General features: G+C 42.3%; 1 protein-coding gene across 5 annotated transcripts; it reads right to left on the bottom strand.

Annotated features, from left to right (window-relative positions):
• Window positions 1-13,761: 13,761 nt before the first annotated feature.
• On the bottom strand, window positions 13,762-53,435 carry CPSF6 (cleavage and polyadenylation specific factor 6). 5 transcript variants are annotated; one of them, XM_090042505.1, is made up of 11 exons: window positions 53,272-53,434; window positions 43,705-43,914; window positions 41,797-41,900; window positions 39,084-39,229; window positions 33,973-34,146; window positions 32,292-32,796; window positions 30,933-31,025; window positions 29,825-29,940; window positions 29,282-29,435; window positions 22,252-22,446; window positions 13,762-14,194 (listed from the first exon to the last, which is right to left on the bottom strand). In XM_090042505.1, the coding sequence occupies exons 1-10, from the start codon at window positions 53,329-53,331 to the stop codon at window positions 22,257-22,259; spliced, it is 1,752 nt and encodes a 583-aa protein (XP_089898631.1). In that variant the 5' UTR covers window positions 53,332-53,434; the 3' UTR covers window positions 13,762-14,194; window positions 22,252-22,256. The 5 variants fall into 5 exon arrangements, with proteins under 5 accessions (XP_089898631.1, XP_089898633.1, XP_089898634.1 ...); XM_090042507.1 differs by having other exon boundaries at window positions 22,252-22,443; window positions 53,272-53,432; XM_090042506.1 differs by lacking the exon at window positions 13,762-14,194 and adding an exon at window positions 14,201-22,110 and having other exon boundaries at window positions 53,272-53,435.
• Between the last annotated feature and the right edge of the window lie 18,654 nt (window positions 53,436-72,089).

The raw sequence follows: 72,089 nt of genomic DNA, 5'->3' as shown, positions 1-72,089 counted from the left end.
TGTTTGCTTTTGGTGTCCTTATCACATGGTGGGTCTGTGATGGGGGGATGTGGGGCTTGCAGGAAGGGGTGGGAAAGGGAGTTGGGATGTGGGTAGGTATGGAGGGATGAGAGTCAGTGTGTAGGTAAGTGTGAGGGGACTGTGGGTGTAGGGGCTGCTTAGGAGTGGTGGGTCCCCTGCATGAATGCCATGTGCATCCAGTGGCTGGGGGGCACGATGGTGCAGGGAGCAGCAGGAACCAACAGGGGGCAGGGGAGATGAATGGGGGATGGGGGGAGCCAACAGGGAGTTGGGGAAAGGAATGGGGGGTGGGGCCAGGCAGGGCCTCTGCCAAGGTTCCCTCCCCCCCTCCAGCCTCCCAACCCCTTACTTACGTGGCATGAAGCTGGTCCAGGTCCCTGCAGCTTGCACCACTGCCTGCCCCACATGGGCAGGCAGCGTGCTTCAGCACCAAGGAAAGGGCCAGCCACAGAGCAGCTCTGGCAGACTACCAGCATCTCTGTGGAGGACCAAGCCTCTGGTTTCCTCAGGGTAAGGTCTGGGACTGTGCCCTGACCTGTTTTTTTTCCTCCAGTGTATTTTTTTTTGTTTCCACCCATGCCTCTTGCAGCATCTCAAAAGGGGTTTGAGGCACATGCGTGCTTGTCTGGACATGCCCCATAGGATTTCTTTTGGCACAACCTCCAATTTATCTAAGTCACTCTGAATCCTAGCCCTACCCTCCAGCATACCTACTACACCACCTTGCTTGGTGGTATCTGCAAACTTGCTGAGGGTGCACTCTGTGCCATCTTCCAGGTTGATGATGAAGATATTGAACAAAACTGGCCCCAGAACCAACCCTCCACTTGATACTGGCTGCCAAATAGACATGGAGCTATTGATTACTACTCTTTGACCTTGAAGTTCCAGCCAGTTTTCTACCCACCTTACAGCCCATTTGTGCAACCATTACTTCCTTAGCTTGCCTGCAAAAATGTTGTGGGAGACCGTATCAAACCCTTGCTAAAAATCAAGGTATACAATATCTACTGGTTTTCCCACATCCACAAAGCCAGTCATCTCATCATAGAAGGCAATCAGGTTGGTCAGGCCTGACTTGCCCTTGGTGAATCTATGCCAACTGTTCCTTATAATCTTCTTCTCACCCAAGTGCTTATAAATGGATTCCTTGAGAACTTGCTCCATGATTTTTTCAGGGATTGAGGGGGGCTGACCAGCCTGTAATTCCTGGATCCTCCACCTTTCCATTCTTAAAAATGGGCACTGTTTGCCCTTTTTCAATCACCTGGGACCTCTCTCAATCACTATGAGTTTTCAAAGATGATGGCCAGTAGCTCTGCAATCACATCAGCCAACTTCCTCGGCACCCTCGGGTGCATCCCATCTGGCCACATGGACCTGTATATGTCCAGCTTTCTTAAACAGCCCCTAACCTGTTCTTTCACTACCACTGGCTTATCACCTCCTCCCTGCTGCTGCTGCCACCAGCTATGGGGGTGTGCAAAGGGAACAGCACACATGGTATGGGAGGGTGGCATGTGTGGCAGGAGGCCCACACCCACCCACAAACCCCACACACTCCCATACTCACACCTCCCCCACAAACCCCATACCTTCATAACCCCTCACACCTCCAAAGCCCCCATACCCCAAATCATATCCCCCCATACACAATATACAAGAGTAACTCTTTATTTTTAGCTATATTTGAGACTATTTTCACCTCTATATACACAACACAAGCATGTAAATTGGGATAAAAATGTTTGAAATAAAATTAAAATATGTATAGTAGATGTTGGATTTTAAATGCATGATTTGGTTGTTCCATAAATGCAGTAACAAAAACAGCTGATACGGAGTGCAGTAACTTCACTGTACAACCTTGTCCTCTCCAACTGCAGATGTTCCATCTTGGAAAACAAATGAAAGAACTGGTCTTCCTTTATTTCAACTTTGGAACTTAAAAAGACTTTAAGTTAACTAATACATTTTTGTTTTAATATAATTGATGCTTTATTTTATTATTACCTTTTTATTTATTTGACTTATTTTGTTGGTATTTTGACAAGTAGTGTACTATGCGAACCACCTGATATTACTGCTCAATAATTTTGTTACACTGCATACAAGGACTATTAGCACTCCTCTGTTTAATTGATTTTGCTTTGAACTTCGGACTTGGAAAAGAAGTGGGTGCCTAACTTACTGAAAAAGAAAACAAAAGTGATTTTGCTGAAAATTAGAAAATCTAATCTCAGTATAACAAGTCCTAACAGTATTACTCAGTTTTAAAAAAAATCACACTTGCTGGGTCACTTTTGTTTTTAGTTCATAGAATGGTAAAGCACTAAATATTCTGTGATAAAATGTGTTATATAGTTGTATAAAGTACCTGTATATATTTCTAAAGAAGGCTTAAAGAGTGTTAAAATAAAAGTAATTCATTTTGCATTATTTTTTAATTGTTCTGCACATAATTCCCTGGGATTTAATCCTAGCTTTCTAGAGTCCTGCTATGGCAAAAAGACTTAGATGCTAGGCATAAAAGCAAACATGAAGAGCTCTTTTACTGGCTAACTGACTTCTGTATGCTGTGACCCAGAGCAAGCCCAAAACAGGCAAGTCTTATCCTGAGCCAGGGACTACACTGGGGAAGCGGGCTATTCTGCAGTCTCAAATAGACTGTGAAGTAAAGAGAACTTTTTGCCAGAAATAAGCAAGAGGGGCTGATGATTCACTACAATGCACAATCTTGCAAGGATTATATTTCCTTTGTCTTGCAGACTGCACACAGGTAAAATGTTTGTGCCACAGCAGGACCTTTCAGAGCTGGGAAGAGTCTGTCCATCCTCCTTGTCTGGGGAGCTTCCTCTAGTGGGAAATTATAACCACAGTGGCAATAGCATCACTGACCTAGACTTGTGGGGTTGTGGTCACCCCATTGCTGCAGTGCTAACACTCAAATGCCTTGGAAGTTATGTGAGTTTGTTGCAGACACCTTTTGTTGTAGCTGATAAATCAAGGATCGGGGGCTTCCAAATTCTTTCTGCATTCAAGAACTTGATTACAGAGAGGTATTTGAAATTATTTTTGGAGGAATATTTTTAAAGGATGTGCCAGGTGCCTGTCTTGTATGTACCTTGAATTCTAATTTGGCAGACTCCTCCACAGCAGGATCAGTGCCTTAAAAAGAGGGAACAAACTGAACAGGGGCAGCAATCTCAGAAAAGTAGGCGGGCTTGGCTCCAAGAGTGAACTATAGGCTGCCTCCTTTCCCACTAGCCTGCAATGATTTTAGCAAACTATAAATGTCATTAAGTGGTATGTGGCTATTTGGTGTCCATCATTTGCCAATTTTCTTTATAAAATGGAGGTGATTTTATGCAAACCATGGCTTCTTCAATGATGCATCTGACACTCCTTCACATGAAGAATACTCCATCATTATAATAAAAAGATGCCACATTAAATGACACCCTGGAAGCAACTCAATTTTATTCATTTGGAATAAAAAAGATGGAGTTTTTCAAACAACAACTTCACTGAACGGGGAAGTTCACAGCTAATGGGCAGCTGCAAAAGTTAAATACTCACATAAAAGTGTTAACTTAAATGATTTTTGCTTTTTCCCCAACTACAGCATCCTTTTTGCCACTCTGAAAGAACAGCTTCCCACTCCAGCAGGAAGATGGCATTAGACTCTAAGATGAACATTAGCTAGCAGATAGTTTCACACTGCTCTGCATGGAGTATTTTTTTTGGGTGGAGAATACTGGATATTAAACACAAAGTTGAGTGGGGGGAAATGGAGTAGTTGAGAAGTCTGATTTATTTTTATATTTGGTAGTAAAACTGCAACCTTTTTCGTCATCCAAGGATTTCAAAGCATTTTTAAAAACATGAGCAAAGACATATTCAAGCATTTGATTCTACAACACTTGGTTGACTGTTTTGACTTGATGCCACTCTTCTTACCCCTATCGTATGTACTTTAAAGATGAATAGGTATCTATGGACCACTGTGGTGTAAAGATTCCACACAGTATGATTTAGGAATATGAGAATGTGGTTTGAATCGGGTATAGGCACCAACTAGCTTTCTAAGGCTGGAGTCAGAGCTGACCTGTAAATAAAGGTTTTGTTTGGAGTGAATAGTCCTTGTTGTAGTCCCCTTTCAACAGAAAGGAGACCTGTAACACATTCAGAGCACCACATGCAAGTGAGCACAATCTGCAGTTTGAATGTGCCTAATTCTGTCTGGTATCCAGTTTATAGCCATATTTGTCTAGAGGCAAAAGGAATCAGAACTCATGGCAGAAGTGATATCTTTTATTAGACCAATTAGACATGTGCCAAAAAAAATTATTTGCAAGCTTTCAGGCACAGACACCCTTCTTCAGGCATAGAAGAGTGCAACAATTGTAAGAAGAGTGCAACAATTGTAGAAGTTCTCTTAGGTAGAAATGAAAAGCTGAAGGCATGGTAAAAATTTGGAATATAATTCCACATCCTGCTTGCCACCAGACAACTTTGAGGTAAAAGCAAAATTTACCACCTGAAAGCTGACACCCTGCTCCTGTCTTTGTTTGACCCAATTTGCATTTTTACAGAAAAAAAGACTTCACCACAAAAGAAATTTCTGCCCAGAAAAGCATTCCATCTTCCCACTCTTCTGTGAAATATGAAACATCAGAACCAGAAGGAAATATCATTCTACATCCTGCTTGCCACCAGACAACTTTGAGGTAAAAAGACTGTTCCAACATTTCTCTGAGGCTAACCTGCACAAAATGAACTATTCCAACCAGGAGATTTTACCACACCTTCAGCTCTTCTGTGAAATATGGATTTTCATTTCTACCTGAAGAACTTTTACAATCTTTGCACTCTCCTATGCCTGAAGAAGGGTACCTGTGCCCGAAAGCTTGCAAATGAAGAATTCCCACCCCCCCAATATCTAGTTGTTCTAATAAAAGATATCACCTCTGCCACAAGTCGATTCCTCTTAATTGTGTCTGTTACCAGTTAACAAATAGTTAATTCAAGAAAGGAAACATATTAGCAACCTCAGTATCAGTTTTGAAATATACTGACTCCATGGAACCAAAAGTATGCATCCTTAAAGTGTCCATTAATCTCTTTCAAACAAAAGTACTGTCAGTCTTGCATGGATATTAAACCAAGCCTATCCATAAATATCAGCATTTGCCCCAACAGCCAGCAATAGACGCTCCCTATAGATATGCCACTCTCTACATAGGAAGTAAAAGTATTTCAATTGCAAAGTGATCCTTATATGTCTAACATATTTGTAAAGCAATCAGCTTTGCAGACTACTCTTATACATTCAAACATGTCAGTGAAAAAAAACCCCATGAGCTCTCAAAAGTTCATGTCTAGTCTTTAGAAACTAGGTTAAGAAATAAAGGAATTCTTATGATGTCTAAAGCCATGAAAAAAATTAAGTCTAATTCTTTTAAGGAACAGAATGACAAGGATGTGACAGTTTCCAGCTTTAAAGGCATCTATCACCTTAAGCGAGGAGGCAAGATGTTAAATATGGCATGTATCCAAAACACCGAGTAAAATAAGTGTTTCAAAAGTCCAATTAAAAATCCCTCTTGATTGCTCAACATTCAGTCTCTTCAAATACCACTTTCACTGGTTTTCCAGTGAATATAAATATTAAAATGCAGGTTAGAGAAGCCAGCCTCAGGACTGTTTCTATATAACCTCTCCAACTCTCATCCCAAAGAGAAGCACATTAAAGGAAAGGAGCAACAAGCTCACTTTTCTGAATCTGCAATTTGAAAGGGTCCCTCGGTGCGTGTGGCTTTTACTGTAACTATGTTTTTAGTCACCAGATGGCAGGAGACAAGAGTTTTTTTAAAATACTCTGAAAAAACAGGAGCCATTGCTTGCATTTCCCTTTACTCAGAAGAACATCAGCTTACTTCCTGTGACCAGATAACAGTGCTGACAGCCAAACCAACAATAGGACACAAGAAACTTTTGGAAAGCATGCTCCAGCTGTTTTCTTCTTTCCACCTGGAGCTAAAATGCCTCTTACCTCTAACATTAATGTGTTTTTTTGCAATGGGGTCACTCATGTAAGGTGTGTAAGCCCTACTTATGGTGACCTATTCTTTTGAAAAAGTTCTCCAAGCCATATTTGAATCTATTTGTGCAGATACAGAACAGAAACTCGAGGTATGTGCATTAACACAGACTGGAAGGAATAGTAGTAGTGCTATTTTTTTGTGGTTTTCTTCAGAATAATTCAGGCAAACCTCTATTTATAAGTGAAGGAAAGAACTAAGGTACAAAATCATTCACCTATATAATGCTCTTTTATTTTTCCCTCCAACATCTCTATAAATAGAAAATTTTCAGTTAATCTATTGTACCCTACCCTGATTTCAGACTGATGCACCTGACTGTCACCTATACTTATAAGTGACTTTTATACTGTCAGTCAAAAACATCCCCAAATAGTCAAGTGAATTCACCAAAGAAAACTTATTGTAAATGAGATGGCGGGATGGACAAAGGGGCTAATTTTCCTTCTATCAAACTATGCTTCATCAGTGGGCATACTGAGTCAAACTACAAAGAAATAGGCTTGTCCAAACTTTGAAAATACACTTTTTCCTCATGTGCAACATTACAGACCACAGGGAGGATTCCACTAGTTGCCAACATGAAGCAGATGTTACAGTCCAAAGTAAAATATTTAATTATGTAGCTTATTATGATTTGTATCACTTAAGAATTCATTGGGTGGAGAAGCACTATACACGTGCACTCCATCCAGTTAGCCTATAGTAGACTTATTAAGAAAGTCTTCTCCCAATTTCAGAAGGTGCTCTTGTGTTCCAGGTACTTGTTTTTAACCTGTCCCACCCTCTTCAGCTATCCTTTGGAGCATTTGCTCAGGTCATCTCCTCCCCCCCCAACCTCCCTCCCACCTGCAACCACCCTTTGGTATTTATAGGAATCAGCAAGTGCGAAGGGGTAGCTTCCCCAAAGCTGAAGTTTTTGGAACAGCAAAGTAACTGCTCTCAAGCCTGTTTCTCTGTGGTGAGAAAGAAGGACCAGGAACAGAGACTGGCAAAAAGCCTCCTATTTAAACCCAGGTTCTGGGACTCTGGTAGGTAACTCTAGTGGGTTTCATTAGTAAATTTCCAACTAGCCCTAGTTGCAAGTCTTAACATTTCTGTACACACACAGCTTAGGCGGGGGAAAAAAAAACAACTTCTTCCTTCAACTGCTTGCCTTCCAAGGGATTATCTTTCTTAGAGAGACAGGGAGGTACATGTCTAACACCACACAGACAGCCCAAGTGATTGGCATCCTGGTGACCTTGCCTAGGTTTGGCGATTTCAAAAGCCAAGCCACATTCACGTTGGTGTCCTCATTGTTTCTGCATCAAACACGTAGGTCTGAGGACATACCCCATGGTTCTTGTACTAAGACACTTGATTTAAAGAATTTTGTCAAGCGAGGAGCACTTTACATTTCAGAAGCCATCAGAGGAAGACTCTGGACAACTACCAGCATTTTAATGACTTTTCCCCACCCCTCCCTGCAAAGTAGGTCAGTTCCACCCTGAATTCAAGCACAAATTGGGGTTTTAAAGCACACTCCCACTGGAGTACACTACTCTAACACTACTTAACCTCTAAATGTACATCCTGGGTTTTTTATTTGTTTGCTTACTTGCTTTAATGTGGAAGGCTTGGGAATCAAGGATAAAATCTGGGCAAGACACTGGGCAAAACTGTGCAGTGCAGACACATCTAAAGCAACACAGGATTGCTTTGAATGTGTTACTTGTGGGTATAAGCCATTTCCTCTCATACACTTCAAAGGCAACAAGTATTATGTTTCCTGATTTCGGCATTGCATATGCAAATGATGTAAGCATAGCTAGGTTCAGTTAGTCGCATGATTCTGATGAAGTCTGTTTTCTGCATGTGGAGCTATCCTATTCAAAAACTGTGAATCAGAAGAAACTGGGATGTTACACTGCCACATGCATTGCACTTAAAAGTTAATCACCACAAGCAGCAGGCCCAAAATATCACTTAGGACAACTGTCTTAACAAGTGATAATGCTAAGCACAGTCATAAGTTCTTGGCCTTGCACATTTTGGTTTCCTGAGCTGTCAACCTGAACAGACTTAGTAATACAAAAAGCTTTTTTTGCCTAGTGTGCATCATAGCTGAGGTATTTTTGCTATGAAGTACAGTACTAGAGCATACACTGGTATTTTTGCTTTGAAAAAGGAGGAAATTAACAACTTTGAAAACACAGCACATTATGCAAATTCCCAAAGTTATAGTTTATTCATTATGTGCAGTTCACTGGAGTTCTAATAGTAAGAACATGAGTGTTTTCTATTATTGGAGATTACAAGTAACAAAACACAAAATAAAACAAAACACAAAATTGAGCAAAAAGTTTGCTATTTTAAAGATTAAATTAGAAGGACAATTGTCAACAAATGATCCTAAAACAGAATGTAGTAACAAAAGGTCCTAGTTGCCTGAACACCTGTTGTATAGTTTGGCACACTACATGCTGAATCCTATAAAAATGTGAGGAACTGAAAACAAAACACAGACAATATATTTACTTATAAAAATAACTTTATTTCTTCAATACAAGATAAATGGCTACTGCAGTTTAAGACCAACAAAAAGTTGGATAGCAAAATTCATAGTGTCACCTAAAGGCTAGAAGAAAGATAATTAGGAAAGAAAGTCAACAATAAATAAAAATCATTGCAAATTCCAAATATAACATCCATAAAATAGTAAAATAAATTTTAACTGAACTTAATTTAGAAGCTGAGGTGTCTCAATTGAATACACAAGTATTTGATGTGATACCATCTTACCTTGCTGAAAAAAAATCTAGGTCTTCAGACTCATCACCTTAAAAACTGTTCTGCTGGTATTAGAATGCTGCTGTTTATAAAAAATGTTTCAAGTCAGGCAATTAGATATCCATTTGTTTACAATGTGTTGTAATAATTCTATATTTCAATTTACATAAAAGTCATTTTCATACTTCAAAATCATCCTGGAAACAGTTTGATGACACCTTTGCATGGAACGGGAATTAGGAAACAGTACAAGATAATCATATGAACGCCAGTTACCCCTTTATAAAAATCTTAAATTTTGCCAGTAAGATATTTGTCCTTTTTTAACCTTTGTAAACCTGACGTTTACTTTAAAAAAAAAAAGAGAGAGATCTATAATTGCAAGCAAGCTGAATATTTAGAAAAGTATATCCCTGTCTCATCTTTAATAAATTACACAGAAATGTATATTTAAATCAGTAGTGTGGCAACAACATGTACAGTTGCTCAGTCTTTTGTTTTACACAATACATTACAACAAGGGTTATTAAATCAGTCTCAAATCTTGACAATGTATGTTACCATCAGATTGAAATTTGAATCAGAAAATTCCAATGAGATAGCATGTGAAAAACATTTACTACCTCCCAATTTAAAGCCCCAGACTGAAGCTTAGTTTTGATTCTGCTACTAACCACAGCCCAGAACTGATGCGTTTTTAGGCAAGGCTTTCAGACTATCTGTACATAAGAAAAAAAGAGAAAAAACGAAAACACTAGTTCCTAAGGTAATAGGTACTGCCAGCATTGTGTTTTTAATATGTGCCTTTGTATCATACGTTGTCCCAGTGGGGAGCTAATCTCCTTGGCAGGAATGCCACAAATTAGCCCACACCCTTCCTAAGTGCCACTCTGATTCCTTTCTTCAGTCCAATTGGCTGTTTTGCCTTCTACTCCTTGCTCTGTGCTCCCTGCCCCATCTGCTGTTGTGCTGCCTCCTCCCTGATCTGCTGTGCACCACACAGAGGCAGGCTGCCTATGCTGCATTTTGACCACCAATGTATTATCCCACTGTGGGGTGGGGAGGTAAATCTCATTTGTAGGAGGTTATCAGAAGTTCTGAATACAAACTGAGACTAATTTGTATGCTAAGACCATTTTTTCTAGACTAACAGTATCATATAACCAAATTCATGAATAATTTAGCTCTTCGTAAAAGAGGTCACATTACTTCTTCAAACAGTCAAAATACGTTTTGGAGGGAATTCTACCACATTATATATATAAATTTATATAGAACCTATTTCTAACCTCTTTATAAGGACCTAAATTATTCATAAATTTGGTTACATGGTATCACTGGTCTAGAAAAAATGATTTTAGCATACAAGTTAGTGTCAGTACGTATGCATTTTGACCAGTGCAAATTATGCATTTTGACCAGTACTTTTCTGAAGAGAACATGACGTTATTTCTGAATGTCAACCAAGAAGAATACAGGGTCTGAAGTCTTTCAAGTACAAAAGAAATCTTACTAATATATTTTCAAATTTGAATCAGCATAAAGAGCTACCTTCATAATCATATTCAGGAGGATTTTAAGGCTATATCCCAGTTATATCAAATGTTTTCAGGGTATTTTCTGTAAGTAGCTTGTCTTAGTATTGGTTAAATAAAATTAGTAAGAAAGTCAATATGCTTAAATTGTACATTGACAGAAGCACATCAGTAAGAAAAGGAAATCAGAAATTAGTACTTTGTAAAAAAGAATGCCATGTATTTTTACTAGAAACATAAACAACAGATATTTACAGCATTTAAATCTGCAGTATTCTACATACAACTAGGGAAAACATTTACAAGGATTTGGGTAGGCTACTAACCATAATCAGACTTTAGTTGTTTTTTTTTAATACAGCTTGAAACGCACACTGAAACCTCAGTACTCTGAGAGAGAAATTCAAATGTCCACTCAAAGCTAAACCCTAAATTTAATAAAAGGCATCTTTTGCCTTATACTTGCACAGAGTGCAACAACTACTCAAGTTTGAGTCAAAATTTAGGTTAAATCTTTTTTAAAAACCCTGACAAATGCTCATCTTGCAATATACAATCTGAAATCAAGTTACTGGCACATTTGAAAACAGAAAGGGAATGAAACCAAAAAAAGTTACATTTTCCAATACATTCCACTTATACTTTGAAGATTTTTTTTTTTTTTTTAACTTGTCAGAACAGCTTTTCCAAAAGGAGACCAATATTCTTGGCTAATCTTACTGTAAAACTACTTTATTTCTGCTGCTTCTATCATGCACTATATTAAGCCATACTTTAATTCCTTTATTAAAGTGAAGGACAAGAAAGAGCCTTACAATGCTACTTGTCTGTAACTTGTGAAAGCCCACATGCAGGACATCAAACACTTCTGAACAGACTATCTGTCCTTTCACCAACAGCAGATTAATTACAACTGAATACCAAAGAACACTTCAGCAGCAATTGAGGCATCATCAGAAATTAGTAAATTAACAAGATGATAGATCCTGAAAGGGCCCAGAAAATTGCCAGTAATATGAATAATCTGAAGCTAGGCAGGAATTTCACTTCAGATCCAGTTACAGCATGAAATGTATACTGGGGTATACTTCTTTTTGGTGCGAATACGGTCTTTGGAACATTTTCTGCCCTCCTCTCACCCCCCACCTGCATTTTTTTCTTCTTTAAACCAAAATAGATCTGACAGAAATAAACCCAAAATACTGAAGAATCATCTTAATTACAAGGTATTAAACCACTCCAATGAAGAGAGAAATCAGTTAGAAATTATTGCCTTCATACTGGGACCTCAAACTAATTATCTACGTAGACGTGCATCAGAAGTTTATATTTAACTCTTGTATTGAAAATTTTACTTCCATTGCCAGCAATGGAATCTCTATAAGAAAGAAGGAAGGGAAATGACACCCAACAGAAAGCAGTATCTCTTGAGAGAGTTTAGATTTCAAATGATGTAGACTAAAAAAATATCAGTTCCTGCATAAAATTACTTTAATTTTAGTTATGGAATTAAAAAGTTCTTGTTACAGGTTTAAAATTTCTATCCATGTAGACACATTACTTACCTGCTGCCCCTTCCGTATTAGCTACCTGCCATTTAATAGGCATACTGCGGTTATTTCTTCCCCTAAACTTATTACACACAGTAAGTAAACAAAGTTAAAAATTGCATCAGACCTAACATCTATTCACAAAAACAAGAAAACCAGTCATATGATGTCTGATACAACTTTCAGGATACAAAATTTTTGAAGGCAGTCATCACTTTTAAACAGGTTAAACATACATCTGAAATTTTTTTTCAGTAGCAAATAGTTTGACAAACACCAATGATCCCATGCACGAGAACCTGAGGTATACAATTTAAGAAATAAAAATGGACAAAAGCCTGTGGCTAAGTCCAATGGTATCAGCCTTTGTAGGAAAAATCTAGCTTTGTGGTAGGTAACAAAAACATTAAATTTGAATTCTTATTGTAATGCAAAGGTTTTACAATAGCACAGAATATAAACCCCAATTCAGTAAAAGGACACAGCCATGAGCTTATGCAAACAACACATAAGCACATATTTAAATTTCATGGAGTCAATTGGACTCGTTTGTGTGTTTTAAGTGCTTCTGTACAACAGACATGCTTTCCTAACAGTATCTGAGAACTTAACCTCCTAGGGGGATTTTACTCACTGAACTAAAATTCAGTAACAAGCAAAATCAGAATTGTTTGAAAGAGAACCTTTTAAAAGTCAATGAGGTCTTGAAACTTAACTTTAAACAATAAACCCCATTCTGCAAGCAAACTGTTCCAAGTGAAAGCTTCTGAGAATAATCTGTTAAAGCAACCCAGTTTTAGGAAAGTACATCTACCTGTACAAGCCAGCCAAAAGCAAATTGTAAATTTGCTAAGAATGATTATACCCATCGCCTATTATTGTCTATCATTTTCATACCTCACAACATTTAGAAATAAATTAGGTATTAGAAGTCTGCTTGTCTCCTTTGTTTTTTGTTCTAAATTTCAGAAAGTTTGAATTCTAACCTATAATGTTTTTAGGTAAGTTTGCAAAACCTCATGACTGATTTAATTAGCTTCATTTTGTTTGTTAAGATGGTTCAATATTGTCCATCAGTGAACAAGGGACACACATGTATACCTTCTCCTTTATACAGATGTGTGAGTTAACCTATGAAACCCCAGAGGGTCAAGAAAAATGTCACACCCATTGGAATAGATAGCTAGAAAAAATGGAAACAATTGGTTTCTTCAATCACATTTATCTAATATACACCTATGTACAGACCGTCTCTGGCCTTGGGGAAAAATGGACCACACAAAAGCCTATTAATATAAAACCATAAATAACTGCAGCTGTATTTTCAAAGGGACATTTTGCCAATATTAACAGTTTAAATAAAAATAATGTTAATATCAGTCAAACTATAAACTGTAGGTTTCAATTTAAGTAAAATCAACCTCGGTCCTCCTCCCAAAAAACGATGACAGACTGTGTGTAACAGAATGACAAACAAACTGCAGTTTTTACAGCTTTATATGCCTTTTAGCAAATTCACAAGCCATCTATGTAAAAATTGCTAGAAAAGCAAAATAGAATTAAAGACCGTCTCATCACCTGTTTTAATATCAAAAATCAAATGTGCGAGTGACATTAGTATGCTTAACTCACTGAATGCAAGATTAGGTTGATGCTTATGCAGAAGTTATTGCAATGCTTTTTGAAGACAGTATAAATGTTTTCATAGTAACATTATCTTTAAATATTGCTGAACACAAGACTTTCCCTGAGGTGTAAACATCAAATAACTTGAACAGCTTTACACATCAGCCCCATTAAACAGTTTATTACAACACTACATCTATTGTAATCAAAATGGTGCCGTGTACAGACATTATCATATGAACATTTTTAACAAGAACAAACTACTATAAAAACAAGCATTTACTTGACTTTTTTTCCAATTGCTTGCACATTATAATTGCCAAATGTATATAACCAGTAATAAAGTTGCAAAAGCTACAAGTTTTAAATCACACAGGTTTCCCTCAAATAAAACAATTAAGCAACATAAAAAAGTAAAAGAGCTACTGGTTACCATGTATGCAGATTTGCTTTATTCAGATCTATTCCTGTTCATTTTATCCATGAATCCTTACAGGCTCAGTTCAATCACAAGAAGCAAACTGCTGGACAAGCATCTTTCCTTGAAGAATGTTTCTTGTCTTGCAAGGTGTTCCTCTTCCTTCAGCTGTAATGTGTCAAAATTTGTGATGTAGATTTTGCTAGTCCCCATAATACACAGAAAAATGTTGGCTTAACTATACATATACAAGTCGTGCATCTACCATAATGTATATCTAACACAAAGAGAGGGTATGGAAGCAGTAGCTACTTGTTTGAAAAATTCTCAGAGAATAATACAGTATTTTTAATATGTTAAATGTACCAGAAAGTTGAAATATAATTTAACAGTTAAACACTGAACCATGAGAGAAAAAATAGCTACTGTTCCTGTGAGTGATGGAATCTATATAGAACATTTCCTAGAATATGCATACTGCAAGAATAAATGAAAATTGCTTAGATGGTATCACCAAACAGATTTGTTATTTACATTTTACCTACCTATTTACAGTAATTCTAAACTAATTAATTTAACAAATTAATAATGAATGTATAATGAAAAGGGCATTTCACAATTTAATTGCATTTAACAGTGCAGTGTCTTGTGCAACTGAGCCTGATGCTTGTATTACAAAATTTGCCAAGTGATAAACCAACACAGGGCTCGAATTAAGAAAGAAACCTCTTTCAAAATTTCAATATAAAAATCCACATTGTACCATTTAAACAACATAGAAGTCAAGTTTCTTCCATTAAAAGGAAAAAAAAAAAGAAACCTACTTTCTAATTTGCCTAATTCTTTAAATCAATTAATCTAATAGCTACTGTAGCAGCTCACATAGTACTTGGATGGTATAATTCCATACACAGAAGTTTTATTTGAATGCCATTACGAAACACAACTAGTTAGCTTCATGTCAGCAGTATGTCACAATTTCAACAATCAGCAACTTCATATGAATTTAAATGAAAGCACCATATTAAATTGGTCATTTCAAAACCAGACATTTAGAGAAGTAATTTCATGAACACATACCAGTACACAGCTGTCAAGAATTCTTTCACTACTAAGAAGCCTTGAGGCAATTAGGAACCAATGTAAATGTTTACCAAAATTATAATTAACAAGATCTCCTATCTTCCCAATCAATGACTAGCATTGACCTATTTTTAAATATATATATACATATATATATATATATACATATACATATACACACACACACACACAAATCAAAAAGTTTATGCTCTAAGAAAGAGTCTGTAACAGAGTTGTCCAAATTTGAACTAGTAACTGGAACTCTTCAAATTCCTGAACTGTGCTATCACGTGGTGAATATACTGACTGCCACCTATCTCTGGGGATCCTCTCCTCTAAAATGGACCAAATTCTCTACAGTTGCTTTTAAAGCTTAACGTGCAAAAACAAAGTGATCACAAAGCATTCCCTGCAGGCGAACACAGGAGTTGGTTTTTCAGAGGAGCATAAAAAAAAAATCATGGATTGTTAGCACATTTAATGTGACAATTAACAGATCCAAGACCACTATAAATCTGATTTACAGTATGAGCATCAAAACATGCAAGGTCTGTGGGATAATTTGTTAAGGTATCTGAGAAAATGCAGAGGTTTCTGTAGAACCTGTGGTACACTGGGTACAGGATCAACATTTTTAAATTTAGGGCACTACAATATATTAAGACAACCAATATCATACTGAATCTTTGATGGAAAAGCAAAACAAACAACTAACATACCCAAAAATTGACACAAATTTTGTTTAAAAAAATCTTAACATCACCCTCGCAGAGTTTATGGTTCCTAACAGAGAGGATAATTCGGTGCGAGGATATATATTAACATTTTCAGTATGGTTCCATCAAGCACAAAACGGTTCCATCAAGAGTAAACAAGAAGTTTGCATAGTAAAATATTCTCAGTCAATGATGTTTGGTAATACCATTTTTCTGCTGGTTTAAGAATCATCAACAGCTGTCGGTCCCCAGTATGCATTATAGCTATGTAAGCTTGTTACCATAAAGCAAACCATTTCTCAACATTCCCATTAATAAACCCCAAATTTTCAGATTTTAAAATGTCAGCTGAAGAATAGCCTGCTTATGGTTTAAACTTCTGATCTTGGTCTATGACCCCAACATTCTACAGAAGAATCTCAACACCGTATAAAGAAGGGAGGCTCATCTCTTTATTCTTCTGTAGCTTTGGATATTTTGTTTTTCAAACACACAAGATAACTACAAATTCTATCATTTGGATCAACAGGTCCTTTGGATATTTTTCAAAGTAGCCTGCAGAAGCAGCTTTGCTATTTTTTTAAATAGTCTATATATCTGTATCAGTATTTTAACAGCTAGGATACGAGAGTCTAACAACTCTAGAGCACCAGAAATGTTCCATAGGTATACACCTGTTAAATGATAACAGTACTCTAAACAAATTTAAGGTAATTTCACGGATCAGGTACAGACTCATAATATGCTCACATTTGAAAAAAAATGCAAAAAATACAATTTTTTTTGTATCAGATACTAATGGTTCCTTCACATGTACTTCAATAAAATTATGTTTTAAATCTTATTCTATATACAAAGAAAAAAATGTACAGACAAAGGTAAAAGTCTTACAAAAATTCAGTTTCAAGGCTGAAACTCATTCCTCAATTCAACCCAGGATTCAAAATGTAATAGCTGGGATTATAGTTTTTAACAAAACTGAGACAAAATAGGTTGAGAACAAAAGAGCTTCAATCTTGATTCTAAACTGCTTTGCTTTTCTGCACTTAAGTCAGAACACATACATGTAGTTGTTTAATATACATGTACACAATCTTTTTTTGCTTTTTTTAACATTTTGGCTGACTTCTAGTACTACTGTACTTACCTTACACCTTTGCTTAATTTTAGTCATATTTTGAAATCAAAACCACACCTAACCCACATAAAAAAAAATTAAGGGAAGAAAATAAAAGTATATTCCCAAATTCTAGATTCATTCATCAGAAAAATTTTGTATTAACCCAGCTTGTCTAATCACTGAAAATGTATGTCTGGTCATATAGCATGTTCAGTAGAGATTTGCATTTTCCAATGTGCCTAACAAATTAGACTTTTAACTCTTTAATATTTTATCCATAATCCAATAGATTTCTTTTACAGAGCATACAACATTTTTATAAAAATTCATTAAAAATCAAATATTCAATACCTCTGAAAAACTAATTTTAGTTTACAAATAATAAAGCTGGGAACCAAATATCTACCATATCAAGATAAAGAAAACACCAAAAGGCAGATCAAGATGCCATAGAGAATAAAAAAGATCTTTTTTCTGAAAAGACAGCTTAGTTTTCAAACCACAGTGAGCAAAAAGGGAGACTGTAGGCTCAATTCATTTCCTCTCTGAATACCATTTCCAACCAACCTTCTGACTGCAGTTTGCTGAGTTTCCAAATGTAAAGTAGCCTGAAAGACTGATTTCTTATGGAACTGCTCTACAACCTAAGCTTCAATCACAGCTGTTGTCTTAAGAATTGAAGGGAAAGTGTTCATGGTATGGAAAAATAATGAAATCTCAAGCCCATGAGCAAAGTTAAAGAAAGAGATACAATATACCTGTAGTATTAACAAATATTGTACAGTTATACAATTAAAGAGGAGTTAATAGGGCTAAATTTTAGTTTATTTTAGGAAAATAGCAAGATACCAATAGCACCAAGATACCAAATAGCACCAAGTCACTATATACTTTACAGCAGAAGCTATTCATTACCATAAAGCATTAAGGCAATAACACTTAATACACTTAGATAATTTTACACAGCAAAAAGTAAAGGCACAAAACAGTGGCACTTTTTTGGGGGGTTGTGGAGGGGTTTTTTTGTTTTGTTTTTTTACACTCTTCATTCAATCAATGCCCAAAAAGTATTGACATCCTTTTATGAGGAACATTAGGATCTACCCAAAAGGCCAAATTATTTAACAATAACAAACAATTTTCAGGAATACAAGGAAAGGAGGAACAAAGTAAGAGTGAACAGTCTATCACAATCACTGTCTTTTTCAGTACCCAGATTCTCATCACTTTTCCTCAAATACAGCATTTTTGCATAAGGGGCTAATATATGCTGCTAGGAAAAATGGTAGTACTATCCCAGCATTAACTAGCTCTGCAACAATGTCAAGAAGCTGAGTACAGTTAGGCACTGAATAATGCTACCATATAGGTCCACTCAAGGTAAATTGATAGCTACTGGCTTTAATAATAACATTTTAATTTATAAAATAGGCATTCTTCACTAACTGCAAGTTTAAAAAGTCTTAGTAAGCATTCAACACCCACCCTGTTGCCCAAAAAAAACAAGAACTGCCCTGGTAAAGCTATCTTTATTTTAAATAGACAAAAGCCTGCAATTGTGCTTTAACCACACTAATACTCAAAAATCTTTTATTAAACATGGTCATGAGTACACCTTTTGTGGAGAATATTTAAGAAAGTACAGCAGAAGGATTAAGGATTTTGCTTACAGTGGTTTGAGAACTTGAGAGCAGAGAGCTCAATTCTGAAAACCGAGCAAAAACTATATACATATTGAAAACTACAATATTAGTGCACTCTCCCTTTGTAATCCAGTCCAAACCCAGTTTAATTAGAAAATTATCAGCACCCCAATAACAAAAACAGAAAATAAAAAAACATAACAGTCAATAGTTATAAAAATTCAGACAATAGGATTAAGATTAAGACAGTTTAACAGTTGAAATACATCACTGAAGTACCAGGTAAACTAAAAAACTGTCTTTAAAAAAAAACAAACCCAAGGTGTGTGTGGTGGGGGGGGGAAATCAGGTTGATGAAGTTACTGTTCTGTTTGTACATGTTCATTTTTCTGCTACTCTTCCTCTAAGTAAGAGATTCTGATTGACAAAACAGACTTACTGTTTTCTTAAAGGTTACTTAAAAGGCCAGAAAGTTGTACTTTTCTCCCCTTCCCTTCCCTTGAAACTGATTCACCAGTTTTTTGGACTTTTACACTTGTAATTTTACTATTACTTTTAGGATACCAACAGACAGACGTCAAGAAAAACTCAGAATCTGTCCAAGTAAAAACACATACGAGTCTCATGACAACTCAGTTTTGGAACATTAAATGTACAAACAGAAGTGTAAAAATCTGAAATGGTACATCTGACTTTTTCCAGAAAACCTTACAGAACACTAAATTACTTAAATTTAATCCATCTACATATGAATGTAATTAGATACAAATGACAAATGATTAATCAAACAACTGATTAATGTTTCACTATATACAAAAATTTACAATGGACCTTTAAAACCATTCTAAAGTGAGTATGTAACATTTTCGTTATATATGCTCGTAGGGCATTCTGGCACTACTAAGCATACACAGAAAGAGAGAGGAAAACAGATGCCATTCATGCAGGCACACAGATAAGCCCTTTATCTGGTAAAAGACTGTAGGCAAAAGGGAGAAAAATTCCTCTTGGAATTTCTGTTATTTTTAGTAAGCAATTGGGAAACTTTAGATTTTTTTTTTTTTTTTTAAAGAAAGTCATGTAAAAAACCCCAAAACAAAAAAAAGTATGAAGACATACATCTTGGTGAAAATGCACACACACACAAGCCAAATTACTAAAGTACTTTACAGAAAACCATAAAAGTTAGGCCCTTTTTTCATAAGACAGTAACAAGACAATGTTTACAATATAGCTGTTAAATACAAACCTCTCATTTACATTCAGGCCACTATGAATTCCCTTTAAATCATATGTTTATTCGTCTCTTGTTGCAAAGGCACTTATCTATACAACTTCTCCAAATCCAAAAGAAAGTCTCAGGACACAAAACACTGACTTGAGGAAGTTGTATATGCAAATTCCACACATACTGAGAGTCGAGTAAACCATACACTTGAACACCAGATTTAAAATTCTGTTAAAAATTTTTTGGTACTCAAATGTAACGGCCGTCCCCCTCAGACACTTTGTTGGGGGGGTAACGGAGAGAGTGGGAGAAATTATCTATACTTAGCATAGAAGATCCAAAAGAGACACATGGTCTGAATACATGAAAAATTAAATTGGTTAATAAAGCACATAGAAGCACTTAGTCCAAATTATTAACAACTGCTGATGCAATTTACTTGTATACAACAGAGGTAATAAGAAATCTTGGAAATATAACTGTCATTCAGCCCAAACAGGTTACTTCTGACACAGTACTGGCTACATATAATACAAATATGTCTGAAAAACCTCTGATAGCTAGGGAGAATCCATTTTAAAAGAAAGAAACTACATTCAGTGTTGAAAGTTTGAAACTTCTGTTTTGACATTTTATACACAGAAACCAAAATGGCTTTTTCCTGCTTCCCTCCCCACCATTCCAAGAATATTTCTAAATATTTCTAAATGTTTGGTAAGCATCACAGGCATTTTAAAGGATATATTATGATCAACTGAATGTCAATCACATCATACCAATTTTCATTTAACCCACTGATTCTCCTTTGTTGGGGCCACCTTGGGTTAGCCACCAATTATGAACCAAGAACAGTTCATTTTAATACTAATTAATTAGTGTGGTCATTTTGCTCCTTTAGGGTTATGTTTTGCTTCTAGCAGATCTAGGAATTAATTATTTTTCTCTTTAACTCCACCCTTTTCAAAGGCCTTAGAAAGATAATAAATTGTATCACTACTTTTAACTTAAATGTATAATTTATAAGCCATGCTCTGCTTTTTCAACCTTCAAACATATTTATGTTTTGTATTACAACAATATGTATTCTAAGTGAGGCAAAGTTGTAAGATTAGGATTTGGGTTGCTCCTGAAGTGCTCAATGTTCAAGGCCAACCAGGAGAAGCTGACATTACACAATTCCTTTCACTTAAGGTATACTAAGTTTTATACGAATACTAACAGTTTTGTTCTGGTTTTATTAATTTCATTTGAATGAATATTTATGAATAAATGCCACATACAACTATAAAAGCAAAAATTTAAAGGCAAACAAATGAAGAAGTTTCAACAGACATGTTTTCACAGCTTGAGTTTTAATGTCGGTAATATGGAACTGCTCTAAATCAAGGTTAAAGATGAGGAAAAGACTGATTTCTCAATGACACCAAGAGAGACCAATTTCTGTTCTATATCACATAAGGAACAAACAACTTCAATTCAAAATCCTCAGAGTGGTGCACATATGTAAAACTGCTTACATATGGACTGAACATTAACATCCATTTTTCCAGTTAGCAATTGAGGGTTTAGGCAGCTACTCAAAGTACTACTACATAGCTGCTTTCATGTTTAACGTAGAAAGGGACCACAGATGTATACAGAAACACAATTTTCAGTGTATATAAAAACAGCAAAAAAGGAACCCCATTTATACATTAATTCATCAGTCTTTACACGATGACCTGAACCTCTACCAATTATGAAGGACACAAAAAGCCATTCAACTAGCATGGGACAGCATCTGGATTTAGTTCAAGGACCAGAGAATACAGGTTGAAATATTAAGAGGTAACATTTTACAAACCAGAACCAAATCTTGCTAGAGTCCTTACTCACGTAAAACTCCAATGAAACCAAGAGAAAACCAGATGTGCAAGAACCCTAACAGGGACCACAGATTTGGCAATAGGCTGGTCACAGTGAAGGGTGAAAGATAGGCTTTAAATGTATGCAAGTGCTCCCCTACATTGAAACAATCACAATTTACTGTTTAAATCTTGAAATATGTGATCAAGAGAAGTGGGTATCTAAACTTCAGCATTTCATTATACCAATAAAAGACTTTTTTCCATTAGGCTGATTTAAGGGCTTTTCAAGAATTTATTTAATCCCCATCCAAAAAGTTGCTAAGATCAATACCACACCACAGAAATTAAACATACATGCAATTAGAAGAAAACACACATACACATACATACACACACACCAAGACAAGATAGTTACCTCTCATTACTTACCGAAGTTTGCCTCAGATGCTACAAGAAGAAAGGATTCAGTACATACTGCTGGAGCATTTAAAATATAGACATTTACCATATAAATAATCCACTGACAAAACTTACTGCTATTAATTAAAGAAACCATTTACTTATAAAGCATGAAACTAATATGCCCACCTTCTTTAACGATGACGATACTCCCGTTCTCTGTCACGCTCTCTGTCGCGATCTCTGTCACGATCACGATGTCTCTCTCGCTCACGGCTTCTTTCCCGGTAATAGTCATCGTGACGATCTCTGCTACGGGACTTGTGACGTCTGCTTTTTTCTCTCGACCTACTGTGGTCCCTCTCCCTTGATCGTTCACGTCTTCTAAAAGAAATTACTTTATTAATTTTTACTCAAAGTACAGAGTCAACACCAATAAACCCAAAGAAAGAAGCATGAGTTTTGTCCATTTAATATAATGTAAGTGACCAAAAAAGAAGGTGTGGGGGAGAGAATATATACCTGTTCATTTTCAGATTTCTGTTCAACATCTTTATCAGCGACTTGGAGGCAGGCATGGAAAGCATGCTGTCCAAATTCACTGATGACACAGAGATGTGGGGAGAAGTGGGCACACTGAAGGGGAGGGACAGAATCCAACTAGATCTAGACAGGTTACAGAGGTGGGTGGATGAGAAAGAATGGAAGTCAATGCAGACAAGTGCAAGGTGCTGCATCTAGGGAGAAGGAACCTGCAACATACCTACAGGCTGGGGAAACACCCTTTTCAACAACACAGTGGCTGAAAGGGATCTTGGAGTCATTGTTGACCCCAAGATGGACATGAGCTGCCAATGCTAGGAAGTGGTCAGTAAGGCTAACCACACCTTGTCATGCATCTACAGATGCATCACAAGCAGGTCCAGGGAGGTGATCCTTCCCCTTTATGCAGCGCTGTTCAGGCTGCAGTTGGTGTACTGCATCCAGTTCTGGGCGCCGCACTTCAAGAGGGATGTGGCTAACCTTGATAGGGTCCAGAGGAGGGCCACTCGTATGGTCAGGGGCCAGCAGGCCAGGCCCTACCAAGAACTAAATGGCCTGAATCAACTAGCCTATACAACAGAACACTAAGGGGATCTGGTGGCCATCTATAAGCTCACCAGGGGGGACCAGCGGAAAATAAGTGAGGCTCTGTTCTCCCGGGCACCACCTGGGACAACAAGGAATAATGGCTACAAATTGATTGAGAGCAGGTTCAGGCTTGATATCAGGAGGCATTACTTTATGGTTAGTTGCTACCAGGCTCTGGAATGGGCTCCCAAGTGAGGTGGTGCTCTCCCCTACCTCGGGGGGTCTTCAAGAGGAGGTTGGATAGATATCTAGCTGGGGTATTATGATCCCAGCACTCATTCCTACCCAGGGCAGGGGGTCGGACTTGATGATCTGTTCAGGTCCCTTCTGACCCTAAAAACTATGAAACTATTTTGTAAGATATGCTGGTATACCAAGCTTAGAGAAGGTATTGGTTGCTTTCTATCTATTGTACACCACAAAAGCATTTCTCCGTCTTACCACAGGGGTGGCCAACCTGTGGCCACCCACGGCATGGGCAGCGTCTGTGTGGCCCACCGCAGGGAGCAGAAAGCAAAGGTAGGGGATCACTGGCACTTGGGGAGGGCACAGGCTTAATTTGTGGTACACCTGCCAAAAAGCTGCCCACACTGTCCTAACATTTGGGAAGAGTTGTTAGCAGTGCGGACTGAAAGGAAGAGAGAAAGAAAAAGACAGAGAGAATCAAATAGACAATAACAAGAAAGCTGCCAGTGAGAATAGAAGTGCTCCATAATCAAGAGCGGCTGCCGCAACAGTGTGATGGCCTTTTTAGGTATATTCTAGGTATCAAAAGTCTGTAGGGACACACTGTTACTAAAATTCAAATAAATAAATAATCAGCAGCAATGTTATAGTACCCAAGCTAAATGAAAGTCAAAATCTTTTTTTAAATTCTGTATATCTGAATTCAAGGCAGTGATTATTAGTCAGGGTTCTGTGGCACCCTGAAATGCTATGAGATTCTTCTAAGGATGCTGTGCAATATTATTACTGTTAGGCGTGCAAATACCTACATTATTCACAGGATAAACCCAGAGATTTCAAATAGCAGCCCACAGCATCATAATTATTCTGAGTTCTTTACAACAGAACGGTTCTATGTTTTTTGACTAGAAAAAACAGGTGAAAGGTAAGAGCTGGCATTTCCCAAGGGGTGCCTTGAGTCTAAAAAGATTGAGAACTACTGTCTTAAGGAAATATGAACATCCTTGATTTGTAACACAGATGAGCACTGCTAACCAATTTGCTTCACATTTCAGTGTAGGAGTCACCTGCTGGCTAGCCCTGCATTGGAGTACCCTCATGTCCCAACAAGCACCTCTGCAACACATTGGGCATTTAGACACATGACGATTTTCACCATTTAAAGCGGATTTAAAGTCCCCAATTAATGCACATGACTGCCTTTAATGAGCTTTTAAAGTGGCAAAAATCGCCTTAATTAAACCTGGTTGGATGCATTTTAAATGCAAGGTGAAATGGGGTAGTACATGTCAAAACACCTAATTTGCTTTAATTACAGGTGTATTTAAGGGGGGCTTGCTAAGTGGTAACTCCTAATTGCTACCACCAGGTACAGCCAGCAGCCCAGTATCAGTTCAAAACATTCTCCTCTATGTAACTGAAAAAATAAAAAAATAAAAATAAGCATCTTCATCTGTGTTGGTTTTATTTTTTATTTATTCAAAATATACCACTGCGTGGGGAAAAGGGTGAAAAAAGGGGAAACAGGGAACTGATCTCCCCACAGCCGAAAGTGCATTACAGCCAGTGATGCAAATTTTGTTCTGCAGAGCCTGCAAGGCAAGACTTCCACTAGGGGAAGAGACCCTCCCCCATGAGACCCAAAAAAGCTCCCCAAGGGTCCTCTGCAAGCTCCAGGGAGTGGGTAAAAACCTACATGCAACTGGAGGGCGAGTTGACACTTCAGGTAGGGGGAAGGGTCACAACTCTTCCCCACGCCAGAGACCCCCCCTCAAAGTCCCTCCAGAGTCCTGTGCACACTGTTGGGAGTGGGTCAGACACCCCCTCCCCATCACAGCATGCACAGGAGTGACGCTGTTCAGTTTTGGTTTGGGCATTATTTTTCCTTTTCTCACCCTGCAGAAAGTCAGAGGGGGGGAAGCTCTGAAGTAGTGTCATCATCTCATGTTCTACTGAGCCCAGGAGAGAGGCTATTGTCAATGCTGAGGAAAGCTCACATCTATCGACATAGGTTCTCCCAGAGAGTAGTGGTAGATGGGTTGTTCTCGACCTGGAAGGAGGTGGGCAGTGGGCTGCCACAGGGTTTGGTCCTTGGACTGTTGTTATTTAATATCTTCATCAGCAATTTGGACTGGGGTGCGGAGAACACTCTAATTTCACAGATGATACCAAGTTATGGGGAAAGTTAACACACTGGAGGGCAGGGAGCAGATACAGGCTGATCTGGACAGGTTGGGTCAATGGGCAAAATGAAATAAGATGCAATTCAACAAAGATAAATACAAGGTACTCCACCTAGGGAGGAGGAATCCCCAGCACACCTACAGGTTGGGGGATGACCTCCCCAGCAGCTGAGAGGGATCTTGGAGTCACAGTTGACTCCGAGATGAACATGAGCCGGCAGTGTAATGAAGCCATCGACAAGGCCAATCGCACCTCGTCATGCATTACGTTACCAGATGTATGACCAACAGATCGAGGGAGGTGATGCTCCCCTTCTATGCAGCATTGGTCAGGCCACAGCTGGAGTACTGTGTCCAGTTTTGGGTGCCGAACTTCAAGAGGGACACGGAGAATGTGGAGAGGGTTCAGAAGAGGACCACCCACATGATTAGTGGCCTCCATGAAAGACCCTACAAGGGGAGGTTGAGGGATCTGGATCTCTTCAGCCTTCACAAGAGACATCTGAGGGGAAACCTCGTAACTACCTATAAGTTTATCAAGGGAGAACAACAGGCAATGCACTATTTACCAGAGCAGCCTTAGGAGTAACTAGAAATAATGGGTGCAAACTAGTGGAAAGTAGATTCAGGTTAGACATTAGGAAAATATTTTTTTTTTTTTTACAGTAAAGGTAGCCAGAATCTGGAATGGGCTTCCAAGACAGGTGGTACTATCACCTAACTTGGAGGTCTTCAAAAGAAGGTTTGATAGGTCATCTGGCTGGGGTCATCTGACTTTGGTCCTCTTTCCTGCCAGGACACAATGATCCTTTGCGGTCCCTTCGACTCTACAGTCTATCAATCTATGAAACCCACCCCTGCCCCATTGCCCTGACTAAATGTCTAGAATTTTGCTTTGCTCCCCTGGTGAATGGGGAGGGCAGTCAGAGGCAACAGGGAGCACCACATGGGTCTGTGTACACCTCTGCAGCTGCAGGCAGTTATGTCTGTGCTTCCTGACTGCCCTCTCCCTGCTCCCACCAATGAAGCAAAGCAAAATCCAGGACATTTGGTCAGATTTAAAAAACCTGCCAGGACAGAGATGAGAGGGCTCAAAAAGAGGACGTCTGGGAAAAACCCTACTCTTTGGCATCAGAACTTTGTTTATAGGGCAGATTGAATGAGGCAGTCCTGGTAGACTGGCCATCTACTGCTGATTAGCACCTAGTTAATGCAAAGTAAATAGAAGACAAGACAGGGCTCTCCCTAGTTTCACAGTTACACCCCCACCCCAGCCTGAATTCACCTGCCCCCCGCCCCTTCTCACTGCAGGGCCAGCTGACACTGGGAGGAGTCACCACACCCCCAAAGACCACCTCAAGCCCTGCCCTTCCATGCACATCTGGGGGAAAGTAGGTTAAACACCCACACCACCTATCGCAGCAAGTGGACGAACCCCTGCCACAACATCCCCCAAAGCCCCCCTAGAACCCAAGCAGCATGTGGACTGTAGGGGGGAGACCTGCCCTCCCCAATCTGCTCCAGTGGTGCAGTCCATACCACCACCCCTGCTCCTTCAGGTGACAGAGCTTGGGCTGGGGCTTGGGCTGGGGCTTCTACCTTGGCTCCACTCCATGCCCCTACCAGCACCAAAGCCCCCCAAAGCCCCTCCTGCTTCACAGGGTCCTGTGCACAAAGGCATCCCCGGTGGAGGGGGGGGCATGAATAGGGGTGACTACCACAGGCCCCATGCTTTGGGAGGCCCTGCAGAGCTGGGAAGAGCGGCCATGGCAACTCTGTGCCACTGCCGGCTCTGCATCTGGTCGGTTGCTTCCTACCCCTGATACTGACGGCAGTAGCAGCTTCTTTGAGTTCAGGCTATGCAGGATTGGGTCAGGGCCCCGCATGAGCTTATCTGCCCTGGGCCCTACAGCCCATTTGGGTCGGCTCTGCACATGCACACTGGGAGGAAGCAGGTTAAATGCCCGTACTCCCATAACAGCAAGGGGGAACCTCCCCCCATGACATCTCCCAGAAACGCCCCCCAGACCCTGAGCAACAGCAAGGCCAATGGCATGCTCCATGCTGCTGCCGCTACAGCTATGTCGGCAGTCTCAATCATTTGCTCAGGGTCCTACAGCCCATTTGGGTCGGCTCTGCACATGCACCCAGGGCAGACCACAAAAGGTCATTTTCTCCATGTTGTTCAGGAGAAGGGAAGGTTCTGCACCAGCTAGCATAAGTAGTTATTACTTTATTTTAAAAATACAGTTTAAAAAACAGCACTTGTTGAGCAGCCGAGGGCACCAGCACACACAGCACTATGGTCCTACTTCCCCCGCTCACTTTGCAAGGTAGCTAAGAGGTGGTTAGCCAGGTCACTGCAAATGCAGATAGACTGCCACTGTGCATTCCCATCATTGTGCTGGGTATCACACAGTCCACTCTCCCTTCCCCGCACGATTCTCCAGTGAGGGTTTCTCTTGGTCCACCTTGTTTCCTTATGTATAGGTGGTCTAATGGAGGGTTTCCTCCCCTCACTGTGAAGGGGAGCACAAGTGTTTAACACATTTCCCCCCAAATGTGCAAAGGACCCTGAGGGTGGTGGTTTTTTGGGGTCTCTGGTAGGGAGAGCATTGTTCACTGGCCCCCACTGTGCATGGGAACCTGATATGGTCTGATAAGCAGGGTTTGAGGGACTGCAGGGGTCTTGGGGAGGGGGTGAACAGATCCCCCTTTTGGGGGGGGTGCAGTGGCCATCTAGTGACAGTGGGGTGTGGGTGTATTCCCCAGTCTCCGCTCCTGAGTGCAGGGGAACCCAGGGGTGAGCCTACCAGTGTTATGGTAGGTAGGTCTGGCTGCAGAGGGTCTCAGGTGAACAGCCCCTTTTTGGGGGTGATCAGCAGGGGTGGAGTGCAGGGTAGGAAAGGGGCTTGTCCACAGACACATTATGGGGTGGTGTGCCAGGTGGCCCTCACTGTATGAACACCCTGTTCCTTGCCTTGGATCTGGGAAGTAGACTGGAGACCAGAGAAGCTCTCTTATATCCCTGGGTACAGAAGTCCCTAGGGATTCTGGACTATGGGGTAGGGGGGCTCTTGCCCCCACATCAGGATCTCCTATGTGCCCTTCCCTTCCAGCACAGCTGTAGATAGGGTCACTGAGATGGCAGAGTAGAGTGCATGCCATATGCACCCCCTGCCTACATCCATCACTCCCTCCTCTCCCTCCACAGAGGGTGTTGTGAAAATGATAAAGATTGACCAAATGGATTTTTATTCTGTTACTTTACATTTTGTTTACAACAATGGAGATGTCACTCACAACAGTGCAATTAAATTATGCAGTGTCTGGTGCCCCTGCTGCCTACTCCTCAGAACTACAACAAAGCATGAACTTCACATGAAGCCATGGCACATGTATTCATTTTTAAAGTACATTAACCTAAAGCACTAAAGTTAAAGTGCCTTTGTTGCATGTGTATAGAAGCCCATTGAGCTGGGTCAGATCTGCCCCAGATCGGCAGACTGACCCCTGGGCTCCCTGTTGGCCAGGGCTACTCTGACTCAGCTCCAAGTGCTGCAATCCTGGGCAAACATGTAAATGCAGTGCTTGGGAACAAAGATGAGCCCCACTGTTCCCCATCTGTAAAATGATATTAATAAAAACATTCCCCCCCTTTTTGCCTTTTATCTTGCTGGCTTGGACTGCAGCTAACAGATGAAACAGGATAGTTTTACCTTGATCCAGATCCGTAAGACTTGGACTCAATTCCATGAAGGCAATCCTGAAGAGAGCTAATAAGTACTTTACAACGATCATCAGCAGATACTTTGGATTGTTTAATTAAGGAAATTGCAGTTACTAAGGTTTCTATAGCACTTCCATAGTCACCTGCAAAGAAGAACACAGATGGCTATTAGTGAATTAAAATATTTCAAATTGTAATTAAGCCTCCTTATGTAAAATTATTTCCCTTTTGAACAACTGTTCTTTTCTGCAAGAACCAACAAAGCTACTGCTATGGACCAGCTATTAGAACATGGTCTGTAGCTGTTGTCCAGAAGACAAATCACACAAATTTGGAGTGCTGTGCAAATCTAGATATGCACCCAAGCCATCAGCTGTGCCTACTGAAAGGCCAACACTCATTAAAAAATAATAATAATAATAAAGGGGGGGGGGCTCAAGGTGGCCTCAAATCTCCAGGGTCCCAAATAGGAAAATTAGAAATTGCTTACAGTGGGGTAAAATAGGAGGGACGCTAAATAAGATTTACTGACCAGCACTGGCATCTGACACAGCTCTTGAAATGGCACTGCTTGAGATGGCCCTATTTCTATTCATGATTTCTTCAAACTCTGCTTCACTTAAGGGTGTTCTTGCAGCATCCATTTCTCTGCAAGTAATAAAACTAAAGTTTAAAACAGTTAGCTAAAGCTTCTGAAGATAGCATTGCAGTGCTCAACAATTCAAATCTGCAACTTTAAGCAAAGTGACAAACAGGACAGAAAGCAGGCTTGTTTCGTTCATTGGTTTTGAAAGACTGTTTTACAGTATAAAACCTGTAGTCTAAAATATGCAATACTAAGGGTGAAAACCATTTATTTACATTGAATATTTAGAAACACTTGAATACTTTGGGTATCCAAAATGCTTTATAAATATTAGTTAATACACACAACACCCTTAGGACTTAGGTATAAGTTTAATTTTCTGAATGGGAAAATTGAGGCAAGGGGGTCAAGTGACTTGCCCAAAGTTACAGATGGAGTTTATATCAAAACTGGAATTAGAACTCATGAGTTCCTGGCTCCCAGTCTCCTGCTCTGTTTGACCAGGACTTTCACACTGTGAAACAGATAAAGAGCAAATACTGTCTAGCACTATTAACGCTCCATTTTCTGATCAACATTTCAAGCCTTTACTCCTACTTTTAGTTTTTCTGGTCAAACTCCAGGGCACTCTAACTCACTGTTTTGACATGGTATTTATCCTATGAGGAAAGGATTAAGCTTACACTTCACAAAAATACCCCTCTACAGTGCTAAATGCTGTTAAAATTTTAACAAATGACCCACATCTGGTTTCCAAAAAATGGAAACTAACCTACACAAAATGAAGATAAGCAAGTTTTCCCTCCAATTTTGTAGTTTCCTATTAGCCAGTTTCTGCATTATACAGAAAACCTGGAGGATGGTGTTAATGAGACTGAAAAAAAATGACACTGTTAAACTGGCTCACTGCTGGATAATATTTCTAAAACAGCGTTAGTTTTTCTGGTAGAAAGAAAATGCAGAACGATAAGCAATGCTATCCTCTTAAGTGCAAGAAGTGGAATAAGATCCTATAGCCAGTTTAGCATAAGAGGAAATGTCTAAAAATTCATACCTCCCTGAGTTTTGAGTATTATTTTTCGTGTGCCTCCCATAGAATGGAATATGTAATTTTTCTCTTATGGACATGTTATTTCCAGTGAAACGCCTATGATATATAATTAATGACAATTTAAATAGTTATGGATTGTAGTTTTGACATGATTAATGAAAATACTGGACAGTAAGTGCAGTGGTTCTGCCTTGTTTTCCCCTTCTCCCCCACCACCCAGCAACTTGAGGACAATCTAGCTATTGACTATCAAAAGAGACTGTGTTTTATTAACATTATATTTTAGGCAATTATGTCAAATGCTCTAGTTTTTATACAGTTATTGTAAGAACATTAAATTTATAAATAATGTATTTTACTTTATAATTTGATCAATAAGCTGAAAAACCAGAACCATAATCAACAAAGAGAAAAACAAAATTAATAGTAAAAGGACAGGATGTCTTCCTCATACTGGAAACATCATAACTCATATGATCCATATGGATAAATATATATTATTTTGTGTACTGCCTTTCTTAGGTACCATCCCAAAATATTTCACAGAGCATAAACACAAAAATAGCAGAAAATAAGAAAACAGCAAGAGGAGGGAGAAACAAAAAGGGTACATAAAAAGAAGAGACGTTTCAAATAAGATCTGAAAGATATGAAAGTTGAGACAAAGAGAATCAAGGGAGCTGTTCCAGATGGTATGAGTTGAAGAAAAGACTCTTCTCCCAACTATATAGCAAGGTCAGTACTAGATGAACAGATGGAGCTGGGAGAAAGGTAAAGTCTCAGAAGCTGAAGTAAGTCCATGGAGGTTTTTGATGCAAGGAGACTTTCAATTGAATCTTGAAGTGTGGGGAACAGTGGGGTTGCTTGAGGAGTTCCATATTCTTTTTACTGTCTGTACTTCACAAAACACAGTGCTGTATTTGTAAGAAACAAATTATTTTTTCTCAGGTTAGAGTGTGAAGAACTTGGACACAGGAGGCCATAAGATGACAGCTGTCAAACAGTCAAAAGAAGCAAAGATGAAGATACAGATTTCCTAGCAGTGCAGCTGGGACAGAAGTATGTACTTCAGTCTCTTGCACACGAAATGATAGGCATATTTGCAGACAAAACATGAGGGAGCAAACAGTCAGTGGCAAAAGCAAGATTATGAATACTGAAGACAAAAAAAAGGAGGAGTCAAAGAGGGAAGAATGGGGAAACTGATACTGCATTTGAAAATACTCCTAAGTCCTAGCAAAACTCTCTGATAGATACTTTGCTGAAGAAAGCAAAAAAGCTGATGCATAAAAGGTAAAAGAATGTGGTGCTTCCTATAAGCAATGTATGTGCCATAAAGCACATGAAACAAAAAGCACTCACCTTCCAGGTGGCCCATAGTCACCTCTGTCATATGGTGGAGGTCGACCATATGGATCTGTTGGTGGTGGACCACGGCTGTCTGAAGTAGGTATACCACTATTGGCAGGTGGGGGGAAGAAAGCTGGATTCACATGTGGTGCAGGTGGGGGACCACTTGGAGGTGGCCCAGTAAGATGTGGAGGAGGAGCAAGTGTCAGGGGTGGCCCAAGAGGACCAGGGGGTCGAGGGGGAAAAGGGCCTGGTGGAGGAGGTGGACCCTGTTGTGGTGGCGGTGGACCTGGAGGTGGGCCATAGCCTGGAACGGGAGGTGGAGGTCCAGGAGGAAGTGGCCCCAGTGGAGGTTGACCAAAGGGTTGTCCAGGAAACAGAACTGGAGGAGGAGGACGGTCACCGCGATTAGGAGGCCCAGCTAATGGAGGAGGAAGAACCTGACCAGGAGGAGGGGGACCTGGAGGGCCTGGTGGACCAGGAGGACCTAGGGGTGGACGCGGTGGATTCTGTCCAGCTGAAAAAAAGGGGGGAAATACAAAGTTATTTCTGTAATTAGAACCATTTAACCAAGACTTCCCTCAATCACCAAAGAGCTTATAGTGTACACGAGCATCATATATTCTCACCTTCAAAAAGGCAAATAAACATCTGGCAAATTTCAGTTACTTGACTACTGACTAATATCTGAAAGGACACCATTAATGTTAAAAAAAGTTACGTTATCATGTGTAAATCTGTCACCTGGTGTTAGCTATAACAGCAAGAAAGTCTGAAATCTTTTCCAGCTCCTGTAAATCAGTGCAGATCTTTCACAGAGAGAAAACACAAAAGTCCTTGAAAAATATGGAAGAGTAATCATAAAACCACAAATACTGGTAGGAAAAATTACTGCTATCTGTAGCCAAATTAACTAATTATGTTCTTAAGTTAGTAATATTTCATTCTGACAGTCCCATTTAATTCAGCAGTCACAGACTACTACTTCTGCTACAGAATAATGTTTATAGAGCTTTACACTTGCCCCACAACACACACACAAAGAGCTTGTTTTCACTGCAGTGTTAGCTTAAGATATAACTCCATGCATTACCCTGACCTAATTCCTATCCACCCACAAAAGTATCTAGCTCAAGTTAAGTGGTGCTTTAAACCTGACCTAGCTAATGAATAAGCCAATTAGCTCAAGTTTAAGGGGTATAAGTTAAAACTGTAGGACTGTCAACATTTGAGCTATTATTGTGGTGCTGCTCCCATGTTGTTCTGCAGTATGCACACTGTCACTAGTTAGTCACCATCAAAACAACTTAAGATATGCTTTAGAGAAGTCAAGCCCATACGAAGATAAAAGGCATCTACCTTAAAACCAGTGCAAATACCTCCTGGCATACTAAATACATTTTTCAAAAATTAAAAGTAAAAAAAACTAATCCTTAGTAAATCACAATTATTTATACCTGTCTCAGTGCCTTTGAAACAAGCATTTCATGTCAAGTGATGTATGCTCACCACCAGTAAAGAGGTATAGCATGTTTTTCACTAAAATTCACCGTTCAATATAAAAAGCATCTTGAATCAAATCCCTGGATCTCAATAAAAGTACAGCCCTCTTTCTGAGACCAGCACTGTCACAATGCAAGAAAGAAAAGAAAGCAGCAACCCAGAAATTAAGCAAGTGTTCTGGCATTTTTACCTGGAAAAGGAGGCGGTGGCCCTCCTGGCCCTGCAGGTCCAGGAAATCTGTCCGCACCTGGAATGGCACCTGGAAAACGGCCTCGTCCTCTGTTAGTTGGTGGAAATGCTGCACGTGAACTACCTCCTGGAGGACCAGCTTTACCTTCTCCAGACATCTGACCTGACTGTGTAGCTGCAGTGATGAAGCAAAAATATATTTTTATTACATAACATGAAGCAAGATACACATTTTTCAATTCTTAGTGCTGCTGAGTCCTCTTGGACAGGTTCTAAAACAACGAGCATTAATTCCTTAAGTTAGGTGCACAGATCTCAAAATGTTTTAAAATGTTTACTCCTGTTTTATTGCTAGGAAAAAAAGTTACATAGGGTAAAGTGATTAGTTCTAATTCAATCGGGAAATCAATGGAATAGTTAATAACCACACTCAAATCTCTTAACCCTCTGTACCATGTTCAGCTCACTTGAAGATTCTCAAAATGAAGCCTGTAGAGAAATAAGTGTCTAATAATGTAAGGTGGTTGTTGTTTCTATCTGCTTCTATAACAGATTTTTGGGCCTCCTTTAAGGAAAAAGAGAACACAGAAGCATATCAAAAAGGCCAGGAAATGAGGATCTGGCTCAGACTCCTCTAGAGTTTCCACTGCTAAACAAAGAGGAGGAGGAAGACACCAAAGAACTTTCACTTGTGCTGACAGTTTGAGGCATACGTAGAGGACTAGGCATTTTCATTTAGACTCTATGCTTGGGGGTTTTTTTCTTGCACATAGAATAAGAAGGGAATCCAGGCCCAATATAAGAATAAAAGGTGAGATTAAAAAACTCATTAAATATACCTACTCATGTCAAAAGTTCCATTTATAAAGTCACATAACAAGCTTACACTTCATATTACAGAGTTTTATTAATCTAAAATGGTTTCCCTCCTGTCAGAGGGAAGGGAGGTAGATTTCATAAGCCACCAAGGGTCACTCACTACTTGAGGATATCCACAGTGTAACTGGGACTAACAGAACTAGACATGGAAGACGGCATGAGACATGCATCGCAGAAACCAACTGGCAGCTTCAGGAATGGTGTCTTGAGGCGGGCTTTGGCTTCCTTGACAACGACCCACACATCACAAGACACGCTCAGGTGGGATGGGCTCCACCTTTCCCCTAGAGGTAAGCATGTGTTCTCTTCTAGGTTGGTGGATCTCCTCTGGCAGGCTTTACACTAGGCTCATCGGAGGAAGGGGAAGATGAGGGCGGAGGAAGCCTTGGACTACTAAACCAAGCAGCACCCACAAGTACAGTCCAGCCTAGACTGACGGGCAGAACATATACACAGGTAAGCAACAGGGGCCAGGGCAATGCTGAGATTAGGGAGCCAGCGCACACATCCTCAGGAGGCCTCAAATGCCTCTACACAAATGCTCTTAGTATGGGAAACAAGCAGGAGGAACTTACCCTCCTGCTAGCTGACACCAACTCAAACATAGTGGGGCTCACTGAAACGTGGTGGGACCCAATGCATGACTGGGCAGTGAATATCAAGGGCTATAGGCTGTACAGGAGGGAGGAAAGGCTGGGGTGTGGCGCTCTACATTAAGGAGGAATACATATCCTCACCAGGTAGCACAGAGTCACAGGAGGGGCACGGAAGTGCTCTTGGTTAGAATACAAGGCAGTCGAGGGGAAAGAGATTTAACGGTGGGGGTCTACTACAAACCACCCAACCAAGGGGAAGAGCTAGACCAGGGATGCTTAAGTCAGCTCACGAAGGTAGTTAGGTCAAAGGACGTGGTCATCGTGAGTGACCTGAACTTCCCAGACATCTGCTGGGAAGAGCAGTCAGCCAGGTTTGACCACTCACGTAGGTTCCTAGCCAGAATGTAGGACCTCCATCTAACCCAGGAGGTGCACAGCCCCACCAGGGGAGACGCCTTGTTGGACCTGGTGCTGGCCACGGGTGACGACCTGGTGAGGCGGCTGCGGGTGCTCAACCACCTGGGCGACAGCAATCATCGCCTGCTGGAATTGCCATCTTGCACTGGATGGTGAAAGGCCTGCAGCAAATTTCAGGAGGGCGTACTTCAATGAGCTAACAAGAATAGTCGGGGAAACACTGAGGTCCCGGAGGGGTGGGGAGTCAGTTGTCCAAGAAGAGTGGTCTCTCCTTAAGGAAACGATCCTCCAAGCCCAAAGGGAGATAATCCCAACATGGATCAAAGGGAGCAGGAGGGCACAAAAGCCCCCATGGCTTACCAAAAGCATCCAGGAATGTCTTCTAGCTAAAAGGGAGGCGCACACCCAAAGGAAGGGAGGGGCCATCACCAGGGAGGATTACATTGCTGTTGCTCAGGGATGCAGGCGGGCAGTCAGGAAGGCCAAGGTGGAGATGGAACTGGGACTAGCTACCCAGATCAAGGACAACAAGAAGTCCTTTTTTAAATACATAGCGGGCAAAAAGAAGGTACCGGGTAACGTGGGGCCCCTGCAAGACATGATAGGAAATTTGGTCATCACACCTGATGACAAACCTAACCTACATAACGACTTCTTTGCCTGCATCTTCTTGAGCAGGGAGCAGATCAGCCCCTACATTGGGCCCCCCTCAGAAGGATAAGGGGAGGCGCACCTAGGCCAAGGGTCAATGAGGATCTAGTCAGGGAACTTCTGGATGGACTGGACGTATTTATATCAGCTGGTCCAGATGATCTCCACCCCAGAGTGCTGCGGCAATTAGCTGAGGTCATTGCGGGACCTCTGGCACGGCTTTACGAGCACTCATGCTGCTTTGGTGTGGTGCCAGAGGACTGGAAGAGGGCCAATGTGGTTCCCATCTTCAAAAAAGGGAGGAAGGAGGACCTGGGAAACGATAGGCCAGTTAGTCTTACCTCGATCCTGGGTACGCTTTTTCAGAGAATTATTCTGGCACATGTCCACGAGGGGCCAGCAGGGGAGATTATGCTTAGGTGCAACCAACACAGGTTCATTACAGGCAGGTCCTGTCAGACCAACATGGTGGCCTTCTATGACCAAGTCACCAAATCTTTAGATGCAGGAGTAGCAGTGGACATAGCCTTTCTGGACTTTCAGAAGGCCTCAACACTGTCTCACCCTTTTCTCATTAAAAAACTGGGGGACTGTGGTGTCAACACCTACACAGTCAAATGGATCGCCAACTGGCTGGAGGGCCGCACCCAGACAGCGGTGGTGGACGGGTCATTTTCGACCTGGAGGGATGTTGGCCGTGGGGTTCCGCAGGGCTCGGTCCTTGGGCCCGCACTGTTCAACATCTTCATCAGTGACTTGGACGAGGGGGTAAAAAGCACCCTGTTCAAATTTGCTGATGACACTAAGATGTGGGGAGATGTGGGCACGCTAGAAAGGAGGAATAAGCTGCAATCAGACCTAGACAGGTTACGGGGGTGGGTGGAGAATAGGATGGGATTTAACACTGACAAGTGCAAAATGATGCATCTGGGGAGGCAGAACCAGCAGCATACCTACAGGCTGGGGAACTCCCTTCTTGTCAGTACAGAGGCAGAAAAGGATCTTGGAGTCATCACTGATGTCAAGATGAACATGGGCCGGCAGTGTGGGGATGCAGTCAGGAAAGCCAACCGCACCCTGTCATGCATCCACAGATGCATCTCAAGCAGGTCCAAGGATGTGATCCTCCCCCTCTATGTGGCACTGGTCAGGCCGCAGCTGAAGTACTGCATCCAGTTCTGGGCCCTGCACTTCAGTAGGGATGTGGACAACATGGAGAGGGTCCAGAGGAAGGCCACTTGCATGATCAGGGGGCAGCAGGGCAGGCCCTATGAGGACAAGCTATGGGACCTGAACCTGTTCAGCCTCCATAAGAGAAGGCTGAGGGGGGATCTAGTGGCCTGTTACAAACTAGTCAGGGGGGATCAGCAGGCATTGGGGGAGTCCCTGTTCCCCCGAGCACTACCAGGAGTGACTAGTAATAACGGTCACAAGCTGGCAGAGGGTAGGTTTAGGCTAAATATCAGGAGGAGCTACTTCATGGTCAGGGCGGCTAGGATCTGCAACCAACTTCCAAGTGAAGTGGTGGTGATCCCTACCCTTGGGGTCTTTAAGACAAGGCTTGACAATCACCTTGCTGGGGTCGTTTGACCCCAGTACTCTTTCCTGCCATGGCAGGGGGTCAGACTTGATGATCTGCTCAGGTCCCTTCCGACCCTACTAACTATGAAACTATGTACAGCCCGCTTCTTGCTCTCCATTTCTCAGTAAAAAGTTGTGGTAAGGAAAGGGGTTTTGACAGAACACCACACTGTGTCAGCACCCCTTTATTTATGGAATGACACCTGGAGCCCATTGAGACAGAAACAAATTGCAATAGCTCTAAAGGCTGCTCAAACACATGCCATGGCCCAAGCCACATCTCCCCCACCCAGATCAGATGCTGAAGGGATAACACAGCAGATCATACTTTCCCCCTTGCAATGAACACAACCCAGGCAAATCTCAGAATCTATTTCAATTTGACTGCAAATGTCCAAATGAATGATTTATTCACATCGATCAGGCTTGACATATGAATGTTTTCATGTGTTACTGTTTTTTAAACACGGGCAGTTTTGAGTGGCGTTACAAGACAACAACAGATGTAGAAAACTCCATGACCACAAACACTAAATATCTATATAAACATTCAAATAGGATGGAATTTGGGTAGTTCTTTAATAATAATTCCAGTTCTACAAAATTAAAATCATCCAAAATATTTAGAAAGCTTTTTCATAGATATTAGGGTTGGAAGGGACCTCGGAGGATCAGAGTCCAGCCCCCAATACTTTTCAAAAGTATCTGGGAATGGAATATTTTGTCCTCTTCTTTGAAGAGGAAATTGAAGTTCTTTTCTACCCACTATCCCATCTGCACTCAAATAAATCCACCCAGCTCTAAGCTGAAATGAATTTATGTTGGGAACAACAATGAACTTTACTCGGTCGACCATACAACATGTCACACAACTACATTGAGCCTTGTACATATCATTTTAAGTTAAGTATAAACTGCAACAATTTCCCTAAGCTAAGCCTTTGGTTCCCTCACCCTCGAGTGAGAAAGCAAGTAAGAGCAAGCTTACTTTTCCTTGACTGCATTTCAAATTGACTCAGGAACTGTTTATTACATGGAGTTACAACAGGATTCTGCCCATGCAGTTCTCTTTTAGGCAACAGATCCATCAACTTTTTCGAGGATGCTTCAGACCCAACACCTACAAGAGCAAACCTAAAAAGAAAGGAAAAAATTATATCATTGCTTCCCACATCAGAAAAGTCTGTTTCCCAAGCAAAGGATAAAACCCATAAAGCATAAGAACACTTAAAAACTATCAGACAAAACCTCACCACACACTATCATCTTGGTAGAAAGATCCTTAAAATATCATAACATAGATTCCAAGATGCGCAACAGCCCCACCCCCAACAAACACCTGTAAATGTAAATTTAAACTCAGTATTATAAAGTTCCCATAATTCAATCTGAAAGACCCAGGAAGAGTACAAAAATAGGAAAAGACTTTATTTCTACTAAACCACAGCACTAACAGATGCATACTGCATGTACAACAAATGTCTGTTATATAATGAAAACACTTTTTTCTCAGGGGAAAAAAGTCATAAACAAAATGTAACAAAAATGTTCAGGAAAAAGTCCATCTTTTAGTGACTATCAGAGTAACTCAGAAGTGGGGTACAGCAGAGAATGAATAATTTCTTCTCATATATATATATATATATATATATATATATTTTTTATTTTACACAAACTTACGTTGCATTGAATAATTATGTTAAAAGACTAAGAAAAGTCTAATCAACTTCAAAAGGACTTTGTACTCATCTTTTACTTAAGAACATATGGTCACATCTTTCAGTTTTTATCGTGAAGCTGACAAAAGCCAACTGACTTCTTTTCCATTCTATATTAAGCCTAATTGCATTTTGAAAGCTGGCTTAAGGAATGTTTGGTTCTCACAAGAAAAAAAAAAAGTACTAAGATGCACTGCCAGAGTTACACAATAAAAATATATTTCTGATGAAGTAATGGATGAACTGATCACTTGGAAGAGCAGAAGCTTTTAGTTAACCAAAGTAAAGTTTTCAAAAACTGACTACACTAAACAATAAACTGGCACTCACAGCAGGGAAGGCTTAAAAGAATTAATAGGAAAAAAAGGCTCCCTGAAGTGTAGGGAAAAAAAGCTCTTTGGGGAATACCAGTATTACAATCCCAACCACAAAGCAGTGAAACATGCTATTGTCTTTAGAATTTATGCTTGTACACTCCGGTCTCTACGCCAATTAGTTTTGTGCGAATTTGCTTATGTGCAATGACCTTATTTATACCGAAAATTCATTTTGTACGAGAAAACTCCGATCTTATTCAAAGTTGGCCAGCAATGAGCTACCTACAGGCTGGCAGAGTTCTAGCCTACAGGGAGTTGGGAGGAAGTGGAAGGAAGGCGGTGAGACAGGGGGCACCACGTGCATGTACACTACATGCACATGGCCCCAAGAAGCCTTGAAGGCAGCTCCAGCAGGTAAGGGTGGGGGGAAGAGGGGGATTGAGCTCCTGTAGGGAGGGAGCTGGGCAGAGCTGGATCTGCTGTCCAGCCAGGCGGGTCTCAGGGCCTGGGGCCGCAGCGTAGAGCTGTAGGGCCCCACTGGGGAGTAGAATGGAGCCTCTGTTGGCTTGTCAGGGGAGCGCTGGCTCCCCATTCCTGTGGACACTTCCAAGGGGAAGGGGCAGATGCATGGGCACAGTGGGCCCTGGCCCTGATCCTGGGCTCAGCTGTACTCCCTACCTGGTCCCAGTGCCCCACACCCCACAGACCAAACCACCTGCCTCCTGTGGTGCAGGGCTGCGCCCCTCAAAGAGTGGCAGCCACAGGAAGTGCATTCCCAGGGCAGCACAGGATGAGCAACCACCATTCCCTCCCATCCTGCTTCCCTGCCCCAGGTGCCTCTGCGACCTGGTGCAGATGGGATCAGCAGGGGTGCGTGGAGAGGCTACGAGTTCCCTGCTGCACCTGGGTCATGCCCAGAGCTGTGGAGATACTCAAGGCAGGGAAGCAGGGAACAGTGGTGCCGTGCAGAGAAGGTGCTCACTCCATACTGCCTTGGCGACATACCTGCTACACGTGCTGCTGCTTGCAGCATGGGGCGAGTACTTTCTCTGCACAGCCCTACTGTTCCCTGCTATGGGTGCCTCCACAGTCCAGCAGGAATGACTCAGTGCAGCAGGCAGCTCATAGCCTCTCCGTGCGGCCCTGCTGTTCCTAGCTGTGCCAGGTCATGCCCAACAGGCTAGAGAGGCACCTGGGAAGGGAAGCAGGGTGGAGCCAGGAGCAGCTGGCGTTCCCTGCTATCCTGCTTCCTTCCCCTGGGTGCCTCTCCAGCTAGCCCCGTGCTGCCCTGGCAACGCACCCCGTGCTTTTCGTTGACTGCAGCACAGAGTTTGCAGCCCCTCCATACAGCAGTTATTGTATTGTGTGATTATTGTTTGAATTTGTCATGGTTGGCGGGGGAGGCAGTAGACTGAGGCCCTATTAATTGCATGTAATAATGGACTCACTTTATGCACGGTTTTTTTGGAACAGAATTCTTGCATAAAGAGAGACTCGAGTGTAACTGAACTGGAATTGAATATGAAAAAAGAGCATGCATAACCCTGACTGGAAATGATTTAACATAGGTGATTATATATCGTTAACTGTAGGAGACTGTGACAAGCCACCTTTCACAGTAGCAGAACAGTGACCAATAATGGAAAACACTAAATTTAATTCTTACCCTTTTGACTGGCCATTAGCACGGTTTTCAAAAAATTTTATCTCCAAAATATCATTAACTCCCAGAGAATGGACTGCTTCAGTTAAGTCTTCATCTGTTGTCCACTGCAAGATATATATTTTTTTAAATATTCAACTATCAAAATGCATCCAATACACACCAATCTCCCCTATGAGAGCAGCCTAATTTTGTTAATGCTATTATTAATTCTTTATTGTGAAAATGATTACATAATAACATAACTCACTATCAAGTTTCCACAACTACCTGTTGAAAAGGACTACAAACATTAAGTGACATTTTAAAATTCATTTCTCAGAAAAGATTGTTATAATAAATGCAATAATTTTTCAAAATAATCCTTTTACTATGCAAGCAGTTTCTATTAGCCAAAAATTCCACAAGGAGTTTCTAGAGACCAGACAAATATGATACTTCACTTTTACAAAGGATGGAACATTTGCATTGCTTATAAAATGTTACTGCCAAAAAGGGCAGTGAAGGGAGGGGAGAAAGGAAACAAAGGGGTTATAGCTTAAAGGGGTTATAGCTAACTTCAGTAGCCTGCACATACAACAAATCCACCAATTAAATCATTTTGTTTGGCTTGTGTATTGAACATAATCCATCACTGCTGTATAGCTGGGTGTACAACAGGAGTTAAGGTAAAAGCAAAACCTTTATTTTAACTCTAAAATCCCCTGTATTTCCACCCTGGAAGGAAAGTGCTGGGTTGTAAAGTCCCATATTTCCCATGTAGGACACAGATCCACAAGTTACAATTTCCAACACCGAGTATGGAGCGTATACCCTTCAGTCTCACAACAAGCAAATTAAATTGATGAACCTCAATGATCTAAAAATATATACCTACTCATAGTGAATCAGAAGATAAACACAATGTTTTTAGAAATAGTTTTGTTTAAGGTAAAGTCAGTACTAACTACAGAGACTTAAATGTTACAGACAGGGTTTTATAACATCGGCCTAACTCTGCTCTTATTGAAGTGAAATGAAGTCAAGCCAACAGATTATAAAATGTTTACCTATACAATTATATTTTCAAATGAGTTTGACAAATGAATTCTGTCCTTTACTTACCTGTCAGGTCCTGAAATGAGGATATTACAACAGTTAATGATAACAAACTCCTACAACAAAGTGTGGAGCATTTTCTTGTACATGTAGCACTAGCAAAGACTTTAGGAACTCAGTATTTTGCATACAGAGATGAGCAAATCTGTCAGATTAACTGTAAAGTCTAATTAGTCCAGCTAGTGACCTAGCATCTTCAGCATTATCAAACAACATACACTGCATTAAGACACTGCCTCTGAGGACACAACTGTGGCTCAATGTTCCCAGATCTGCAGCAGTTTAAAATACTGCAGAAGCAAATCTAAAGGCAGATGCTTGAAGCAGTTTCACTGGGAAGGTCACTGCGGTTTGAGGATGAGGAAGATTTCTCTACACATTACTCTACAGTTCCCTTTTAAGTGAAAGCTTTAAAAAGGATTACTGAAAGTAATCTGCAGGCATAAGGTATAGCTGAGTGTTAGTTTGTTCTATTTTTTTCATCCATTCATCTCTTCTTTCAGGGATTTCCCTAAAATCTTAAAAGTGTTGCAGAAGTAACTTTCCTTCACAGTATGTTTTTCTTGCAAACCCCTTCCACTTGTCAAGGCGTAGCTCAAAGCTGTACATCTTTCCCCCAGTCTTTTAACAATAATTATAGAAAAACCCTGTCTCCCCATACTTCTAAGATATTAGTGCCCTTTTAATTTAATTTTGAAGTACGAGTCAAACAAAATTGGAGTTATTTTCACAAAATTCTGTCTAATACAAGGCATAGAACTGATCAGTTTATGATTACTGCCTATAATAAAGCAGTGGTATTCCAACACTTACCCAGGTAAGATTCCCAATGTATAATGCAATTCTCTTTCCAGTATAGGTATAGACCACATTTGGTGCTGCTCCTTTACCTACATCATCTCCCACAGATGGTGGGAGAGAGTCCATATAATCACGGTCCTCTGGGGCATCACCATTATTTGCAGATGGAGAAATGACATCATCATACAAATCAATCTGATCATGTCCACCATATTCAGCTTCCTAAAACACAGATTACATATAATCCAGATGAACAAATCTTAGTCAAAACAAAGCCAAAATAAGGATTATATATGGTAGTTAAAACAAGAGTGAGCCCTAAAGTGCAACTAATGAGGCTTGTGAGGGAGTTTAAACACCACTTATGTACACTTTGAATGTAAATTAATCTTCTGGCTGCACCTTAATTTAAAAAAGAGAGAGAGACACACAACACACAAATGCCAAACTGGCAGAAAGTTAACAGGGAGCCTATAACCACTGCTTATTTGTCCTACTAATACAGACAGCCAAACGAGAATACAAAGCATCCCCGAATTATGTTGACAGTGAAACAAAGCATGGGCATATTAATGTCAACTCTCAAAGAAACAAAGACAACAGAAAATACTTTTCATTATTAAAACATACAGTTGAGAAAGCTGTTTGAACTCTCAGGAGTCCTACTGATGAACAAGTTGCCACAAATATTTTAACAACTGTTCTAACATTGACCCTTTGTTGACAGATAAGGGGAGTTAGTAAAGAAGCACTTCAAACTGTAACAACCTCCCTTTAGTACAGGAGGAGTACTCACTTGTTCCAGATGGAGCATTAGCTGGTGTAACAGTATCAACACAATGCAGAGTTTGAAAGGGAAGCAATTGTTAAAAAAGGGCAAAGACAATCAATTTTAACTATGTTACCAGACCATACACTTATTAAATGTAGACAGCTTACTATTTAAGGTGCAACACATTCTTCCCTGCACCCAGTTGGGATCCCCAAGAACTGTAAGCAGCGCAAAGGTACAATGCAAAGTCTCCGAACTGAAGACACCTCTTGATGCAGAACTTCACCACTTTTATATCTCCACTTAAAGCTGCATGGGCAGCATAACAAATGAAGATAACATTGTACTGACTGTACTGGTTATATTTCACTTTTTTTTAAGCTACAAGACCATTGCGTTAAGAGTACAGGGTAGCAACGTACAGTCCTTGAGCTGAATCTGGCCTGCAGCAGTATGGGGGATTGGCAACATGCTGTTTGGCCCTCCTACCTTCCCCACCCCATGGTGCTTCTACCCCACCCTCAGCGGTTGCCTTAGAGCCTTGTCACAAGTTTCCTGAGGATTCTTCCTAAGCATGTAATCTCCCTGAAAACTCTTTTCCTACATTTTCACCACTTCAGGCTAGCAGACCACAACACAGGTGAAACTGATTTCATGCCTCATTAGAAAGGAATGGTTTCCAGCTGCTTGTGACAATATTATTTTTAAATGCTGCAACTGACTTCAGGTTGTAATACTGACACTGTCACAGGGACCTGCACAAGTAAAAATCACTTAAATCATGAATGCGCGCAGCTGCAGTGCAAGGAGCACAGCCCAGCAGCTTGGAGAACTGCGTGTAGCTGGTAAGTCTGTTGTGGTACAAGGGGAGGGGGGAGGGAGGACAGATTAAGGCCCCCTGAGGGGGAAGGAGTGGTGCTGGGGCTGAAGCAGGGGCAGGCACAGGATGGAGCCACAGCTTTGGGGGGGGGGCACATCCCACCACCACGTGCACCCTGGGAGGGCATGGGATGGGAGCATGTGCCCCAGATCTGCACAGGGAGGGCTGGGCTGCAGATGTGGGCTGGGACTGGGGCCATACCAGGCTCTTCCTGATGCATGGGGGAGGGGTGGGGGGGAAAGGATGTTGGGCCAGGCTATGCTTGGGGTGGGCTGTGGCAGTGCTGGGAGGGGGGGTGGGGGGGGCTACAGCAAATTTTGGGGTGGCTGTAGCTATCCTCCCAGCACCACGACTGCCTGCCGCAAGTGCAGCCCCAGATCAACTCCACCCTCCTGCCCATGCCAAGAAGAGCCCAGCGCCACCCTGGCCCCAGGCCACAGGTGCCCCCCCTTCATGCCCTCCCAGGGTGTGTGGAGCAACAGGACCCCCCCCTCCCATGAGCCACAGCTCCATCCTGTGCCCCGCCCCAGCTGGGCAACCCATTGATCTGTCCCCATGCCCCTTCCACCACACCAGACTTACCAGGTGCACACAGCTCTCCAAGCTGCCAGGCTGCATACCAGAAATTGGATCAGTATCAGCCAATATGTCTCCTTAAAAATTGGCTATTGGTATTGGCTCCCAAATCTCTATTGGTGCACCCCCAGCCATGGAACTTCATGACTGGTGAAAGATCAAGTCTCCAAACCAAAGGCCATCCCCTGGAGTGACCCAAGTCGGTTATCTAAAATACCATCTATCCCAACACCTACTTGTACAGGATGGTGATTTACAGTTACAATTCAACATGAGATGGTTTCCATCTAACACTTTTATTATACAACTGCCACCTATAAATGGCACCTATATAAAAATTTATCTTCATTAATAATTACTTTTAAAAGAGCTTAGAGTTGCAAGTACAAGGGTGCTTCAAAAACTAATGGCAAAATGGCTGCCCACATTGCATGTCTGTGACAGTAAGAAACTACAGTGTAGCAGGAAAAGCTACTGGCAGCACCATTGAACGCACCCATTCTTTTGAACAAAGCACATGTATGATGCTAGCAAGCACGTAAACAGTGTGGCTACGTAGTTGTCAGTGTGCCCAAAAGAAGTGTTCCGTCATTCCTTTTTTGTGGGTTGAAGGTGTGCTGCCTAGCAAAATTCACCATAGAATTGTGGCACAACAGTGTTAAAACCATGTGGCTCAAAAGCAGGTTTTTGAATGGGTGGAGAAGTTAAAAAAAAAGCTGCATATCTGTAAGTGATGAACCCTGGGCAAGAAGCAGAGCTGCGATCTGCAGTGCAGGAGTGGTTGTTACAGCAACCAAAACGCTTCTTTGAGGACAGTATCAAGAAACCTGTGACTTGCTGGAATACCTCCAGTACAAAGCAGGATGACTAGAGAAGAGGTTTTATTTTAAAATTGCCCACAATATAACTATTGCTGCCTCGTTCTAAACTAAAAACTGCAAAATCAAAGACAAAATGAAGACTCAGACAACCAATTTCCTCCGAGGCCACAGATTATAAATATATAGTCTGAAGTTTCATGGTGTGCCTTAGTGCCTCATATTGGTGGAGGTATATAAGCCCAGAAAATACCAACTAAGAAATACCAGCAATTAAAAGTTTTAAGCCAAGCCATTCTCTTGAACAGGTAGAAGATTAAGAAAACAGAAAGGGAAGTTTGGCATTAGTATAAATAACTGTGGTCAAGATCACTGCAGCTTCTCCCTTACAGAGCAGGACAAGATATCAAGTTAACAGTGACACTTGTAAGCATAGCAAAAACAAGGCAAAGAGGTAACTAAATACTGGTTAATACTAAAACAGCACTACAATATCATTGTGCAAACAGCAAAACAAAAGTTATAGTTTACCAATCCCTCCGCTGTAGACTCAACACACCAAGCTGTATTAAAGAATGTTTTCAGCAGCTGTAGTCGTTCACATTGGAAAACATTTAGCAAATACAAAGTTCTGATTCGGGTCCCAGTGATAGGCATTCATTGGTGTCTCAACCACAGCAATTCCTTTTCTACAGCAAAGATTCCTCCCATAAATCCCAAATCTTTACAATGCAAAATTCTCCAGAAGACTGGTCTAGCCACGTAAAAGAAGCTCTGAAAAGGGAACAGCATCAACAGAAACAAAGTAAAGTAAAGGCATTCAGTGAAAAATGTTGCAGCATAAAGGAGTAGGTTTCTGTTCTTGGATAGCCTTAATGAAGAGCAAACTGGCTTGCCTGAAGACAAAGCAACAGCAAAGCAGTGCCATTCTGAAAGGGTCTCCTGAAGTGTACTGGAGAAATTCTTATCTGAAGGGATTTTTGACAGTAACATTGCCCAAATATCCCCAGCATCACAAGAAAGACATCACCCTTCTCTACCATCAAGGTCACACCCAGTCCTTATCTAAATTACAAAATTCTGCTGATTGAGCTATGTTAGCTAGAGAAAAAAAAGATCACACAGCAGTGTCACTGTAACTGCTAGCAGAGCTACTATTGTGTTCATGAAAACAAATGTAGTTTTGGCAGCAGAAAAGCTACTAGCAGTGCAGCATCTGCACCACAGGATGCAGTTGCCATAGCATCAACACCAGAGTTAAAGTAGCTACAGCTTCCTTAGTGTAGATCAGTGGCACTCAACCTTTTCATTGAATGGGCTGTGCCTGGCCATTCCACAGGTGCAGCAGGGCTCCATCCAGCCATGCAGGGGGGCAAGGGAGGAGACAGCCCAGCCCCAATCTAGCCACGTGGGAGAAAGGGGCACGGACAGGCCCCAATTTCAGCCCCAAGTTGGAAGTTTGCACGGCCCAGCCCCAACCTGGCCAGGCAAGAGAAAACAGGGTGTAGACCAGCCCCGAACCAGCTCCAACTTACCCAGGCAGGAGGGAGATGCATATGGCTCAGACCTGTGGAGGGGGGAGGGCATGGGCCGTCTCTAAAGCAGCTGCACCAAGGAATGGTACCATGGCTGAGAATCAATCTGGCCATGCAGGGGAAAGAGACATGGCCCAGCTGTGACCCACTGTGTGGGGCTTGATATTTTGGTAGAAAGGAGGGGTGGTGGTATTAGCTGTCACTGCTCCCCTGCCACCAAATTTCCTGACACACAGATAGCCATGTGGGCTGGATTCCAAGGCTCCATGGACCACATCTGGCCCATGGGCCAGAGTCTGAACATCCTGGTTCATAGATAATGATCCTCACAGAGTGCTGTGAGATCCATCAAAGGGTGAAGTGAGATACCATGCAATATTAGTACCATTAGGGGTGTAAACAGTTACATAGTTCACAAGATTTCAGTGCATGTCTTTACCTTGTTTCTGTTGTAGAAACAGAGCCTTTGCAAAGCTTTTTTTAATCTGAAATTAGTTTTCTGATTCTTGTTTTTTCAAATAAGAATCCAGTGTCAAAAACATTGCAACTTGTTCTGTTGTAAAGAACTCAGAAAGACCACAACAAATGCTCTATTTTTTTTGTAGTCAAAGAACTAATTTCATTAAGTACTTTCCAAGGGATGCCTTGAGTCTATGAAGGTTGAGACCATTGGTGTAGATGTAGCTCTGGTCCTTGACAGAAACTGCTAGTACAAGTCTCACATGTATGAACAATATGAAACAGTTAAATAAGAAAGAGGAAGACCAGGTAAAAAACGGGTGACTATAAAGAGTCTTGATCATCACCATTTTCTAATACAGAGGGAAGACTAATGTTCAGGTACCTTTTAGAAGACTTCTATTTTAAAGAAAAATGTGAAAAAACCTGGCATAGAGGATGACAATGACCTTGAGCAAACTGCACAGAAGAAACTCAGCAAGCACCTTTGGCCAAAGAACGGGAAAGTTAAAGGCAAAAAAGAAAGCAGAAAGCTGGAGTGGACCTAAATTGGAAAAGCCTTCTATGAGGGCACAGGCAAGGCAATGATGCAAAGGTAAGCCAGTGAAAGTATCTGAAACGTACTGTAGCTAATTAGCAAGTGGAACTGATGATTCCAGGTAGACTGAATGGAAAGCAACAAGGTGCAACTCTAGGGCTTTGTCTTCAGCAGGACAAACTGTGTACCTACTCTGTGTTCGCTAACGGATGAAATCTTACACCAGATAAAATCTGAAGGTAAATCTCATGTAAACTAAAAGATTATATTAAACCTTTACTTAACAGTACACAGTTTTGCCAGAAGAAATCCAAGTCTTGAAAGATCCATTCTGAAACACCACTGACGCAAATGAAAGCTTTGTCACAAAGAGTATAGGTAGGATTGTCCTCTATTTACTTGAATATCAAATCCATTCAAAGATTTTTCAGTTCCTGCCTTAACTAAGATAATGGAGATGAATTCCATGGTTCAACTTTGCTACTGGCTCATAGGCTAAACAAACTCTGGGGTCATCCAATCCAAAAGTAACAACATCACTTCTAATACATCACACTGTTCCTATTACAGCTGGCTCTCCTATAAAATGCTTGTGATGGAGGCAATCGCCATCCTGACTACTCCATACGTGAACCATACATATTTCCTCCACGCTTGGTCTCATTCTTTGGGTGTCTAATGTTACAATGAGGTCCTAAATCCAATTAGGGCTAGTGGACACTTCTGTATCAACAGTAATAACCAGAGGTACTTCACACTTGGAAGGACTGAAATTTGAAACTACTGGACAATGAACAATGCTCCTCTTTCATAGCTTACTATTAAAAATATGGTCTCAAAATTTGAGCAAATGGTAACAGAACAAGCAGCATGAATGGAAAAAAGTACATGAAAGTGAACATGAATAAGGAGCAGCATCAAAAGGTATAAAAGGTAAAAAGATAGGGACTACAGACAAATTATAGACGATAAAAGCTAAGTATGGTATATGCTGATGAATCTATGAGACACAAGAATACATCCCATTTCAGGAGAACTTGCATTTCAGAAAGTCTCCTCCTCACCAGATTTTCAAGCTTAGCAGAAATAACTGTTGGCTTTGTAAGTTTAGTATACTGACAGACCATCTTCTTTCTGAAAGCTTGAATTTATAGGTAGGACCATGAGCAAACGCAATTGTACTGAAAAAGGTTGGGTGGATTTCTTAAGTACAGAAAAACAAGTAATATCCCACAAGTCTGTATGCCACTTCTAATTAGTCTGTTGGAATCTTCTATTACAACAAACCATGGATTGTCACCACATTAAAACAATGTAGAGAAGAGGTTTATAATATTTCGATTAACTAGAATTTATTTTAGTTCTATTAAGCCACAGTTGTCAGTACCAAATTAGATCATAACGCTAGTAAAAACCGAGAATGCAACTAGACTAAGTAATTATGCAGAAAGTACATATACTAATCATAGAAAAGCAGAGTCCAGTCAAAAAGTTTCCTGGACATTTGCCATTTTACTGGGATCACATGCTCACAACAGAAATAGCTTCCCAAGTTTTATGACTGTTTTGAGTGGAATTATCCCCTAAAATTTTACTTAGAAAATATCAGAAGCTTTTCAAAAGGTATTTTGAAACATTATCACTAAAAGGAAAAATTATATGGAAAACAGCATTTACTAATAGCAAGCAGAAATAAATCTGCTGCAGAAAGGAAGACATGGAAAGCAAGACTAAACCAAACAATACAGGAAAGGTGCATCTTAAGTAGGAGCCCTGAATGAAGTACAATCAGAATTTATTCATTGATGCCATTGCTCTGAATGCCAGACTTATTGCAAAGAACACCCAACATATACCCACCACCTCTGTAAAACTGAATCATGCAGATATACTACAAGAAACCAGATAAAATCAAGGTCTCTTCTGCAAGCATACAGGTAGCAAGAATGTCAAATATTTGCACTGTTTTTCTAAGCAATAATTTTCCTACTTTAATGGCTTGAATACAAACAAATTTGCACCAGTTTATATTACACTAGTTTAGTCAAACAGTGCAACATTGCTCTTGGACATACTTCTTTTAGCCTAAGAGAGGCTTTAATTTGGTTTAATGGGAACCTATTCTAAATCAAACTAAACTAAATAAAAACAAAACAGTTCCCATTGGGGCTTGCACCACTTAAAATTCACAATCTCCAGTCAGGTAAGGCAAGGGGGTTTCAACTAGGATGTGTTGATATTTTTGATGGCACTGAGAAAACAATTTCCCAGCTAGAGGGTCCTGCTCTGCCACTCAATAACCATACTAGTAATGAAATTCAAATTCAGCAAAAACTTTTTGTCTGGGCCAGATTAGCACAGATCATTGGGGTTACTGCTTTTCTCCACAGTATGGGCATGATCTTTCTCTTAGGATCTTCTGTGTATATTAACCAACTGCTTCTGGGTTAACTTAGTAGCAGGGATAAAGGTTGTAGCCATGTTGGTGTAAAAGTAAAGCAGCCAGTGTGGTAGAAGTGGTATTTTTTATTAGACCAACTAAGTAGTTGCAATTTTTAAATTTTTTTTTATAATTTGCAAGCTAAGGCTCATGTCTCCTTCCTCAGGCAAAGGAGAATGCAAAGATTGTAACATCTCTCCCAGGTAGAACATCATGGTCGTCTCTGCTTCTACCTATAGCGCTTCACATGGTGTTCTTGGTATCTGTGGTCTGATGCCTTGTAGCAGAGTATAAGGGGCTGAGGGTAACAATGGGGATTTCTCAGGATAACAAATAGAGGCAACTTGACTCTATGGCCCAGGGTGTCGCTTCCCATTTAAACAACTCAAAAGTCTTAAATGAACAAACCAGTATTCTCTATTGCCTGCTTGCCTCACAGTTTGTCACTCTTCTGTAATAACAAATTTTAAAAATGAGCTTATTTTCTGAAATAAATCCCAAGTCTCTAGGTATTGATCTAAATTTTGGGACACTATTTCTTCTCCAACCACCATTCCAATACAATCCCACACAGTCACCTTCCGCCTCCTCATCACCCAAGTCTCTATGAACCTCCCCCTGCTTATTCACCCACTGCCACATATCGGCTGGTCAGAGGGTCTGGTCGATCTGCTGAGGGCAGCTTCTTTACTTGTTCCTTTCTGCAAAAAAAGGGAACAACATAGTGGGGGACACCATCACCCATGCCAGCACCACTATGTTTCTTCAGGTAACTGCAGCTGTTAATGGGGTTGGGGGAGACCCATTCATGCATTTCAGTAGGGACGAGAAGGGCAGTTCGCACTTTGTTTTCAGAGGGGGAGAAAAGAAAATCCAGTCAAGGTGCAAGTGAGAAGTGCAATAACAGCCTCCCCATCACCAGGGGGCCAAAGGCACCAAGGGGCAGTTTAAAAGAGATGCAGGCTGCCACACTCCTGAAAAGACCTGGGGAAAGGTCTGCCTTTCTGGGCTTGTTTTGTTCCAGTGTTTGTGGAGGCTGGACCAGTACAAGGCCAATCCCTGCCCCTCGGGATGGAGCCTCGGGCCTTTTAGTATCTCAGCAATTGAGCACCTCAGGCCTCCCCAGCCATTCCCCGGGGGCGGCTCCTCCAGCCGGGTCGGCCATTGGCCTGCCTGAGCCGGCGGCGGCGGGGAGGCAGCCGCGGTGCTCCCGCCTCCCCGAGCGCCTCGCTCCTGCCCGCCAGCCAGGACACGGATGAGCCGCGGGAGGTGGAACCATTCCCCACCTCCCTTCCCCGCCGCCGCCAAGACCCCGGCACGGGCAGAGCCAGGCGGAGAAAGGAGACAGGCCGCTGCTGGTGGCTCTCGCTGCCTTCGCTGCGCATGCGGCCTGCGCCGGCGGCCTTCCGCCGCGGGAAAGCAGCGGCAGCAAACAATGGCGGCCGGGCCGGGCCGAGCTGAGCCGGGCTGGTCCTCCCCGCCGCGGGCCCGGCAGGCGACGCAGCCCCTCGGCCGGGCGGGGGCGGTCCGAGGGGGAGGGGCGGAGGGGAGCCGCGCGCACCTGGTTGAACTCTTCGCCCACGTCGGCGTAAATGTCTATGTGGTCCACGCCGTCCGCCATGATCCCACCCGCGCCTCGGGCCCCGCCGCCAGCCGCGCCCGGCTGTAGCGCTGCCGCCTCCGCGGGGAGAGAGGGGGGCGTGGCGTCACTTCCGGAAGACGATAGGCCGCTTCCGGCTGCTGAAGTAACCACTGCTGACCCGCCACTGCCGCCCAAACCCGCCCTCGGCCGCGGGGGTTTGTGGGATGGCCGCGCACCGCCTCCCCACCACCCCCACCGCGGCGGGGGCACGTCACCCTGAGAGCGCCCTCTCCGATCCAGGCAGCCCCCGCCCCCTCCCGAGCCCGCCGGTTCGCGCCCCGCCCCCTTGTCCCTCAGCCCCGGCGTTGCCCGAGGCAGGGGGGATTGTCGCGTATGTGGGGATTATTTCTATCCTTGTGCTGTTACTATTAAATAGTAAAAGGGTTGAAGCCCAGGGGATCCCCGCCGGCCTCTGACTGCCCTGCACAATATGGAGTTTCTTTTCTATTTGCGTCAGGTATTCAGGTTGTAGCGGTATATTGCTCTAGAGGAAAAGGCTATCAGGACTCGGAGTAGAGGTGGTATCTTTTATTAGACCAGCGAGATTTTCTGCAAAAAAAAAAAATCTTTAATTGCAAGCTTTTGGGCACAAACTCCCTTCATCAGGCATCAGAGAAAAGATTGTAAAAGTTCTGGGTAGAAATAAAAGTTCGTATTTCATAGGATTTTGCGGAGGAGTCAATAGATGGAAACCTCCTCTGGGCAGTTGGTTCATAGCTGGTATGGAGCCTCTGTGAGATCTGTGATGATGATGCAGATCACCTTGAAACAAAGGATCTCAGGTTTGAGGTGGTCACAGTTGCTAGCAGCTTGGGAAAATATGAAGATTTCATTCAAAGAATCTGGATACCTGATACATGGAAGATACTGAATTTTAGCCGATTTTTTTTTCATGTATGCAGCAAGAAATCATGAGGTTAAGTGTTGCAGTCAAATTCATTAAATAAATCTTCCAAAGAAGAGATGTAATGCCTTTTTTCTTGAGCTGTACAATTCCAGTGTATGAAATTGTTACATAATGTTAAGCTTAGTTCTCTTACTTGGTTCCCAAAGTTAACATGTTTAGAACCCAGAAATTTAATGGCTAAAATATATTGAGTCCTTTCTAAACGATACTGAAATGTCCTGTTTACGAGAACTATCAGATCTACAACCTACTCCAAGAACTTGGTATTTCACTTAGAAAAAAAAAAGTCAGATAAGGTGGTCTCAGTCTTCACATTTACCTTGGTCTTTATGGCCAAGGTCAGCTCTCAAACTACTACACCAGGCAGCACAGTTTGGGGAGCAGGTCAGCATCCCCCAGTGGTGAAAGAACTGGTTAGGGACTATTTTGAAAAACTGGACGTGTACAAGTCCACAGGGCTGGATGCAACACATCTGAGGATGCTGAGGGAGTTGGCTGATGTGATTGCAGAGCCACTGGCCATTATCTTTGAAAACTTGTGGCAATTACAGGGGAGAGGGGGTGGTCCCAGATAACTGGAAAAAGGCAAATATAGTGCCCATTGTCAGGGGATAACCCTATATGGCTCACATGCGCCATTTGGAAAGGGACCTGCCACCTACCTCAGGTGTTGTATCCTTGCCTGCCACATCTTGATGGAACTTATCGAAAGGCAGATGTAGTATGAAGGTGAGTCCTCCAAGGGTCTTCTTCACAGGACTCCTCTTCCCCTTACACCCTGCCCTTGCTATCCCACATCAGATGGCAAACGTCATGGTCTGGATCCTGCGTGGAACAGCTGTACCTCCGGCAGCTATTCATTGGCTTAATAAATGGGTGTGTTTGTATACTCAAATCACTTGATTCAGGCACCACAAGGCCTCCAAACTTTAGTCAGTTCCCAAGAGGCGAAAGATCAGCTTCACTATATCAATTCATTGAATAGTCCATAAAATAAATAACTTAAATCAATTTTCCTCCAATTCATGGGACAATCATGCCCAATCAATTCATTTAAGGCTCATGAGACAATCAAATTAAATTCCCTGCACATACACAAGACAGACAATGAAAATTGGTTTGCCAGGAACCTTTAACTTGATCAGTCTTAAATTAACATGGTCCTTTTTTAAGGACACCTGTCCTCCATGCCTGGTTTTCTTACTAGTACCATGGCTTTTAATCAAATTACCTCCCCTCTGGCTTGGCTTTCCTGGGGTAGGACAATCAAGGTTTCTGCAGGGTAGGGGCTCTTCTCTTCCTGCCTGCACCCCCATGCAGTGAGGAGATGAAACAAGAACAAAAAAAAAAGACCAACAGGGGAAAAAAAGGGGGTGGGGAGGCTGTATCTTCAACAGCTTCCGGGCTCACCCAGTGATGACTTTCCCCAGTCTCTCTGTCTTTGCTGGCTTCTTGCCGTGGTCCTCACTGCCACAGCCCTCTGCTCACCAGGTTCTCACCATTCCCTCGTGTTCCGCTCTCTGGCACTGATGGCTTTAGGACTCTGTGAGTTGGGTAGGTCTCCAGCATCCCCTTGCCTGATCCATCAGTGTCCTCTCTCAGCTGCCCCTCTCTGGGGCTGGAAATATGATTCCTCAGGCTCCCTCCACCAATCCAGAGGGAGCAGAAACTCTGGAAGCACATCTGCATCAGTCTTGCTCTGGTCAGGGCTGCTCTCACACCTGCAGTGACTATACCCCCCTTCCCCACCCCCAGGACCTCATGCCCTGTTTTCTGTTAAGAAGGAGGATCCAGGGAGCTACAGACCAGTCAGGCTCACCTCAGTCCCTGGAAAAATCATGGAGCAAATCCTCAAAGACAGGGCTGGTCTGTCCTATACTGCAAAACGTGCGGCCACAGGGGGCCCCACAGCTAAGGGCCCCCCTGAGTCTGGCTCCTTGCCACCCCTCCCTCCTGCCACCGATGACACTGCCACCACCGGCTTCATATCTGGCCATTCACCACCCCCTGCCATCATCAGCTTCTTTGGCTGCTTACCATCCTCCCCCCCCGGCTGCCACAGGGGACCCCAAAACGATCTCTTGCAGGGGGTTCCCAAAAATTGTGGGCTGTCCCTGCTCAAAGAATCTATTCCTAAGCACTTGGAGAAGAAGTTGATTAGGAACAGTCAACATGGATTCACCAAGGGCAGTTTATGCCTGACCAACCTGATTGCCTTCTATGATGAGCTATCTGGCTCTGTTCATGCAGGGAAAGCAGTGGACATAATATACCTTGACTTTAATATGGCTTTTGAGATGGTCTCCCACAGGCAGCATTCTTGTAAGCAACTGAGGAAGTATGGGTTAGATGAATAGACTGTAATGTGGATAGAAAGCTGCCTGGATTGTTGGACTCAACAGGTAGTAATCAATGGCTCGATGTCTACCTGGCAGCCAGTATCAAATGGAGTGCTCCAGTGGTTGGTCCTGTGGCCAGTTTCGTTTAATGTCTTCATTAATGTTCTGGAAGTTGGGATGGGTTGCACCTCAGCAAGTTTGCAGGTGACACCAAGCTGGGGAGAGTAGTAGACACATTGGAGGGTAGGGCTAGGATTCAGAGTGACCTAGACAAATTGGACAATAGGGTCAAAAGAAATCTCATGAGGTTCAACAAAGACAAGTGCAACATTGTGCACTTAAGACAGAAGAATCCCAGGTACTCCTACAGGCTTGGAACCAACTGGCTAAGCAGCAGCTCTGAGAAAAGGACCTGGGAGTTACAGTGGACAAGAAGAAGGGTATAAGTCAGCAGTGTGCCCTTGTTGCCAAGAATGCTAACAGCATACTGGGCTGCATTAGTGGGACCATTGCCAGCAGATTGAGAGAAGGTATTCCGCTCCATTCTGCACTGGTGAGGCTACATCTGGAGTACTGTGTCCAGTTTTGGGCCCCCTACTATAGAAAGGATGTGGACAAGTTGGAGAGAAGTCAGCAGAGAGCAACAAAAATGGTTAGAGGGCTGGGGTACATGACTTACGAGGAGAGACTGAGGGAACTGGGCTTGCTTAGCTGCAGAAGAGAAGACTGAGGAGGGGATTTGATAGCAGCCGTTAACTACGTGAAGTGGGGTTCCAAAGAAAATGGAGCAGGACTGTTCTCAGTGATGACAGATGAGAGAACAAGGAGCAACAGTCTCAAGTTGCAGCAAAGGAGGTTTAGGCTGGAGATTAGGAAAACTTTCTCACTAGGAGGATGGTGAAGCACTGGAATGGGTTACCTAGAGAGGTTGTGGAATCTCCAACCTTGGAAGTTTTTAAGGCTGGCTTGACAAAGTCCTGGCTGGGATGATCTAGTTGGGGATGGTTCTACTTTGAGGAGGGGGTTGGACTAGACTAGATGACCTCCTGAGGTCCCTTCCAACCCTAACTTTCTATGATTCTAAGGCTTTTCAGAGAGATAGACACTGAGATATTAACTGGACTGTTGAGTAAATGAGTAAATTTTGAGACTGACAGTGTTATTTCTCACCACAGATAAAAAATACAGATTGAGCTCTGCATAAGCCATGTTTGAAAACAACAGCACTTCAGAGAAGATCTCTCATATAAAAATGTTAGATATCCAAATTGGGAAAAAGGTGAAAGTTTTGCCATTATATAAAGAAGTCTTATAAAGAAGCCTACTGAGATCCAAATTAGTTGCAGTCATTTATTTTTCTTCTATGATCAATTGGTCCTTTGCATAATAAAATAGGTTCAATGCTATGAACTTTATTGTTTTTACATACATGGAGAAAAGGATTTCCTAGGATAATATTTTGTATTATAGTTGGGATAAAGTTAGACAAGCTTTTGAATGTAGGATGTTGTTATTCCTCACGTCTGATCACAAGGAGAGAGGTAGGTAGCCAGATGATTTATTCTATAAAGATGCATATCTACCCTGTCTTCTGACTGATCACCAGGGATCCTGGTTTTCCCCAATAAAAAATTGCAAATTATCTGATAAAAAAATAGCAAATTCTTGGATAACCCCCCCCCAATCCATTATTAAAATAAAAGCCCCCACAGCCCCCCTAGCCCTGCTGGTATCCTTTGCCCCCCACCACAGCCCCTGCCCTCCAGCTGTGCCAGAGGGGGCCCCCAGCCGCCAGGGCTATGGGGCCAGGGACCTGAGTCCACAGCCCTCTGCTCCCCGCAGGAGGTGGCAGCTGTTGCCTGCCGCTGTGGGCTGGTGGGGGGGGGGGCAGCTCCCCACCCCTGTGTGCACTCCCAGAGGGGCAGGGGGACCCATGCCCCCCATATCTGTGCATGGGCTGGGGGCAGGTGTGAGCTGCCCACTGAGGTCTCAGGCTCCCACCCTGCTGCCCTCCCCTGCGGCCTCCGGGGACTGGTGGGTGTGACCTGGTGTTGCAGGACACAGCAGGGCCATGCAGGAAAGCTCCTTGCTGCTGAGAGCATCCCCTGCTGTGGATGCTGCCATGGTGCCCTGCTGAGGCATACCCTGCACATGCAGCAGTCGTGGGGGTGGTGGTGCAGGATTGTGCCCCTCACTGCTGCTGCATGCACAGAGGATGCCTCACCAGGGCAGCATGGAGCTTGCAGAAGCAGGGAGATCCCCACACAGCCCTGCTGTTCCCTGCAGCACTAGATTGCACCCGCTGGGCTGTGGAGGCCCTGGGGGAGGGCAGCCGAGAGGGAGCCTGAGCCCGCAGCAGGCTGCCTGCCCCTGCACCCACCCCCATGCCATGCAGAGATCTGGGGGCCATGGTTCCCCCCCGTCCTCCTGGTTGTGTGTGCAACAGGGGGAGCTGTCCTCCCCCTCCCCATGCCCCCTGTAAGAGCTGTCCATGGCCCCATCCCGCTCCCTGCTGGGCTCTGCAGCCACATATTACAGCCTTGGGACCTAAGTCCCATCACTGCATGGCTGGGCAGCAGCCCCAGCCCTGCCCAACTGCCTCCCTGCCTACCTATGGGAGCTTCAATTCCTTCTTCCCCCACACACTTATCTAAGGGAGCTGATCTCTAGGCTGCCTGGCAGTCATGTGCATATACATGCCCATGGCATCCCCTGTCTGACCACCCTCCTCCTACTTCCTTCCTGGAACTCTGCCAGCCTTCAGCGGGCTTGTTACAAAACTGCAAAATCTTAAAGTTCACCCACTAAAATGAGAAATACACATTTTCTTCCAATAAAGCAAGGAATCTGCATTTTACTCGTTTTTACCATGGGAAACAGAAAACCCGGATCTCTGCTGATGACAAGGGGCCAGGCACAGCATAGTGAAAAACAGCAGTGGGGAAGGGGTGAGATAAATTTCCCGGGGAAGGGGTGAGATAAATTTCCCGGGAAAGCAGAGGGACAATTATCAAAAGAAAAGAAGCTGATTGCTGAGAGATCAAAGCCCATCGAAGGGAAGGAGGGTCAAATTGAACAGGTAGAGAAAATGGGCTACTTGCAACCCAACTGAAGGAAGGATTCATAAGGGACATTGTGATTCTCTATAGTGAAGACTTTCAAGGTTTGCTTTTTTAAGATTTGAACATAGAAGGGCAGGGAAATAAGTATAATCAGGAATGGCAATGTACTGCCATAATCAGGAAAATGTACTGCCTTCAGAAATCTTCTGCCTGACAACTACCACAGAACCAACTGGAGAGCTCTCTCAAGGGTCTTTAAAAACAAACAGGAAGAGAGATCTTCCTTCCTTTGGTTTGTGAGATAATCTGCTAAGAATCTCCGATGCCTGTATTTTCATCTTCAAAAGGATTTCCACCTCCATGTAACCTTGTAAATTGTTTCACTGCATAGAGCAGATATACAGTATGTACTGTTATTGTTTTGATTCTTACATAAATAATATTAGGTGAAAGTTAATATTGCAAAATTATTTAAGGTAAGAGAGTGCAAGCACCGCTATTTGCTTCTTGCTGTATTCTCAGATTTTTCATTAGTGGACTTCATAAATATCTCATCAGCATTTTTGTTCTCAGCCATAGCTTTGTAATTAACATTTTTATTCCATCAACATTTTCTGATGTTATCATTTTTAAATTTATTAGCTCTAAACGGCAACTATGTAGTTGATCCATTATAATTAAATTTTATATAGATCTAAACTATTTAGACCCTTTCACAGAATATGATTCAAAAGGGTGAAGAAGAAGGCGAGCTGCAACTGAAACTAACAGTGAATAGAAAACAAATTTGGCCTGCATTATACCCAGAGACAGGAGTTTTTAAAACCATTTTTCGGCCAGCAAAAAATGTGGAGTAGAAAAGATACCTACATCCTCTGGTGTTCAGTCTCTGGCCTGCGAGTCTCCCTCGGGGTCCAGACATTTTGTGGCAGGGGGAGCGGTGGCAGTGTGATCCCGTGCTGCCAAATCTCTGGACCAGAAGGGAACAGCTGTAAAACAGATGGCATGGTCCTGTACTTTACGTCTGTCATGGGGTGGCCAGGTCTAGCACACAGGATCTGGCCAGCACATGACCAGATCCAGTGTGTGGGATCAGGCTGGTGCACGGGATCACACCTGTGCACCGATACTGTGCCCAGGATCTGGCCCATAGACTTGCCTCATGCTGCTCTTCAAAAAGGTTGAATACCACAGGATAGAGCAAACAAGAGCAAAGGACTCCAGTATCTTGCCTGAGCTTCTCTTTCACACTATAGAACAGTGGTTCTCAACCTTTTTTATACCCGGATCCACTGGTAAATACTGATGGCTAGTCCTAACCCAGTAAATACTTTAAGTAGAAAACAGCCCCCTGGCCCTGCTGGTGCCCCTCACTCCCAAACCACAGCCCCCACACCTCCCAGTCCTGCTGGTGCCCTTCATTCCTGACCCACTGCCCCAGGCCTCAGCCCCCCAGGGTCTGGAGCTGGGGGTGAGTGTTTGGGGTGAGGGGGTGTGGGAGAGCACATGCCCCCCGTTATTTGTGTGCCCACAGCAGGCATGGGGCTGCAGCCTGGCCAGACCAGCACAGACAGGAGCCGTTTTCATGACCCAGCAGGTGGGACCCAGCATGGGAGGGCAGAGAGGGATTGCGAGACTTCTTGCTGCCACCACCACTGGCAGGACCCACATGCTAGCTGTGCTCCCAGCAGCATAAGGAGTAATGGACAAGGGAGGAGGGGCCAAGCTGCCCTCTCCTGCTCCCATCGCCAGCCACTTATGCACTGGGCCACGGCTCTACCCTGCCACCACTACTACTGCCCTCAGGCCATGGCTCTACCCAAGGGGGGAAGTAGGATAGTGGGAAGTTCAGGGGGCCTAAGGGGTGCAGCAGCAGTGGCTGGCCATGGCAGCAGGGTAGAGCCATGGCCCAGTGCATGAGTGAGTGGGGGTGGGAGAAGGTGTGGGCAGCATGGCCTCTTCCCCACATCCATTACTCTTCACACTCCTGGCAGCATGGCTAGCATGTGGGTCCTGCCTGTGGCAGTGGTGACAGCAGCAAGTCACAAACCCAGATCCACCCTCCTGTGCTGGGTCCCGCCTGCTGGGCCACAGAGGCAGCTCCTGCCCATGCCAGTCCAGCCAGGCTGCAGCCCTGTGCCCACTGTGGGCACACAAATCTGAGCAGGCATATCCCCCCATGCCCTCTTGATGTGTCACCTGTGCCCCCCGGCCCCTCCAATATGCCATCTATACCCCCTCACCCCTGCCCCACAGACTTACTTGTGGGAGGAAACCTGTGGTCCATGGTCTTCTGTGTTTTCCTGTGATTGTTTGCAACCCATTTATATATTCTTGTGACCCAGTTTTGGGTCATGACTCAGGCTCACAAACACTGCTATAGAACATCCTTTCATGAAGCTTCAAGCTCAGCAACAGTTTGATACCCCTACTAGGTACAACTCCTTGGTGAAGCAGGAAGACTAGGCAATAGCGCATAAGAAAAGGGCCGTTGTGGAAGATTCTTGCATTTCTCCTATCTATGGGGTTCTGTGCATTTGTAGGTTGAACCACGCCTCTTTTCAGCAAGGAATAGCACAGACCTGAATCTAATCGTTTTTTGGAAATAAACAAACACAGCACCAGGAGTCCTGAGAGCTCTGTTAACCACCTCTCATGATCCTCAGGCCAAAGGAAAGTCCATTCATCTCCTAACTTCTTAAAAACCCACTTTGGAGGCCCTCCATCTACTGTTAGCTTCCAGAAGGCTCATAAGAGCATGAGAATGCCTTTTGTTCAAGCTTATTTATTTATCCATTCTTGTACACACTTTTAAATATATTACCTGATGTAAGGAAGGGAAGCAGAATCAGGCCATATATGTTTAATAACAACTGATTTTTATAAATATTCACTCTTATAGTAAGTTTACATTTTTCTTAATCTTCTACTAATATGAAAACAGGAGGAGGAATTATTGTGGTGTCTTATTTTGTTTCATTTAAAATGAATTGTAGATATTTTCTCTGCCGAAAGAAGGTTGAGAATGACACAGACATTCAAATTAAGCAGGCCAAAATGTTTGCATTTCCAAAAAAGAAATCAATAATTAAAATAAAGTCCATATGTCTGGCAAATGCATTTTTACACTTTAGCTGCTTTGCTCTTTCATTGACCCTCAGCTAGGAAGCATTTCAGGGCTCCTTCTCACTCTCAAGTTGATAGACTTGTTCCATTGTGGAAGTAAGTCCCACTCACATTTCTGTGATACCAAAAATATTATTTGTAAAATTATTACACCAGTCTAAACACATCCTCTATATTTATATTTGTCACATTAACATTTACACAATTATCCAGAATATACACTTTTATTCCTTTGTCCCATATGAAAACAACTTCCTCCAGTGTTTCCCATATTCATTCAATATTAAGTCCCTTGCCTTGAAAAGAGGAGCCTTATCTCTCCACTGCTGGTAGCTCTCTATCTGCTAACCTTCTCTCTGCCAAATCTGGAGTTGTTATTGTTCTGTTCAAACACATCTACAATCTTGCCTACAGCTTTGTAGGAATAATGATATGCATTTTAATTATGAAATAGGTTTTGGGATATTTTTGTTTTATTATATTGGATGAAAGAATGACAATTCCAGGAATCTATGATTTGACAGACACACACACACACACACACACACACACACTTGCACCAGCTGCAATATATGCACACAGACAGTCAAAATGCTAATGATGGCAGAATGAAGTGTGATAAGCCATAGATGTGCTAATGTAGGAAATAAAAGTTGGTGAACAATAGGAAGGGGATTCGTAGGCTATGGTGTCAAGGAGGTTGGCTCCAAGAAGTCTAGGGAGACACACCAAGAATGAATAAAGAAAGTAACAAGGAAAAGTGGCAGAGAAGATGGATTTTTTGCTAGTGTGAGCTGATCTGGCACAGCTAGAATCTCCCTTGCTAGCCCAGTTGCATATATCTATGTTGATCAAATGCTTGTAACTGTAATTACTGTGTGGGTGTCGTCATTAAGTATCATACACTGCTATCTAATGTGTAGTTAGTATTTTGTTACAGCATTTTAGAAAGTGTTAAAGTAACTGCAAAACTGCTATTGGCCTGTGGATATACTAAAGGCATTTTAGCTGAATTACTGACTGGGTCATTTGAATTCCAACAGGCTTCATCATAATGAGGTCATAAAGGGAACAGATTATTCATTTGCACACTGCATTGTTTTTATGATGCAGTGGCAGTTCCCACTATCCCGTCATATTGTATTATTGTTTAGCTTTATCTTTATACTTATCTCTCCTCATACTTCTGCAAATCCCTAGTTTCTATCATTGCAGGCACACTAGTCCTCAGTTTATGCTTAAAATTGATATTTTTAGACAACGTAAGGCAGGGGGACAACTAGGATACATAGATATTCGTGATGGCACTCAAAACACAGTTTCCCAGCTGGATCATCTAGCTTTTCTGCTCCAAAAAATCACCAAATTTAGATTGAGAAAATCCTCTTTCCAGGTCAGACTAGTTTGCAATTTGGTCTGGAAGTGACGAGCCATCTTTCTTTTCCACTGTCTTTAGTTGTGCTGAATATGGATTAGAGTCTGACCCCACAGTCTTTTTCAGTAGCTGCTTTATTATGGTAACACAGTTTTTACCAATCTGTTGCATCAGGGATAATGGGGATTAGCAGTTGCATCTGTAAAAACAAGCTTCATTTCAAACTACTGAACTCATATCCACTAAACTGTAACTCATTGTTACTGAGTCAGGTACATCATGTCTGATGAAACAGATTTCACTTGCATAAGCAGGTCTTTAGCTTTGGTATCTTCTAGTAAGACTATCTGAAAGAAGTGAGAATAATAGTGTAGAATGAGTAGACAAGAGGTTTTATTTTTCCCATGGCCGTGGGAAAAATTATGCTTACATTGCTCCATGGAGCCAATTTTTCATGTGCCATCACTGCAGGCTCTTTCATTTGAGCTGGCTTATACGTTTGGCTTATCTGATAAGCCTTAACTTTTTCTGATTTGAAATCAGTATAAAATATCTCTAGGCCTTTTCTTAGATTTTTCAGTCCCTATATTTCCTTCATGCATCCTTTTAAATCTATTTTTCTGTAATGCTGTAAGGATCATTATCCCAGTGCCTTTAAACAAAATTGCACCACACTCCCTACCTTAAATTCATAATAGAGGATGGTAACATGCTGTTCTAGCCACCTTAATTATTTTCTGCTGGGTCTTCTCCCAAGTAGCAGCAGTATATATGTTGTCTGAGACCTGACAGGTTATTTTTGTCATATACATGAGATCACAATTAGCCCTTCACTCTTCTCCTCTGCACTTAGGTTGTGCTGTAGAGTGTGTCTGCAGTCACCCAATCTCTTAAGTTTATATTCAGTTTAAAAATGATCCAAGTTCCCAGGAGAAGGGACAATCTTTGGCAATAGCAATAGGTGGTTTCTGGTAAGGTTTTCCTAAAGTTGGCATGCCACAACTAAAACATGAAACTTTACATTCACCTACAAAATCCAAAGCCACTTCCTATTGTTTTCAACACTGTTTCTGTAAACCTCATGACAGTAAGTCACAGGTCTTCACATTTGAACACACTACTATGAAAGGATTATACCAGTTCCCTCCTTGGTCATGTCCATAAATACTTTAATGTTGTACAGACTGTTGTTAAGTATTTCAAAACCCACCAGGGATATTTTAATGAATGACTTCAGTTTCTCAAACTCTTAATTAAGATTTGTATTCCATGTCCATTGGACAAGTTGCTGCTCTGGGAAGCTGCACAAAGCAAAACTCACCTTGCAAGGAATCCAATCAATTCCCAGGTATCCTGGAGGTAGCCCCTGCCAGGATGTGATCGGCCTGTACCTTTGATTTTAACTTGTCTCTTGGGTGTGTTATTTTTGTTTCATTGTGGAATTTATATTTTCATTTGTTTAGTTTTAGCCAGCGGATCTAGTTCTTTCCAATGTATCCCAGAGCCTCTGGACAGACTCTTTTATTTTTTTTCTCCATATAAAAGCACCACCTATGTAAACCAGAGTATTCCCTAAACTATGATAAGACAGTCTTTTATAGTTTGATACTTTGGGTATTGAACACTGGCCAAACAGCAGTGTGTAGAAACAATGTTGTCCAAAATAGATGTTGAATGTACACAAACATGTGAGAGGAAAGACACCTGATGCCAAAAACTTATTCTAGAACTAACGATCTTTTATTGGATCAATTGTATATCACAAAAAATCCTTGCTTCTTAAACATTTCCTGGATCATCATGGCTACAACACCACTCCAACTCTGTACAAACGTGTTCAGTTTTGTTAAGGGCACTTGTCAAGAACTCTGATGGCATATTTAGCGTAAAACATAGTTGGCACTATCTACATTTCCCAAAATGTCTCCTTTTGTAAGTAGTAGCAAATGTTTCCTTTTTACACACTTATGTCATTCTTTGGGCCCAGGCATAATCAGATGAGATTCCACAGGGACACATGCAAAGTTCTGCACTTGGGGTGCACACAATACTGACTGGGGAATGACTGGCTAGACTGCAGTATTGCAGAGGAGAACTTAGGGATTACAGTAAAACATAAACTAAATATGAGCCAACCATGTGCTTTTCTTGCAAATAAAAGTCAAAAGCATACTGGGTTGTTTTAACAGTATTACTTGCAAATCAAGGGAAGTGATTCTTTTGCTCTATTCAACATTGGTGTGTCCTCAGAGCACTGTGTCCGGTTTTGGGCCCTACACTTCAAAGGGATGAGGACAGTTTGGAATGAGTCCACTGACAGCAATAAAAATATTGAGGGGCCTGGGAGGCAAAACTTATGAAGAAAGGCTGAAAGAATGAGGGTTATTTCATCAGGATAAGAGAAGACTGAGGGGGATTTGACAACAATCTTCAAGTACCTTAAGGGCAATTACAGAGAACATGGAGATGGGCTTTTCTTTGTGGCTTTAGGGTACAGGACTAGAACCAATGGCCTCAAGCTTGAGCAGAGGAAATTTAGGTTAGAGATTAGGAAGAACTTTCTTACTATGAGGATGGTCAAGCGTTAGAACAGGCTGCCTAGAGAAAGTGTGGAATCTCCACCCTTCGAAGTTTTCAAGAACAGGTTAGACAGACACTTGACTGGAATGCTTTAGTTACAGATGATCCTGCCTTAAGCAGAAGGATGGACTGGGTGACCTTGTGAGGTCCCTGCCAGCCCCACTTTCCTATGATCATATAAGCAAAAGGATTAATCTCTTTTTGACAATAACTGGCAAATGTACCTGCTCTATTGGTTCTTATGCTTGCTCTCTGATTCCCAGAGCAGTAAGCTACCTAAATCATCTTTTAATCTCTGCCTTAGGATGATCTTTCATAGTGGTATGAATTATATGATGTTAGGGGCCCTTCAATTCTATTCTGCTTTCTGTGGAAGACTTCCCTATCTCCTCCAAAACGTGCTTAAATTCTGTCATTTGTTTTTGTCTCTCTTCTGTTTCATGCCTACTTGATAAAATCAAAGGCTTGGCACACATTTCACCCCGAAAGGTGTGCTTTTTGACATTAATATAAATTCTACCTTTTTCTACATTGTCATTTAGTTCACATATTTCTTAATCAAGGATAAGGCCACTTGTGTAAGCCCCATTTTGCTTCATTACCTTTTTGCCACTTGTGGCTTTATTGTTACAGTTAATAATGATGTTTTTCTGGCAAAACACTGACCTATTCACCATGGTCTAACTCAAGAGCAACAAATTTTCCATTTGCTTGCAGGCTGACATTCCCTTCATCTCATGATGCAACACTATCCACTATTGATACAAGAAATTCATCTGAGTTAGTGAAGCTGTTATTCTTTGTCCTTTCTGGTATTTGCTGATTCTTATGAAGGAATGTAATGCCTTTCATTTTTTGCATCTTTTCCTCAGGCTGAATAGCGTTCTGGCTTGTGCTCTTTGCTGCCACTGCTTGTACAACTCCATATGCTGTTCTTGTTTGACTTTGCTTCAGCTGCTTTACCTTGTGACATTTTAGACAGGCCTGGCTACAATGTCAGACAACTATCCATTCTCCTTAAATTACAGTCTGAACTGGGTGACTTCTGTTATTTAACAAATCCAAATGACTTGTTAAGGGTTAATTCTGGATCTTCTAGTAGTCTTAGTTTTTGTTTCAGATCCCAATAACAACCTAGTTTCTTTTCAAGGTCTCCGCTTCTAAACCGGCAAAATTGTCTGTTTAGTCTGAGATGAGTCACACATTTTTCTATAGTTTCACTTTCTTTTAATAGTTTCCAAGTAAAAAATTATGTTATGTTTCATTTTTATCTTGTGGGTAACATTGCACATTTTTTTATTACAGAGTTTCGTAGCTGACTGCCTTTGCTTGAATTAGCTGAAAACTGACAAATCAAGAGTATGTATAGATGTTACACTTAGATTGATCTAACTAGAATCAGATCAACCTAAGTGCTTAACTGTACACAAGCTTGAGAGGTTAGATCAGGCAAAAAATGCCCAGTTGATCTAACTTAGTTCACTTACGTATGGATCTTACATGTAGTTTGACCTAACTAGGTGTTAGGTCAATCTAAGAGCCAAACAATACAGACATTTGGGAAGGTTAGTTTGGGCAAAAAAGGGCTGGCCTGATCTAACTTTAGTTCACCTAGGTGGTGAGCTATGTAGATTAGTCTAACCTGTACCTGATCTAACCTCAAAAGGTAGCTAGCACAACAGCCCCCTCCTCTCCTTCCCCCCCACCTCAAATCTTGCCCACCATTCCTCCGGCCCAACTTACCTAGATCTGGCTCCCAGCACTGGTGAATATCTGTACAGATGGCATGAGTGTAGATTGAATCCTGGGAAGATCTGTACATTGCCCAAGTTCATCAGAACCTGTCATTGTGAGAAATAAAGGTACCTTCTGATCATTGTCCTTTACACTGATACCCTTACATTGCTTGCAGGTATCAAATAATTCCCTGTTTCCAGAGAGTTTGAGCTTTGACAGCTCTCAGCTGCTTCATTTTTTCACTTGGGTTATCTTAATTTCAATTTAGTCCTGGTACCATGTGATGGTCAGGAATCACTCTGGGCTCCACAGGCTTGGAAAAAAAAAATCTCTAATAATCTCTAATTATAAGTGCTTCTTTAACAGCAACCTGGCTCCTGCGGTGCCCCTCCCCAGACTTTCTGTCTTCAGAACTAATCCGCTTAAAGGTATGATTTCTTGTACCACAAAACCCAGCTATAACATTCATATCTCACATTTAAAACTTCAGGTATCAGGAAAGATAAAAATAGGATTTTAATGAGAAATATCTCTAATTATTATATGACAATGAAGTAAGTAGAATTAAGACCTGAAAGCAGGAAGGAATAACTCAGTATTGTCTGCAATAAGCAATTGGGATTTGGAGACTCAGTTTGATTGCTGGTTCCTGAATGCTCCTATTAGGACAGGGGTTGGCTACCTATGACCTGCAGACCAGATCAGGTCCATGGTGCAATTTTATCTGCCCCACAAAGCCCAGTACCAAGGTAGATTTGTCAGTGAAGGACTTGTGCTCACATGGAATCAGTCAGGCAGTGGGGAGAAGCCAGGGTAATGGCTGGGTCAGAAGTGCCAATCTACAAGAATAAGCAGTGTTATTTCCGTTCACAACTCCTATAGCAGTGGTCACCAACCAGTGGATCTTAATCCACCAGTAGATCTCTGAGCCTCTTGGAGTTGATACGAGGCTGGGGTAGGGATCCGAGTGCCTGCGTGCATGCATATACACGCACCCCAGGCCACCAGGTCAATCTATGGGGGAGGGAAGGAGAGGAGGCTAGATCGAGCACCCCATGGTGAGGGACAGTATCACAGAGGTAGGAGCAGGGGTAAGGTGAGTGGGGCCCTGGCCAGGTGGTACTTACCTGCTTGGGAGGCATACCCCAAATAATTTTTTCTCCCTCTGCCTCAATCTGCCCCCCGCTTCCCTCCCCACAGACTTACCTGCTAGGCACAGACTGGAGGGGATCTGGCTGTGGTACATGGTAGATCTTTTAAATGGCAAAGGTGACCTCTTAAAAAGGTTGGAGACCACTGTCCTATAGGTTTCTGAGACTAAGGGGTTAATTACTTCAGCCCTTTCACTGTTACACCTGAGCTTTCTAGTATATGGGCAAACATAAAATCAGGGCTCTGACTGCTCTCTTTCCTGATTTCCCACTCAACTGCTTCCATCATTATAATTGTATTATGGTAGCACCTCAAGGCCCCAAACACCACTGGAGCCCTATTGTACTAACCCTTGTACATACAAAAGAGACTGTTCCTACTACAATCAGTTGATCTAAATAGAGCAGACAGATAAAGTTGGGAGAAAAACTACAGCCATACACTTAAATGAAATGACTTTACCAAGGTCTCACAATAAATCAATGGCAGAGCCAGGAATTGAAGCAAGAGCTCACATGGCTAAGTACAGACAGTCAAAGCACCTGAGGTTGAACTGATTCAAGCTTCACAGGTTAGTTAAACCTACATAGTTTGAACTGATAAGGAAGTGAACAGCCATTCACCTTTGATTCTGAAAATACACCCACATGCCTGCAGTGGCTCAGAAATTGGGGGTTACTTAGAGCATGCCTAGCTGCTCAGCTGAAACAGACAGTTTGTGGGCCAAAACTAACCTGCCCACCCAGCACGGCAGGCTTGCAGGGGAGATACAAAGCATCCTGGGATCCTGGGGGACTATGAGTTAACTTGACTCTGGAGGGGATCTGGGACAGAAGTTTAATAAACCAATTTAACCTTAATCAGTTAAATCTGATACTACAGACATCCAGGTTTATCTTAAACCCGTTTTGGCCATTTGAAAGCAGTTTACGTGCATTGGTCCTCTGTTGTGTTACTGATTTGAACTGGCTTATGATCACTTACAATTTCTGTCCCTACGCTGTGAGTTCTGGTCTAATGGGTAGCTGTCTTGTGTTGTGGTATGCATTGGCAATGTGTAGGGGGTGCAAGTGAGTGCACGTGCACCCCCTGAGATTGGCGATACACCCCCTGTGAAAAGCACTGCTGACGCTGCCAGCGGCGCCTGCGGGCGGTCGCTGCTCCTCACTGCTAACACTGTCCCCGATCGCCGCTGGCCACCACTGATGCTGCTGGTGGCATCTGTGGGTGGTTGTTGACCGCTGGTTGGCGCTCTCCACCCCTCCGCCCCCTTCCCACTGCCACTGCTGCAGCCACTTGCAGGAGCTCCCCACTGCCACCCCCTGCCACCACCACTGCCACCTGCAGGTGGTTGCCGTTCTCCCCCAGTCTCCAGGGGCACGCTGCATTCATGACAGTGTGATTCACAATACTGGTAGACTTCCCAGCTGCAAGGACTGCCCAACTGCACCCTTGCTCCATTGCCCGGGCCTGTATCATCACAATTGGACATTCACTTATTGGTTGGTGAAATGTGAAGGTTTTACTTTCATAGATTGTTAGGGGCTGGAAGGGACCTTGTAGATCATCAGGTCCAGTCCCCCTGCACTAGGCAGGAAAAGACAACTGGGGTCAAGTGACACCAGCGAGGTAACTGTCCAGTCTCCTCTTGAAGATTTCCAGGATAGGTAACTATCCACCACTGGAGGGAATTTATTCCACACTCTGGACACCCCGACTGAAGGAGTTTTTCCTGGAATTGAGTCTGAAGTGGCCTTCTAGAAGTTTGTATCCACTGGTCCTGGTCTTCCCCAGGGATGCCCTGGTGAATAGCTGTTCACTGAATTCTTGATGTACTCCCTTGATAAAGCAGAAAGCTGCTACCAAGTCCCCTCTCAGCCTTCTCTTCTGTAGTCTGAAGAGGCCCAAGTCCCTCAGCCTCTTCTCATATGGCTTGTCTTGCAAGTCCCTGATCATACAGGTGGCTCTTCTCTGGACCCTCTCAAGTTTTTCTATGTCCTTGCTGTAGTGCGGCACCCAGAACTGGATGCACTACTCCAGCTGTGGTCTCACCAGTGCAGAGTACAGTAGGAGTATCACTTTCTTAGTTTTGCATGAGATGCAATGGTTAATGCATGCCAGCGTGTTGTTTGCCCTGCTGGCCACAGCATTGCACTGCCAGCTCATGTTCATGTGATGGTCGATTGCTACCCCAGGTCCCTTTCAGCTGTGGTGCAAGTCAAATTGTCACCACCGAGCCTGTAGGTATGTTGGGGATTTTTTGCCCCCAGATGGAGCACTGTACACTTCTGAGTGTTGAACTTCAACACTGGTTCCGGTCTGCCCAACTCTTCAGCCCATCCAGGTCTGCCTATATCTGCAATCTATCTTCTGGCATGGCCACACTGCCCCATAACTTGGCGCCATCTGTGAACTTGGCCAGTGAGCTTTTCACCCCCATGTCCAACTCTTTGAAGAAG

The sequence above is a fragment of the Crocodylus siamensis genome, chromosome 4 (genome assembly GCF_052110815.1).
Source record: "Crocodylus siamensis isolate JL-2025a chromosome 4, ASM5211081v1, whole genome shotgun sequence".
Classification (NCBI taxonomy): Eukaryota; Metazoa; Chordata; order Crocodylia; family Crocodylidae; genus Crocodylus; species Crocodylus siamensis.
The sequence above is the reverse complement of the archived record's forward strand: the minus strand, read 5'-3'. Positions and strand labels throughout refer to the sequence as shown.

Coding starts and splice junctions, on each gene's coding strand:
- CPSF6 (XM_090042506.1), bottom strand. CDS start 53,331: ATGGCGGACGGCGTGGACCACATAGACATTTACGCCGACGTGGGCGAA. Junction 43,915..53,271: donor TGGGCGAAGAGTTCAACCAG/GTGCGCGCGGCT, acceptor TCTGTGTTTTAG/GAAGCTGAATATGGTGGACA. Junction 31,026..32,291: donor GACTATGGGCCACCTGGAAG/GTGAGTGCTTTT, acceptor TATATATCATAG/GCGTTTCACTGGAAATAACA.